Here is a 72,089-nt window from a genome sequence, read left to right on the forward strand (position 1 = left end):
GTTCAGAGTTATGCCCGAGAGACACAGCATTAAAGGCTAGTTGCTCAAGTACTCATAGCTACCGATGGCTACTATCACAAGTACACAGTCTTAGTCAAAAATATAAATGATTACAAGGACAGCAACAGGAGGGTGTTAGCCCAAAAAAGCCACTTAGCTTCCAAGTAATCGCCTCGATGCGTATCCCCGTCATACGGTTCCTCAGGAGGCCGGGATGTAAGAACCAGTAGTGTATAGATGCAGGTGCCCTGTTACCTGGGCAGACCTGATTAGATCCGAATGGGGAAGGTCTTTATACTACAGGATAAGATCCACTGGCCAGTAACAACCTACCAGTGGGAAACCGCCCCCACAGTTTCCGGAAACACCGGGTATAACAACAGACAAGGTCCAAAAAATTGGGACTGATCGGTACATACATATCCATAACGGCATATGGTTCCCTCCCTCACAGCCAAGATTGGATATTGATAGAAGTAAATAATATATACCGTACAAGATATATGCACTATGTTCTGGCCCGGAAGACACGCACATGCTGTATAATGGAGGACGCCATACTTGCCATTAGACCTGCAAAGTGCGCAGGCGCAAGAGGCCAATCCTAGGGCAGCGACATCACGCATGCGCTCAGTCCTGGAACGCACGCTAGTTAGAAGCGCACGAGTAATAACAATGGCAGCCACACTTATTGTTACCAGAGCACAGTACACGCTCTGCTGGGCGAAAAAACCTTCTAACTGCGCATGCGTCGAATATACCGGAGCAAGAAAGGGGGATTAATAAGGTGGTAAAGACTTTCAAATTACATATATATATAATGATATACAGATGATAGTGGCAAACACTTCCAGTGTAATAGCCACAGAGTGAATAATAAAAGTCTGTAATAATTAAAGGAATACCCCCATACTATAAGAGATATATCCGTTTGGTATAAGATATAGGGAAATAATCAGTGTAATCAACATTTGTCAAAGTTGACAACTGTAGATATTTAAACTACAGTTTATATGACAGTTCCAACTAAAATTCCACATTCTTTTTAGTAGTATGAGACGGGAGCAAACAAAGTTTCCAAAGGATGCACCAAGTATGCCAAAGAGATGCAATTACAGAAAACATGTAAAGGTCAGAGATTCATTTAGCCCCCGTGGCGACACGGACTGCATTCGAAAAATCCACTCCGCCTCACGTTTCAGGAGGGCCTTATCAAAATCTCCTCCCCTGATCCTAGGTTTTAGGAGTTCAATCATACAAAAAGTAATCCCCTCCAGACTTCCTTTATGTACCTGATTAACATGCCGGGCCAATGGGGTATCCCTCTTATGCTTGATATCCCCAAGATGTTCACCAAATCTAGTTCTGAGCTCCCTGGTGGTCTTGCCGATATAGTCTAGGAGACAAGGGGTCCCCTTGGTACCACCTTTGGATCAATGCAACAGGTATCTTCCTCCTTGCCCTCTACATCTTCGTATTTTTTAGACAACAGACCGGTAGCCAACTATGATCTGAGGAAAAGGCTTCAATAACACAAGGTCAGATCATTAATCTGACCCTGTACGTTTTTTCGAGGGAGGAGTATGCTGTGCTGCAGAGGGGACTTAATTTTGTCCCTACAAATGCCTTTAATTGTTTTAATTGGGTTAAGGACGTTAATCTCTTCGGACGGAACCTGAAGTGGAAACTGTTTTTCCAAAAAAATGACTGGGAGAGGTGCAGGGAGTTGGGTCTAACTAAGGATGACCTGGAGGGGTATGACGCTTTATTTGGTCTCTTACAGGATAATGAGAGATAGAGGTGAAGGGCCATTTACCTCTCTAAGAAATAGGAGTAAAAAAATGCCGCCTGTCAGTGATGTCACCAGTGTTGACATTTTTGTCAAATTGGTTGAAGCCGACCTATGTAAAATCTCTAATAATGACGTTGAGAGGGATCATAATATGACAGCTAATGAGTCTCAGGCTTTGAAGAGGTTGGAAAAGAACACCAATTTAATCTTTAAATTATCTGATCACCTTGTGATCTTGGACCACCCAAAATACCTGGAGATGTGTGGCTTACTCCTTAATGATCGCCAAACCTATGAAATCCTACCGGGTAATCCTACAAACACTTTCTCTGATGATTTAATGTGCATATTGAATCCAGCCTTAGGTAAGAGACTTATATCACAGAATGAGTACACCTTCCTTGCTCCGGTTTCTCCCACTGTACCGACTTTTTATGCCCTCCCTAAGGGGCATAAGGGCCTACATCCACTCTGAGGCCGCCCTATTGTGGCGGGGATAAACTCGCTTTCTCAGAATATCGGTGTATACATAGATCAGATTTTGAGGCCCTTTGTACTTTCATTGCCCTCATATGTGAGAGATACATCGCATCTACTGGGTATGTTGGAGGATGCTGTTGTGGAACCTCATGTGAAATTGGCCTCCATTGATGTAGAGGCACTCTACAGCAGCATCCCCCATGACACTGGTATGAGGGCAGTGGATCATTTTTTGAGGACGATAGCTGTTGAATGTGCCGAGCACAATAAATTTGTCAAACAACTCCTCCTCTTTACCCTTACCCGTAATTATTTTATTTTCAATGGCAAGTACTTCCACCACCTCAGGGGCGATGGGGAGCCCCTGTGCTCCCACTTACGCCAATCTGTTCCTGGGCTGGTGGGAGGAAACCCATATTTTTCCGGGGGAGGAGAAATGGTGGCAGCCCTATATCTGCCTCTGGGCCAGATACATTGATGACATTTTAGTTCTGTGGTCTGGCCCAGGGGCAGAGTTTAAGAGGTTCATAGAGGAGATTAATATTAATAACATCGGGATGAGATTTATGTCTGAATATCAGGAACACAGCATTGCCTTTCTGGATCTTACAATCACAAAAAATGCAAAGGGGGGCATTAGTACACATACCTACCGCAAACCGACTGCAATAAATAGTTTGCTGCAATGGCAGAGTCATCCTCCTATCCCCCTTAAATGAGGCATACCAAAAGGCCAGTTTCTGCGTATCAGAAGAAACTGTTCTGAGGTGGACACATTTAAACAACAGGCCAGTGATCTACATCGAAGATTCAAAGAGAGGGGGTACCCCACGGATGTTTTGGCTAAGTACTATAAGGAGGCACTTGGGAGGGATAGATCCCTTCTGCTTAGAACAAAGGATGACTTAAGGGTTGCCCCGGGCCTAGTTAGATTAATAGGAACTTTTGATAGCCAATCTAAAAGGATTTACCAAATCATGAGAAGACATTGGGGGATACTCCGGGCAGATCCGGGCCTAAGGGATGTCATCTCACTGACACCCAGTATCACCTATAGGAGGGGGAGGTCGATTGGGGATAGGCTAGTACACAGCCTGTACCAGAGACCACAGGGTACCGGTACATGGCTTGAGAGAAAACCATTGGGCTTTTTTAGGTGTGGCAACTGCTCTAAATGCCAATATGCTAAGCCTTCTAAGCAGTTCACCAGTGCGGCGAATGGGAAATGCTTTGACATAAGAGATTTTGGGAATTGCAAGTCAACAGGAGTAGTATATAAGATCACCTGCCCCTGTCCCCTAGACTATATCGGCAAGACCACCAGGGAGCTCAGAACTAGATTTGGTAAACATCTTGGGGATATCAAGCATAAGAGGGATACCCCATTGGCCCGGCACGTTAATCAAGTACATAAAGGAAGTCTGGAGGGGATTACTTTTTGTATGATTGAACTCCTAAAACCTAGGATCAGGGGAGGAGATTTTGATAAGGCCCTCCTGAAACGTGAGGCGGAGTGGATTTTTCAAATGCAGTCCATGTCGGCGCAGGGGCTAAATGAATCTCTGACCTTTACATGTTTTCTGTAATTGCATCTCTTTGGCATACTTGGTGCATCCTTTGGAAACTTTGTTTGCTCCCGTCTCATACTGCTAAAAAGAATGTGGAATTTTAGTTTGGAACTGTCATATAAACTGTAGTTTAAATATCTACAGTTGTCAACTTTGACAAATATTGATTACACTGATTATTTCCCTATATCTTATACCAAACGGATATATCTCTTATAGTATGGGGGTATTCCTTTAATTATTACAGACTTTTATTATTCACTCTGTGGCTATTACACTGGAAGTGTTTGCCACTATCATCTGTATATCATTATATATATTTATATATGTGATATGAAAGTCTTTACCACCTTATTAATCCCCCTTTCTTGCTCCGGTATATTCGACGCATGCGCAGTTAGAAGGTTTTTTCGCCCACCAGAGTGTGTACTGTGCTCTGGTAACAATAAGTGTGGCTGCCATTGTTATTACTCGTGCGCTTCTAACTAGCGTGCGTTCCAGGACTGAGCGCATGCGTGATGTCGCTGCCCTAGGATTGGCCTCTTGCGCCTGCGCACTTTGCAGGTCTAATGGCAAGTATGGCGTCCTCCATTATACAGCATGTGCATGTCTTCCGGGCCGGAACATAGTGCATATATCTTATACGGTATATATTATTTACTTCTATCAATATCCAATCTTGGCTGTGAGGGAGGGAACCATATGCCGTTATGGATATATATGTACCGATCGGTCCCAATTTTTTGGACCTTGTCTGTTGTTATACCCGGTGTTTCCGGAAACTGTGGGGGCGGTTTCCCACTGGTAGGTTGTTACTGGCCAGTGGATCTTATCCTGTAGTATAAAGACCTTCCCCATTTGGATCTAATCAGGTCTGCCCAGGTATCAGGGCACCTGCATCTATACACTACTGGTTCTTACATCCCAGTCTCCTGAGGAACCGTATGATGGGGAAACGCATCAAGGCGATTACTTGGAAGCTAAGTGGTTTTTTTGGGCTAACACCCTCCTGTTGCTGTCCTTGTAATCATTTATATTTTTGACTAAGACTGTGTACTTGCTGATAGTAGCCATCGGTAACTATGAGTACTTGAGCAACTAGCCTTTAATGCTGTGTCTCTCGGGCATAACTCTGATCTTATTGTACGTTGTGGTATCAACAGTGTTATATACTGTATGAGATTAATGAACTATATTTATCTATTTATATATAAGAGAGTACACTGATTAAGGGTATCTAAGATTTGCCGCATATAAGAGAGTATGCTGCTCAAGGCTATCTAAGATTTGCCGCGTTATACAGTCTAGTAGTGTTCTGGAACCAGGCCTTTAAGTAGTAGGTAATTTTACCTCCCCCAGCTACTATTGTTCCTTAAGCCTTTATCTGCAAATCCATTTAGAGTGGGCTACATTTATTTATTTATTGAGTGGATGTTAGCCTATATACTATGAGCTGAGGAGTTATACGCTTATACTATTGCTCAGTTGCAGTGTATAGAGTTATCTTTGTTGTAGGACATTGTATGGGGGTTATTTTTTGTGCACTTTAGTTTATTTTCCTTATGCTTTTTTTCATCTCTTTTATATGCTCATTGTTTTCCCACCTACAGCTTACCAGTCATTTAACAGGGTCAGCTGGGGACAGCCGTCGCTGAGTGGGGGCGCCAAAATCGCTTCTATCAGGGTGCCAACCTCCACTGCTAGGAAGGAATAGTAGCAAAGTGTAGGGATATATGCTAGGTCAGGTGCACAATTAGATTTCCTTTTCGTTTTTGTGTTTCACCGTTATTAGGTATTTTTAATATTTATACTAATAAAGTCATTGTTTTAAGGGGACAACATGTTACACAGTATTTAATTTTCCCTACTACATATCTAATTTTCTTGGCATTTCCTTTCATGTTCAGCCACACTCAGATGGCACAAATATTAGATTCATAGAGTATCATTGTCAGAAAAATGATTATTATTATTTATTATTATAGCTCCATTTATTCCATGGCGCTTTACACGTGAGGAGGGGTATACATAATAAAAACAAGTACAATAATCTTAAACAATACAAGTCACGACTGGTACAGCAGGAGAGAGGACCCTGCCCACGAGAGCTCATAATCTACAAGGGATGGGTGAGAGTACAGTAGGCGAGGGTAGAGCTGGTCGTGCAGTGGTTTGGTCGATCGGTGGTTACTGCAGGTTGTAGGCTTGTCGGAATGGTGGTTCTTCAAGTTCTTTTTGAAGGTTTCGATGGTAGGTGAGAGACTGATATGTTGTGGTAGAGAGTTCCAGAGTAGGGGTGATTCACGAGAGAAATCTTGTATGCGATTGTGGGAAGAGGAGATAAGAGCAGAGTAGAGAAGGAGATCTTGTGAGGATCGGAGGTTACGTGAAGGTAAGTACCGGAAGACGAAGTCACAGATGTATGGAGGAGACAGGTTGTGGATGGCTTTGTTTGTCAAGGTTAGGGTTTAGAATAGATTGGAGGGTTGCGAGAGTGTTCGAGGGGAGGCTACAGAGCAGGAGGTTGCAGTAGTCAAGGCGAGAGATGATGAGGGCATGGACTAGGGTTTTTGCAGATTCTTGGTTTAGGAATGTATGGATCCGTGAAATATTTTTGAGTTGAAGGCAGCAGGAAGTGGAAAGGGCTTGAATATGTGGTTTGAAGGAGAGATCAGTATCAAGGATTACCCTGAGGCAGCGAGCTTGTGGGACTGGGTAGAGTGGGCAGCCATTTACTGTAATGGATAGGTTCGTTAGGGGGGTCGCGTGAGGTGGGGAAAGATGATGAATTTTGTTTTGTCCATGTTAATTTTCAGAATTCTAGCGGAGAAGAAGGATGAAATAGCGGACAGATATTGAGGGATTCTGATTAGTAGGGCGGTGATATCTGGTCCAGAGATGTAGATCTGTGTGTCGTCAGCATAGAGATGATACTGAAAGCCATGAGATTCTATGAGCTGTCCCAGGCAAAAGGTGTAAATGGAGAAGAGAAGGGACCCTAGGACTGAACCTTGCGGGACTCCGACAGATAGGGGGCGAGGTGAGGAGGTGGTGTGTGAGTGGGAGACGCTGAATTTCCTGTTTGCTAGGTATGATAAGATCCAGGATAGGGCCAAGTCTGTGATGCCAAGGGATGAGAGGGTCTGTAGTAATAGGGAATGATCAACTGTGTCAAAAGCAGAGGACAGGCCAGGAGGAGGAGGACAGAATAGTGTCGCTTGCTCTTGGCGGTCAATAGGTCATTGGTGACCTTAGTTAGCGCAGTTTCAGTGGAGTGGTGTGACCGGAAGCCAAATTGTAAGTGTTCAAAGAGTGAGCAAGAAGAGAGATGGGAGGACAGTTCAAGATGAACGTGTTGTTCCAGTAGTTTGGAGGCATAGGGGAGAAGTGATATAGGGCGATAGCTAGATACAGAGCATTGTCAAGAGAGGACTTTTTGAGGATAGATGTGATTGAGGCATGTTTAAAGCTTGAGGGGAAAAAACAGTTGTTAGTGATAGGTTGAAGAGATGGGTTAGGGTTGGGATGAAGACTATGGCGAGGTTTGGGATGAAGTATGATGGGATCGGATCAAGTGTACAGGTGGTGAGATGTGATCTTGAGAGTAGAGTGGAGAGTCGATCTTCTGTAATGGTGGAGAAGTTGGTTTTGGAGGTGGAGGGCTGCGAAGTTGGGAGGAAGGGCTCTGGGGTTGTTGACCAAAACTGTCTCTGATGTTATCAATCATTTGCTTGAAAAATGAGGCAAAGTCTTCAGCTGAGATGAGTGGGGAGGGAGGAGGTGCTGGGGGATGGAGGAGAGAATTGAAGGTGTTGAATAACTGTTTAGGGTTGTGAGACATATGAGATATGAGAGATGAGAAGTTTACTATCAAAGGATAGTAACCCTCGTAGTTGACTTAAAGGAAGTGGAGACCTGCCATTATCAGAGACCTACTGCTACAGGCAACACACATGATGAAGAACCAACTAAGAGTCTATATACAGTATTTACAAAAATTAGTGGCAGACACAAACAAAGTGGCATCAATTTCACCACAGTAGAAATAGTAAAACAGGGACTGACACCTCTTACACTACCGCCAACCCAGCAGATGGAGAGACCAAATCAGGAGTGTTCACATTTAAAACAATTAGTGGCTGACACCACCAAAGTTGTATCAATTTCACAACAGAAGAAATAGTATAATAGGGAGCAACATCTCTTCCATGACAGCCAACCCAGCAGAACCAGGAGTGTACACTCTTCCAAACATTAGTGGCAGACACCAACAAAGTGGCATCAATGTCACCATAGTAGAAATATTGTAATGGGGAGCAACATCTTTTCCACGACAGCCAACCCAGCAGGTTGGCCAACCAGGAGTGTTCATATTTCCAAAAATTAGGGCCAAAACCCACCAAATTGGCATCAATTTCACGAGAGTAAAAATAGTACAATAGGCACCAACACTTCTTCCACTACAGCAACCCAGAAGATGGAGACCCAATCTGGAGTTTTCAAATTTAAAATAATTAGGTGCAGATACCACCAAAGTGGCATCGATTTCACCAGTGTAGAAATAGTATAATTGGGAGCAACATATCTTCCACTACAGCTTCTCTCAATACAGCTAGCCCAGCAGATGGACACCCAACCAGGAGTGTTTACATTTCCAAAAGTTAGTGGCAGACACCACCAAAGTTGCATCAATTTCACCAGAGTAGAAATAGTGTAATAGGGACTGACACATTTTTATGAAAGTAAGGCATTCTACATTTCCAAGGGACAGCCAGCTGAACTTTTTCATCCGGACACAACCAGCAGTGCTGAAGACACGTTCTGAGAGAATGCTGGCTCCTGGGCATGATAAAACCTCCAAGGCATGAGACGAGAGCTCTGGCCACTCATTCATTCTTTAAGACCAAAATGTGAAAGGGTCCAAACACTTCCTGATGGTATTGATGTTCAGTTATACTGTAGATACTCCTGCACCGTCCTCTCCATTCGTTCACCATGTGTCAGACTTGGACTCTGTTGTGCTGGTATATATGACCTATAGAGGACAATGAAGGTACAATATGTTCCAAAAAATGTAAATTTATTTAAATCACAATCATTGGATGTATACAAAACATATTAATGTAGAACATTTTACAAAAATACATGCTAAAAAGTGTCAACTAAAAAGAACGGACTGGCTGCATATCAGGAGAAACTGATAGGGCCACAAATCTCTTAGTATCTATCACTTTTGTTAGAGTATTTACACAAGCCTGCTAGGGGGAAACTGAAATAATGTCTCCATGCAAATCTCCCCTGTCTAGGCTAGGTAATAATTACTATGTCTACTATGTATATGACGGTAACACCTATTTTGCCGAGTTACGTATAGTCAAATCTTCTATGCTCTCATTCAGCATGGTGATATAAATATATTAATATTCCAAAGTTCGAATGGGTATAATACCTGCCGGGCAATAGTTTAGCATACAGGCCAAACAATATCAGTAAATCTTAAAAATAACTGTAGTCATAGTAGAACCTAGATTGTGGTCCTGTGGCGCACCTCAACGTGCGTTTCACCACCTCTGCAGTTTCATCAGGAGGTGAGTGAATGCTGTGTCTATTGGATTTTTATGCTATAAAATAATTGTATTCTCTGTTTCAGCTATATGCGGCACACATCCACCATGTTGCATCACGGGGAGGGGGGCGGCACTCAAGGGACGCGTCACCTGGGCACATGACTTGGTCATGTGACCGGGTCCATTGCCAGGCCGACGCAACACCATGTAGAGCTGCCGCCCACCTCACCGCGAGGCAGCGCATGCCCTGTCAACACTGTGAGTGTGTATGTTCACAACAACATAGGTCTAGAGATATTCATGTCGTCATTAGACATATCTAAAGATAGTAAAATCTATGTATTTTATCAGGAGTATCTCAACTAAAGGGGTATATTTTCTATAAACAGAAATTGTTTTAAACGAGGACACATATACACAGATACTTGTGCAGAGCATGTCATAATCCCTGCAATATTGCAACGCTATTTATACACTGCTCAAAAAAATAAAGGGAACACTAAAATCTCACATCCTAGATATCATTGAATGAAATATTCCAGTTGTAAGTCTTTATTCATTACATAGTGGAATGTGTTGAGAACAATAAAACCTAAAAATTATCAACGTAAATCACAACTAACACGGAGGTCTGGAGTTGGAATGATGCTCAAAATCAAAGTGGAAAATGAAGTTACAGGCTGATCCAACTTGAGTGGAAATGCCTCAAGACAAGGAAATGATGCTCAGTAGTGTGTGTGGCTTCCACGTGCCTGTATGACCTCCCTACAATGCCTGGGCATGCTCCTGATGAGGCGGAGGATGGTCTCCTGAGGGATCTCCTCCCAGACCTGGACTAAAGCATCCGCCAACTCCTGGACAGTCTGTGGTGCAGCGTGACGTTGGTGGATGGTGCGAGACATGATGTCCCAGATGTGTTCAATCGGATTCAGGTCTGGGGAACAGGCGGGCCAGTCCATAGCTTCAATGACTTCATCTTACAGGAACTGCTGACACACTCCAGCCACATGAGGTCTGGCTTTGACCTGCATTAGGAGGAACCCAGGGTCAACTGCACCAGCATATGGTCTCACAAGGGGTCTGAGGATCTCATCTCGGTACCTAATGGCAGTCAGGCTACCTCTGGCGAGCACATGGAGGGATGTGCGGCCCTCCAAAGAAATGCCACCCCACACCATTACTGACCCACTGCCAAACTAGTCATGCTGAAGGATGTTGCAGGCAGCAGATCGCTCTCCACAGTGTCTCCAGACTATGTCACGTCTGTCACATGTGCTCAGTGTGAACCTGCTTTCAGCTGTGAAGAGCACAGAGGCGAATTTGCCAATCCTAGTGTTCTGTGGCAAATGCCAATCATCCTCCACGGTCTTGGACTGTGAGCACAACCCCCATCTGTGGACGTCGGGCACTCAGACCATCCTCATGGATTCGGTTTCTAACCATTTGTGCAGACCATGCACATTTGTGGCCTGCTGGAGGTTATTTTGCAGGGCTCTGGCAGTGCTCCTCCTGTTCCTCCTTGCACAAAGGCTGAGGTAGCGGTCCTGCTAATAGGTTGTTGCCCTCCTACGGTCCCCTTCATGTCTCCTGGTGTACTGGCCTGTCTCCTGGTAGCGCCTCCAGCCTCTGGAAACTACGCTGACAGACACAGCAAACCTTCTTTCCACAGTTCGCATTGATGCGCCATCCTGGATGAGCTGCACTAACTGAGCTACTTGTGTGGGTTATAGAGTCCGTCTCATGCTACTACGAGTGTGAAAGCACAACCAACATTCAAAAGTGACCAAAAGTGACCAAAACATCAGCCAGAAAGCATTGGTACTGAGATGTGTTCTGTGGTACCCACCTGCAGAACAACTCCTTTATTGAGTGTGCTTTGATAATTACCAATAATTTGCATCTGTTGTCTATTCCATTTGCACAATAGAATGTGAAATTGATTGTCAAACAGTGTTGCTTCCTAAGTGGACAGTTTGATTTCACATAAGTTTGATTTACTTGGAGTTATATTCTGTTGTTTAAGTATTCCCTTTATTTTTTTGAACAGTTTATTTTACAGTATACAATAATGAATCACGTTAAGTGTTTCTACATACACAGGAATTTATAACAAGTACAGATGGCATTGTTGGTGCAATATTAGTAAACATAAGTATTATAGCAGGGTCATCTCATCAAATTTGATGTTGTATATTACATATATTTCAGAATAATTTGCTTGATAAAGAGGTCACCATGGCACAGGTAACGCATTTTCATCCAATTTTATAGGATTTCCGCAATCATCAAATTACCATGTCACTTGTTTTAGTAAATAAGTGGTTAACACTGCAGCCTTGCAGCGCTGGTGTCCTGGGTTCAAACCCCACCAAGGACAACATCTGCAAAGAGTTTGTATGTTCTCTCCGTGTTTGCGTGGGTTTCCTCCGGGTTCTCCGGTTTCCTCCCACATTCCAAAGACATACTGATAGGGAATTTAGATTGTGAGCCCCAACGGGGACAATGATGATAATGTGTGCAAAATGTAAAGTGCTGCGGAATATGTTAGCGCTATATAGAAATAAAGATTAGGTGGTCGCCCAACGGAGGCAGGATGAAGATATCGCACAGGTGACATCCCTGACCAGGAAGGAAGAGGGTACAGGCCGAGGCCTCGGCGCAAGGGGCAGGAGACTGCAGCTCCATCAGAGTAAGGTAAGAAAATTCTGTCATCTTACCTGAATGTCCCCTGTGCTCAGTCCCGGTCTATACCTTTAAGCCGATCAGGTGTGCTCACCGCAATCCCAGGTGGCGTAAAAAGTCCATACCTCCCAAATGCCCTGGGAAGTGTCTGCTGTGTACCGTATCTGTTTTGTGTTTGTATAAGATCCAGGAGAGGAGAAGGGAAGTGACTGCTTACGCTTGTGGTTACTGGGAAACAGATGACAGGAGGTCAAATCGCTGAACAAGCTATCACAGATTCCCGTGCAAGAGGAAAGGAACAGGTAGTTCCGGAGCAGGTGGCTCCAGTTTCCAGGCCTCGGATGGTGATAGCTTGTGGGGGCTGCCACAGATTCCCGTAGCCGGCGGCCAGTCAGGACGACCGGATGATCGGAGGGTGGTAGAGTCCGGCATATGCGTGCCAAGTGCGATTGATAGTTGTCTGTTCCCAGAACGGCTAGCACGTGTCACAGAATAATAAAGAGGGCTTATCGATATCTCTCCTGGACGTCTTTTCCTGTATGTAAATGTCACGTTAATGTTGCTTAAGTGCATACAACTATTGAAGTTGAAAAAGAGAGTTTTTTTTCTCTTCCCTGAACACTTCCTCTTTTTCTAGACGGAGAAATATGCATGATAAATCACACTGTCACAACTGTGTTTTTTTTTTTTTTTTTTCTTTTTCTTTTCTTTTTTGAAGTCTAGCTAGAATATAGCATTTATCCGAAGAAGAGGTGAAATTAAATAGTACCTATTATTTTTGATGTGACATACGTGTATCAGATACGAGATTTTAGTGATATTGCATATTATAATATTACAGTATTAGAAAGGGGAAGTGTGTCTCTAACTGCATTGAGTGCAGAGGGGAGAATATATATATATATATATCTGTCTTTTAGTCATTTGAAGATTTTTGCTCTAAGTTTTATTAAAGTAAAGTTTTTGTTATTATTTAGTTTTTTCTTTTTCTTTTTCTCCAAATTTTTTCCAAAAGTTTTTCTTTTTCTGTCTCTTCACCTTTTTCTTTGTTTAAGAAGGAATAGTTTATATATATATATATATATACCTTCCTTTTTGTATGAAGATTTTGAGTTTTTCTGATGGTTTTCCTTAATTCTGGTCTCAATTTTTCACATCAACTTTCTGAAAGTGTGTTTTTTCTTTTATTTTTCGTGTTTTTATATACACACCTCCTAGAGGTCTTTTTTCTTGTATTTTTCATTTGCTTTTTTGCAATGGGGAACAAAATGGCCAAGCGCCAGGAGAGCCTTTTGCTCCCTGATGAGAAAACGGCCCCCCAGATCGTGGCAGAGCACGAAGGTGTAAAATATGTGAAGAATTACAAACAGCTCATGAAAATATGTGAGATCCATCAGGGAGGCAGGCTTCAAGCTGCAGAATGGCATGATGTTTTAAAAAGGAAGAAAGGGAAGCTAGTTGACACTGATTTGTTGTCTGCTGCAGCAGCATGGTATAAAGTGGCTACAGACTTGCATCGATTAGGAAGCACTGAACGTTATGTGAAAGAATCAGGAAGTGATTTTTATGTGTACAAAGTGGGGAAATGTGTCAAACCATCAGCACCTCCCCCATATGGGGATGAAAAATATTGGGTATGTACAGTCTGCTCCCAACAGAATCCATTGTTCAGAGAGACTTGTTCAGTGTGTGGTGCGCCCCGCCCAACCGCTGTGCAGGGAGATGGCACTGTTACTCTGGCGATGCCGTCTTGGCCTGCATTGAAGAGGAAGGAATTCTCCCCTTGTCTTTCTCTGCCATCTTTCTCCTCCTCCTCTATCTCTCTCCCTCCTCTCTCCCCTCCTCTCTCTTCTCCTCTTTCCTCTCCTCTTACCCCTCGTCCCTCCTCTCCTCTTTCCCCTCCTCTTTCTCCTCCTCTTTCTCCTCCTCTTTCCCCTCCTCTTTCTCCTCCTCTTTCCCCTCCTCATTACTCCACACCCCGTCCTTCTGCTCCCTCATCTCCCCCTCCTCTTACACCACACACACCCTCTTCTTCACACTCTTCATGCTCTCCCCCTTCTCTTCCACCACACCCTTTGCTTCCCCCTCTCACTCTCTCCCACTCCTCACCCCCTCCTTCTGCGCACCTTACATCTCTATTTCCATCTCTCCCTCTGCACCATGCATCTCCTCCTGTATCACACTCTCCTTCTCCTGCCTTGTTGCCTGCCGGGCGGATACCAGATTCAAGCAGTGTGGTCTCTCTGTATCCGGTGCTCACCGCACAGGGAACATTCTATGTGCCAAATACAGTTCAGCCTCTACCAGTCATGTTATCAGGGGAGGAAGGTGGAGATCCCCCTGCTGAAAGCACCCCTCAACCAGCAGCAGGCAGCTCAGGTCCGGGGACAGGGGGGAGGTCACAGGCACCACCATCTGATAATGATCAGTATCCCCGGTCAGAGCAGCCAACATTCACACCACAATGGAACTATAATCCTCCGCAGTTTCAGCAGGGTGGAGAGACATCTTCTCGCAAAAAGGCAATTCCCAGAACCACCCATCAGCCACTGCATGACCCCGGTACACGATATCACAGCAATTCATCTGATGAAGATGAAGAAGGGACTTCATACATGCTGCCCAGCACTAGAAAGAAGAACCCACAGGCACTCAGAAGACAGGGGCAGATAGAAGCACCACCTTTACACTATGTGCACTTCACCCCAAGTCAGGTGACCAGCATCCTCAACAATCTCCCAGACCCAGAAATGCACCCCATGCCATTCTACAGAAGAATGCAGCAGAACCAGCGCACATATGCAGCCACCTGGAATGATCTGTGGGCTGTGATGGAGATAAAGGCAGGTGATGCCTTCTGGCCAATCATGAAGGAACATTTCAAGCTTGCAGCAGATCTAGATGTACATGCCTGGGAGTCAGGGCCGAAGCTGATTGAACAACTCAGAGAGTGGGCCAAAGGCAGGCTGGCCGGACAGGCCCTCAGCTTACACGACATGAGTCAGGAGAAGACAGAGTCTGTGGAGAAGTTTCATGGCAGAGTAATGCAGGTCTTCCAGGACCTTGGCTTCACCATTCATGACCAAATACACAGGCAAATGTTGGCACAGGCCTTTGTGCATGGACTCAGAGAGCCGATCAGGAAGCCACTGATAGTGGCTAGGCCCGAGTACAGGTCAATAGCAATGGACACCCTGCTCACAGTAGCCAAAGGGATCGAGTCCCAACCAGGGGTACGGAAGACAGCACCCGTTATGGTGGCCGCAGACCCTGAAGAGACACCGCAATACAGAAGAGGTATCAGGTGTTACAACTGCGGCAAATTGGGCCATTACCGAAATCAGTGCAAAGCACCATCACAACCAACTACCCTGCCCAGAAGAGCAAGCCAAAGGATCCCCGAAGTAAACAGTGAAGTACTCCGCCCATAGGACAGGGGCAAGCCAGGTCCGCAAGATACCACGCTCCTGACATGCAAGACTCCTTCAGCAGGACCAACCCCTCAAATTACCCTGGAAGTGGATGGCGTTGTCAGATCTTTTCTTGTGGACACTGGTGCAGCCAGAAGTGTGATGAGACATGTGGAACTTCCTGACCCTACCTGCCTATCAGAATCCTCTGTGTCTTGCGTAGGCATTGATGGTCAAGTCAGACATTCTCAGCTTACAAAGCCTCTGAGCGTGTGCACTCAGCCAGGACACTCTATCCTATCCCAGTTTGTGGTGTCAAGAACCTGCCCACTCAACCTGCTGGGGGCGGACCTACTACAAAAACTGAAAGCAACCATAGTGTTCCAGGAAGATGGGACCGTAACCCTCTCTTCACCTTTGACCCAGGAAGAGTCAGTGATGCTGGCGGCCCTACAGGAACCTCAGGCAACTGAAGAAGGCCTACCCAAGGAGGTACTGGACGTAGTACCAGAAAGTCTATGGTCCAAGGGACCCCAAGATGTGGGAAAACTTCAAGTTGCCCCGGTGCGGGTATCACTCAAGCCAGGCACTCCATATCCTCGTAAGGCCCAGTATCCCTTGTCCATCGCCCAGAGTCAAGCTGTCTCAGACCAATTGAAGGTGTTTCTGGAAATAGGGGTCGTGGTCCCTTGCACCTCTCCTTGCAACACCCCGCTGTTCCCTGTCAAGAAAAAGACTGTAAAAGGGGAGCCAGCCAAGTTCAGAATGGTACATGACCTAAGAGCTGTAAATGACGCTACAGTATTTGAAACTCCAATTGTGCCGAACCCGCACACACTGCTCTCAAATGTGCCTTCCACAGCAACCGTGTTCACGGTGATCGACCTGGCTAATGCTTTCTTCAGTGTTCCCCTCCATCCGGACGATCAGTTCCTGTTTGCCTTCACGCATCAGGGGGCACAGTACACATGGGCGGTGATGCCCCAGGGGGCCCAGAACAGCCCCTCACAATTCACCAAAGCAATGTCCACAGTTCTCGCCAACTGGATCACAGAACATGCAGAAGTGACCCTGCTACAATACGTGGACGATCTACTCCTCTGTGCAGTTGATTTTGACACATGTAAAACACATTCCGTGTCTCTCCTACTCTACCTGGCAGAACAGTGCTGCAAGGTCTCAAAGAACAAAATCCAGTGGTGTCTGAAGCGAGTTACATTCCTTGGGCACTGCATTGCTCACCAGACGAAACACCTGACAGATGATCGGAAGACCACAGTGGAGAAGATGGCCCCTCCAACAACTCCAAAGGGGCTACAAGCTTTCCTTGGTCTGGTTTCGTATTGCAGAGCCTGGATCCCTGATGCCTCAGTCCTAATGCAACCTCTGTATGACTGCGTCAATGCAACCCCGTTCCTGCTAACAGATGTGGCCTTCAGTTCGTTCAAAAAGCTAAAAGACTCTGTAGTCTCAGCGCCAGCACTAGGCCTACCTGACTACAAGAAGCTATTCCGTCTCTACCTGATGGAGAAAGAAGGCCATGCTACTGGAGTCCTGACACAGACTCACGGGGGAAGACAGAGGCCTCTAGGCTACTTCTCAGCTCGCCTGGATCCAGTTGCAAGGGGGGCCCCTCCTGCATGAGAGCAGTATTTGCAGCACACGCCCTCTTGGACAAGACTGCTGACATCATTCTTGGACATCCACTGGAAATCCTGGCTCCACATGACATTTCAGCAATTCTCAACCAAACCCAGCCAAAACATCTCTCCACCGCAAGACATCTTCGCCTGCAGTGCTCCCTACTACTGCCTGACAATGTCACTATCTCCAGATGTACAGTCCTCAATCCGGCCACTCTACTCCCACTCCCAAGGGGGGATATGAATACGGACCCCTCAGATCAAAATCTGCACGATACCTTCCACAAGGATCTGGATTTGCTGCGGACAGATGACCATGACTGCTTCAGTATCATGCAACAGGAAACAGCAGGACTACCCAATGTGGCAGAAGAGCCGCTGACCAACCCAGAGTTGATCCTCTACGTAGATGGCTCCAGATTTGCAGATGATGAAGGAAGATTCCACACGGGATGTGCAGTGACCAGCAATCAAGAAATCCTGTGGTCCAGAAGTCTGCCGCCTAGCCTGTCAGCCCAGGAAGCAGAACTAATAGCACTGACGAAGGCCTGCCGGATGGCAGAGGGCAAGACTGCGAACATATACACCGATTCAAGGTACTCGCATGGCATAGCACACGACTTTGGACCCATCTGGGCTGCAAGAGACTTCATCACAGCAAGCGGAACAACCGTGAAGCATCATGGAGCCATTAAGGACCTGCTGAGCGCACTTCAACTTCCAAAAATGGTGGCCGTACTGAAAGTCAAAGCGCATGGAAAACTGAACACAGTAGAGGCACGGGGCAACAACATGGCCGATATGGCAGCCAAAGAAGCCGCCAAAGGAAGACAATGCGGAGAAGTGGGAGAGGTCGTAGAGCCGGACGGCTACTACGTGGCAACTGAGGACAAGACACCAGATGAGATGACGTCTTGGAATCTATTCAAGATGTTGCAAGAGCAAGCTCCAAAGGAAGAGAAAGAGAGTTGGATGCGGAAGGGTGCAACACATGAAGAAGGAAGGGTATACTCAATGGACTATAAACCCTGTTTACCCCGAAGCATGTACCCTATGGTGGTCCAGTGGGCACATGGGCCCACACACAGATCAAAGACACAGATGAATGATCTGATTGGTGCCTACTGGTTCGCTCCAGGGATCTCCACCCTAACAGCCAAGTTCGCAAGCAGCTGTCTGACCTGTGGCAAATGCAACCCTGGAAGAATGGAGAAAGTTCCCACCCATCATCTGGCCAGACCACTATACCCCTTCCAGAGGATCCAGATAGACCACATCCAGATGCCGCCAAGTGGAGGTTTCGAATATGCCCTTGTGGTCGTGGACGTGTTTTCAGGATGGCCAGAAGCTTTCCCAGTGAGGAATCAGTCAGCAAAGACTACTGCAAAGAAGCTGCTCTCAGAGATCGTGTGCAGATATGGGGTCCCAGAAGTGATAGAGAGTGACCAGGGTCCCGCATTCACAGCAAACCTCACAAGGGAGATCTGGTCAGCAGTAGGGTCAGACCTAGGCCTACACACTCCCTATCACCCTCAGAGTAGCGGGAAAGTAGAAAGACTAAATGGGACACTTAAGAACAGGATGTTGAAAGTTGCCCAAGAGGCACGCAAACCATGGCACGAAACCCTTCCCATTGCACTGTTTAGTGTAAGGCACACCCCCCGGGGCCCAGAAAAGCTGTCACCACATGAGATTCTGTTTGGGTCCAGCCCTAGGCTAGGGGTATTCTTCCCTCAGCAGTTGGCAATGCAATATGATACTTTGTCTGCTTATGTAATTCAACTGTCCAAAAAACTAGCTGATGTCCATTCTCGAGTTTTCTCTTCATTACCAGATCCAGGAGCGGTACCCGGTACGCACTCCCTGAAACCAGGAGACTGGGTGTTGGTAAAGAAGTTCGTGAGGAGAACACTCGACCCCAGATTTGACGGTCCCTTCCAAGTGCTGCTGACAACACCAACCTCTGTGAAACTAGAGGGAAAACCCACTTGGATCCACGCATCGCATTGCAAGAAGGCTCCCGTACCAGAAGATACGCCAAAGCCAGAATGATCCTGTATATCCTCTTTGTGATACATATCCTGGGGGTGGAAGCTCCTCGCACCCCACCTCTGGGAGGGGAGATCACCAAGGATGGGGACTACACCATTTTCTGGTTCGATACATCAGCACACATAATTACATACCTGTTTGATTACTGCGATGTGGTACACTGCCCACCCACACAGCTGGACAGCTTGGGGCATGGGACTCAGTATATTTGTGTTGCAGATAAATATTGGGGAGACAAATGTGAATACTGGGGAGCAGCAGCATGGAACACTGGTGACAGTTGGGGATACAAACCCCCATCAGCCCTAAACAGAAAAGATAAAGATGGCAAGTCCTTAATTGACCGTATGCGCCTAACAAAGCAGGCCTTCAGGAAGGGGTGCAGCACCAGGGGGGAATGCAACCGACTCATACTTAGCATTGAAAACCCCTCCCCAGGTGATGCCGGTACTTATATAATGAGCAGTACACCTCCAAGTGGTGAACGCAAACCCCCTGTGCAGTACTCAGGAAAATTCAAGCTGGCAAATGCAGCTGACAAGCCCAATGTGACTCAGGAGACCCCTAGTAACGTAAAGGTACTGACAAACCCGACCTATGAGGAGACTTTAGCAGTAGAGACTGGGTTCTCTGAAACCAATTACTGGCTAGAGTGGGTAAGATACACAGCCCAACAGCATAATGGGAGTGGCTGTTATGCATGTGCCGGAGCCAGACCCCATCTGGGCACAGTGCCACTTAACATCCCAGAATCCCAGCAGGCCTGTTTCCTCAGCATATACACTAACTCATCTCATTCTGCATCCTGTGAACACTGGAAGTCTAAGTACCCACTCATGACTAAAGACACCCCCCCAGGGACTGGAATAACAATATACCCTGGTAATTACACCTGTTACACACGCACAGGGGTTGGCAGGGATGTAAAAAACTTCACTAAGGGGTTCTGCTCAGAGTACAGTACCACCACCGACAACCTAATTAATCATGTGGTCTCCCTAGGTGACATATACTGGATCTGTGGTGATATGAAGATACGTAGCAGACTGGAAGGTGTTTGGGTAGGCCAATGTGCACTGGCAAAAATTCTGATGCCCTTCCACCTGTTTCCCTACACCCATGAGTCCTCACCCAGTACTGCAGTTAACAGACCAAAGCGGGCAAGTGCCCCAAAAGGCAGTTTTGATCCACATGTTTATATAGACAACGTAGGTGTGCCTAGGGGGGTACCTGATGAATTCAAAGCCAGGGACCAGGTCAAGGCAGGATTTGAGTCATTGTTGCCAATAATAACTGTGAACAAAAATGTTGATTGGATAAATTATGTGTATTACAACCAGCAGAGATTTGTTAACTACACCCGAGATGCTCTAAAAGGTCTGGCAGACCAGTTGGGCCCCACTTCCATCATGGCATTCCAAAACAGGATGGCCCTAGACATGATTCTAGCTGAAAAAGGAGGTGTTTGCAAAATGATCAAAGAAACCTGTTGTACCTACATCCCAGACAATACTGGTCCCAATGGTAAAGTCACGGTGGCGATACAGAAACTCACCGAGCTATCAGAAGAATTGAAACAAAACTCAGGAGTGAAAGATCCTTGGGACCAGTACTTTGGATGGATGAATGGGTGGCAAAGGTTATTAGCACAGATTGGGGCAGCCATACTTGTTGTTTTTGTTCTTGTGATAATTTCTGGTTGCTGCGTAATCCCTTGTATCCGCAGGATGATGGAAAAGACAGTCAAGGAAACCACAAACCTGATGCCCCTGATGCCACATCTCCTCCTGGACGAACCTATCCGAATCCAGATTCACCCACCTGACGACGCACCCCACCCCGATGAGGATGAATATGTGGAGCTGATTGGAGAACTTCGCCAATATGAGACTATGAATGCTTCCACCCCCCTTTAGGGACAGATCTCCTGACCGCCCATTTGCGAAAAGTCTGTACGGTGTAGGGCATGTGCATTAGGTACATGTCAGTTCGCCGACAGCACAAAAGAGTTGCAGCGCTTTGGGACAGGAGGCTAGGATTAGGGCAAGTGATATCTAAGGGGGGCTTGTGATAGAAATATATATATATCATGTAGATCTCACTTGCATGTATATCCCTTTAAATCATGTCCTAGCTTAAAATCAAATATATTCAACTATTTTATGATCAATTGCTCAATTTAATCACATGAGTTAGGCAAGACAGACCTCGGGACTTTCTGGTATGTTTAGATCACCAGAGAACAGGGAAGTTAAAGCAGATGATTCGAAACTAATGTCCCAAAATGTTGCTGACTAGCAGGATAAAGGTGGCAGATGTTCCCGAAAGTGCAAAATCAGTTTGTTGCTAGGTAGACCATAGTTCAAAGATGCCATGTACTCAGTTAAATGCATTATGTACTCAGTCAGCCAATGAAATAATAGCTAAATTGTATGTTAATTTACTAACCACTCCCATTTTATATGCTTTTATAAGATCATGTATCAATCAATAAACCAGAGATCTGGATGGAATGTTATACTGTCACTTTGTGTCAGAGTTCATTCTTTCTTGAGCGCTCAATAGATCAGATCTGATAATAATTGGGAACGGACGCAGCATAAACACGGGGTTAAATTCACCCCGAGCCAAAATTCTATAACAAAATAAAGATTAAATATCTCTGCAACAATAAAATTGTGATAAATATACATGATCTCAAAACCCCGATTTGGCCATATACAGTGGGGCAAAAAAGTATTTAGTCATTCAGCATTAGTGCAAGTTCCACCACTTAAAAAGATGAGAGGCGTCTGCAATTTACATCTTAGGTAGACCTCAACTATGGGATACAAACTGAGAAAAAAAAATCCAGAAAATCACATTGTCTGTTTTTTTCTCATTTTATTTGCATATTATGGTGGAAAATAAGTATTTGGCCAGAAACAAAATTTCATCTCAATACTTTGTAATATATCCTTTGTTGGCAATGACAGAGGTCAAACGTTTTCTGTAAGTCTTCACAAAGTTGCCACACACTGTTGTTGGTATGTTGGCCCATTCCTCCATGCAGATCTCCTCTAGAGCAGTGATGTTTTTGGCTTTTCGCTTGGCAACACGGACTTTCAACTCCCTCCAAAGGTTTTCTATAGGGTTGAGATCTGGAGACTGGCTAGGCCACTCCAGGACATTGAAATGCTTCTTACGAAGCCACTCCTTCGTTGCCCTGGTGGTGTGCTTTGGATCATTGTCATGTTGAAAGACCCAGCCACGTTTCATCTTCAATGCCCTTGCTGATGGAAGGAGGTTTGCACTCAAAATCTCACGATACATGGCCCCATTCATTCTTTCATGTACCCGGATCAGTCGTCCTGGCCCCTTTGCAGAGAAACAGCCCCAAAGCATGATGTTTCCACCACCATGCTTTACAGTAGGTATGGTGTTTGATGGATGCAACTCAGTATTCTTTTTCCTCCAAACACGACAAGTTGTGTTTCTACCAAACAGTTACAGTTTGGTTTCATCAGACCATAGGACATTCTCCCAAAACTCCTCTGGATCATCCAAATGCTCTCTAGCAAACTTCAGACGGGCCCGGACATGTACTGGCTTAAGCAGTGGGACACGTCTGGCACTGCAGGATCTGAGTCCATGGTGGCGTAGTGTGTTACTTATGGTAGGCCTTGTTACATTGGTCCCAGCTCTCTGCAGTTCATTCACTAGGTCCCCCCGCGTGGTTCTGGGATTTTTGCTCACCGTTCTTGTGATCATTCTGACCCCACGGGGTGGGATTTTGCGTGGAGCCCCAGATCGAGGGAGATTATCAGTGGTCTTGAATGTCTTCCATTTTCTAATTATTGCTCCCACTGTTGATTTCTTCACTCCAAGCTGGTTGGCTATTGCAGATTCAGTCTTCCCAGCCTGGTGCAGGGCTACAATTTTGTTTCTGGTGTCCTTTGACAGCTCTTTGGTCTTCACCATAGTGGAGTTTGGAGTCAGACTGTTTGAGGGTGTGCACAGGTGTCTTTTTATACTGATAACAAGTTTAAACAGGTGCCATTACTACAGGTAATGAGTAGTGTTGAGCGATACCGTCCGATACTTGAAAGTATCGGTATCGGAAAGTATCGGCCGATACCGGCAAAGTATCGGATCCAATCCGATACCGATACCCGATACCAATACAAGTCAATGGGACTCAGGTATCGGACGGTATTCCTGATGGTTCCCAGGGTCTGAAGGAGAGGAAACTCTCCTTCAGGCCCTGGGAACCATATAAATGTGTAAAAGAAAGAATTAAAATAAAAAATATCGCTATACTCACCTGTCCGACGCAGCCGGGACTTCAGCGAGGGAACCGGCAGCGTTGTTTGTTTAAAATTCGCGCTATTACTTGGTTACGTGAATTCCTGGCTTGTGATTGGTCAGGTCGGCCATGTTGCCGGGACGCGGACCAATCACAGCAAGCCGTGACGAAATTACGTCACGGCTTGCTGTGATTGGTCCGCGTCCCGGCAATATGGCCGCCCTGACCAATCACAAGCCGTGACGTCACGGGAGGCTGGACACGCGCTCATTTTAAAATGGGCGCGTGTCCAGCCTCCCGTGACGTCGCGGCTTGTGATTGGTTGCGCCGCGGTCAACCAATCACAAGCCGGGAGGCTGGACGCGCTCATTTTAAAATGGGCGCGTGTCCAGCCTCCCGTGACGTCACGGCTTGTGATTGGTCAGGGCGGCCATATTGCCGGGACGCGGACCAATCACAGCAAGCCGTGACGTAATTTCGTCACGGCTTGCTGTGATTGGTCCGCGTCCCGGCAACATGGCCGACCTGACCAATCACAAGCCGGGAATTCACGTAACCAAGTAATAGCGCGAATTTTAAACAAACAACGCTGCCGGTTCCCTCGCTGAAGTCCCAGCTGCGTCGGACAGGTGAGTATAGCGATATTTTTTATTTTAATTCTCTCTTTTACACATTTTAACATTAATGTTGTTGCGATACCCGATACCCGATACCACAAGAGTATCGGAATCCCGGTATCGGAATTCCGATACAGCAAGTATCGGCCGATACCCGATACTTGCAGCATCGGAATGCTCAACACTAGTAATGAGTGGAGGAAAGAGGAGACTCTTAAAGAAGAAGTTACAGGTCTGTGAAAGCCAGAAATCTTGATTGTTTGTTTCTGACCAAATACTTATTTTCCACCATAATATGCAAATAAAATGAGAAAAAAACAGACAATGTGATTTTCTGGATTTTTTTTTCTCAGTTTGTCTCCCATAGTTGAGGTCTACCTATGATGTAAATTACAGACGCCTCTCATCTTTTTAAGTGGTGGAACTTGCACTATTGCTGAATGACTAAATACTTTTTTGCCCCACTGTACTTGACACACTCCACACTACAGCAGTGGAGACTCCGTTGTGAAGTCCACTATGTAACATAAAATCAACAATACATACACTAAAATAATATCAACATAGACACACCTATTAATTAAAATTTACAATTTTTATAGAAAGGATTTGAAGCTTAGTGACTCATTGAGGCCTTTGGGGGTGACAGTATTAAGGCTATCTACCCACTTAGTTTCTCTTCTTAATAATTATTTCTTATAATCCCCCCTCATATGCCTAATTGCACCCTGTCTATACCTCTGACCTTGAGCCATTTAGAATTACTGCCATGGTGGCTTCTAAAGTGTCTCGGAATGGTTTTGAGTGTCGCAATGTCTTGAACCAAAGCTGAGTTCATAATGTCTCTCATATGTTTCAAAATTCTAACCCTTAATTGACTGGTAGTCATCCCTTTGATGATAAGTTTACATGGGCAATAAGCATAATAGACGACCATATCTGTCGTTCAAGAGATATGGTGCATTATTGTTTATGTCCGAGTAGCGTCACTATTGACAAATGTGAATGCTCTTTCAATGCACTGACATGCCAAACAATCACCACACTGAAAACTACCCCACTTTAGGACCCACTCTGTCTGAAAAAAATGATTTTTGAGGTGCCACATAGTGGCTACGTGTGAGTAAATCTTTTTAGATTTTTTGAACGTCTCCAGGTAACAGATGGATTTATAGGGAGATATCTGCACAGATCTTCATCTGCACATAAAATGGACCAGTGTTTCCTTAATATGTCCATGATATCTGTCCATCTTGAATTAAAGGTTGTATTAAGCCTCACTGGTTGTTCACACTGTTGTGATCTTTTTTCTTCTGAATAAGAATTTGGCTTCTATGAGTACGCACAGCACACCTGTAGACACTTCTAATGGATTTATTATACCCTCTCTGCTGCAAATCATTTATCGAAATTTTAGCCTGGTTCAGAAATGTAGTATTGTCTGAAAAAATGCGTTTCATACACAGAAATTTACCCACCGGGATCGCCCCAATCGTCTGTGGATGTTGTGCAGAAGTCGCATGGAGGAACGAGTTTGTTGCTGTACTTTTTCGGTATACATCCATAGTTATGAATTGATCTCTATCTACCTTGATCATTACATCAAGGAACTCAAGTCTTTCCTTGCTGTATTTAAGAGGTATTTTATATTTTGTTGGTTGATATTTAACCCCTTAACGACCGCCGATACGCCTTTTAACGGCGGCCGCTAAGGGAACTTAAACCACAGCACCGTTAATTAACGGCGCTGTGGAAAAAGTGAATAGCGCCCCCCAGAGTCGGATTTTCTCTGGGGTCTCGGTTGCCGGGGGTAGCTGAGACCCCAGAGAACATGATTCGGGGGTTTTTTACCTACCCCCGAGTTGCGATCGCCGGTAATTAACCGTTTACCGGCGGTCGCAACAAAAAAAAAAAAAACACGATTTGCCATTTAATTTCTCTGTCCTCCGATGTGATCGCAGAGAAATGTGGTCCCCGATTGCCCCCGATAGCCCCCCAATACTCACCTATCTCCCCCGGTGCTCCTCGTGGCTCCCGATGGGCGCCGCCATCTTTTTCCGGGGAAATAATGGCGGGCGCATGCGCAGTGCGCCCGCCGCCCGGCACCCGGATGCTCTTTGGGGTCTCGGCTGCCGGGGGTAGCCGAGACCCCAAAGAACATGATCGGGGTCGGTTTTTACCGACCCCTGTTTTGCGATCGCCGGTAATTAACTGTTTACCGGTGACCGCAAAAAAAAAAAAAAAAAAAAGTGATGTCATTCTCTGTCCTCTGATGTGATCGCACATCAGAGGACAGAGAAATAGGGGGATTCGGGGACCCTGTTATACTTAACGGTGTCCCTGGGTCCTCCTGTTTCTTCTGCTGGCCGCCGGCTTCTTGCTCCGGTAAGAAAATGGCGGGCGCATGCGCAGTGCGCCCGCCATGATCTGCCGGTCGGCAAAAGAAAATTATTGCTCTTTTTTTATTTTGGTCACTGTGAGATCCTATCACAGTGATCAAAATAAAAAAAAATAGTAAATAACCCCCCCCTTTATCACCCCCTTAGTAAGAAAAAAATAATAAAATAAAAAAAATGTATGAATTTCTATTTTCCAAATAGGGTTAGGGTTAGGGGTAGGGTTAGGGTTAGGGTTAGGGGTAGGGTTAGGGTTAGGGGTAGGGTTAGGGTTAGGGGTAGGGTTAGGGTTAGGGTTAGGGGTAGGGTTAGGGGTAGGGTTAGGATATGTGCACACATAGAATGGTTCTCTGCGGATTTTTCCGCAGCGGATTTGATAAATCCGCAGGACCAAAACGCTGCGTTTTTCCTGCAGATTTATCGCGGATGTACCGCGGTTTTTGTGCGGATTCCACTGCGGTTTTACACCTGCGGTTATCTATTATGGAGCAGGTGTAAAACCGCTGTGAATCAGCAGAAAGAATTGACATGCTGCGGAATGTAAACCGCTGCGTTTCCGTGTGGTTTTTTCCGCAGCATGGGCACAGCGTTTTATGTTTCCCATAGGTTTACATTGTACTGTAAACTCATGGGAAACTGCTGCGGACCCACAGCTGCGGAAACGCTGCGGATCCGCAGCAAAATCCGCAACATGTGCACATAGCCTTAGGGTTAGGGTTAGGGCTTGGGTTAGGGTTAGAGCTAGGATTTGGGTTAGAGCTAGGGTTAGGGCTAGGGTTGGGGCTAAAGTTAGGGTTTAGTGTTGGGGCTAGGTTTAGGGCTAAAGTTAGGGTTTGGGCTAAAGTTAGGGTTAGGGCTAGGGTTGGGGCTAAAGTTAGGGTTAGAGTTGGGATTAGGATTTGGATTAGGGTTGGCATTAGGGTTACATTTGGGATTAGGGTTAGGTTTGGGATTAGAGTTAAGGCTAGGGTTGGGATTAAGGATAGGGGTGTATTGGGATTAGGGTTAGGTTTTGAGCTTAGGGTTGAGATTAGGATTAGGGGGGTGTTGGGTTTAGGGTTTTGATTAGGGTTATGGTTAGCTTTGGGATTAGGGTTAGGGGTGTTTTGGGGGTTAGGGTTGTGATTAGGATTATGGATCGGGATTAGGGTTAGGGGTGTGTTGGGGTTAGGGTTGGAGTTAGAATTGGGGGGTTTCCACTGTTTAGGTACATCAGGGGGTCTCTAAACGCCACAGCCAATTTTGTGCTCAAAAAGTAAAATGGTGCTCCCTACCTTCTGAGCTCTGCCGTGCGCCCAAACAGTGGTTTACCCCCACATATGGGGCATCAGCGTACTCGGGATAAATTGGACAACAACTTTTGGGGTCCAATTTCTCCTGATACCCTTGTGAAAATAAAAACTTAGGGGCTAAAAAATCTTTTTTTGTGGAAAAAAAAATAATTTTATTTTCACGACTCTGCATTATAAACTTCTGTGAAGCACTTGGGCATTCAAAGTTCTCACCACACATCTAGATAAGTTCCTTGGGGGGTCTAGTTTCCAAAATGGGGTCACTTCTGGGGGGTCTCTACTGTTTAGGTATATCTGGGGCTCTGCAAATGCAACATAATGCCCGCAGACCATTCTATCAAAGTCTGCATTCCAAAACGGCACTCCTTCCCTTCCGAGCTCAGCCATGCACCTAAACAGTGGTCCCCCCCACACATGGGGTATCAGTGTACTCTGGACAAATTGGACAACAACTTTTTGGGTCCAATTTCTCTTGTTACCCTTGTGAAAATAAAAATTGGGGGGCTAAAAAAATCTTTTTTGTGAAAAAAATATTTTTTTTGTTTTCATGACTCTGCATTATAAACTTCTGTGAAGCACTTGGGCATTCAAAGTTCTCCCAACACATCTAGATAAGTTCCATGGGGGTCTAGTTTCCAAAATGAGGTCACTTGTGGGGGGTCTCTACTGTTTAGGTACATCGGGGGCTCTGCAAACGCAACATAATGCCTGCAGACCATTCTATCAAAGTCTGCATTCCAAAACGGCGCTCCTTCCCTTCCAAGCTCTGCCATGCACCCAAACAGTGGTTTATCCCCCATATATGGGGTATCAGCCTACTCAGCATAAATTGCACAATAAATTTTGGGGTCCAATTTCTCCTGTTACCCTTGTGAAAGTAAAAATTTGGGGGTGAAAAGATCATTTTTGTGGAAAAAATATGATTTTTTTTATTTTCATGGCTCTACATTATAAACTTCTGTGAAGCAGTTGGGGGTTCCTAGTGCTCACCACACATCTAGATAAGCTCTTTGGGGGGTCTAGTTTCCAAAATGGAGTCAATTGTGGGGGGTTTCTACTGTTTAGGTACATCAGGATCTCTGCAAATGCAACTTGACACCTGCAGACCATCCCATCAAAGTCTGCATTCCAAGCGGCGCTCCTTCCCTTCCGAGCCCTGATGGGTGCCCAAACAGTGCCCTCCCCCACATATGGGGTATCAGCGTACTCAGGACAAACTGGTCAACAGATTTTGTGGTCCAATGTCTCCTATTACCCTTGATAAAATAAAAAATTGCAGGCTAAAAAATCATTTTTGAGTGAAAAAAAAGGATTTTTTTATTTTCACGGCTCTACGTTATAAACTTCCGTGAAGCACCTGGGGGTTTAAAGTGCTCACCACACATCTAGATAAGTTCCTTAAGGGGTCTAGTTTCCAAAATGGTGTCATTTGTGGGGGGTTTCCACTGTTTAGGCACATCAGGGGCTCTCCAAACGCGACATGGCATCCGATCTCAATTCCAGCCAATTCTACATTGAAAAAGTAAAACGGCACTCCTCTTCCAAGCTCTGCAGTGCGCCCAAACAGTGGTTTACCCCCACATATGGGGTATCGACGTACTCAGGAGAGGTTGCACAACAACATTTGTTGTCTAATTTCTCCTGTTACCCTTGTGAAAATAAAAATTTGGGGGCAAAAATATCATTTTTGTAGAAAAAATATGACTTTTTTATTTTCACGGCTCTACGTTATAAACTTCCGTGAAGCACCTGGGGGTTTAAAGTGCTCACCACACATCTAGATAAGTTCCTTAAGGGGTCTAGTTTCCAAAATGGTGTCATTTGTGGGGGGTTTAAACTGTTTAGGCACATCAGTGGCTCTCCAAACGCGACATGGCATCCGATCTCAATTCCAGCTAATTCTACATTGAAAAAGTAAAACGGCGCTCCTTCTCTTCCAAGCTCTGCAGTGAGCCCAAACAGTGGTTTACCCCCACATATGGGGTATCAACGTACTCAGGAGAAATTGCACAACAACTTTTGTGGTTTAATTTCTCCTGTTACCCTTGGGAAAATAAAAATTTGGGGGCAAAAAATCATTTTTGTAAAAAAAATGTGATTTTTTATTTTCACGGCTCTACGTTATAAACTTCCGTGAAGCACCTGGGGGATCAAAGTGCTCACCACACATCTAGTTAAGTTCCTTATGGGGTCTAGTTTCCAAAATGGTGTCACTTATGGGGGGTTTCCACTGTTTAGGCACATCAGGGGCTCTCCAAACGCGACATGGCGTCCGATCTCAATTCCAGCCAATTCTACATTGAAAAAGTAAAACGGCACTCCTTCTCTTCCAAGCTCTGCGATGCGCCCAAACAGTGGTTTACCCCCACATATGGGGTATCGACGTACTCAGGAGAAATTGCACAACAACTTTTGTGGTCTAATTTCTCCTGTTACCCTTGTGAAAATAAGAATTTGTGGGCGAAAATATCATTTTTGTGTAAACAAATGCGATTTTTTATTTTCACGGCTCTACGTTATAAACTTCTGTGAAGCACTTGGGGGCTCAAAGTGCTCACCACACATCTAGTTAAGTTCCTTAAGGGGTCTAGTTTCCAAAATGGTGTCACTTGTGGAGCGTTTCCACTGTTTAGGCACATCAGGGGCTCTCCAAACGGGACATGGCATCCGATCTCAATTCCAGCCAATTCTGCATTGAAAAAGTCAAACGGCGCTCCTTCTCTTCCAAGCTCTGCGGTGCGCCCAAACAGTGGTTTACCCCCACATATGGGGTATCAGCGTATTCAGGAGAAATTGCACAACAAAATGTATGGTTAAATTTCTGTTTTTACACTTGTGAAAATAAAAAAATATGGTTCTGAATTAAACTGTTTGCAAAAAAAGTTAAATGTTCATTTTTTCCTTCCACATTGTTTGAGTTCCTGTGAAGCACGTAAAGGGTTAATAAACTTCTTGAATGTGGTTTTAAGTACCTTGAGGGGTGTAGTTTTTAGAATGGTGTCACACTTGGTTATTTTCTATCATATAGACCCCTCAAAATGACTTCAAATGTGATGTGGTCCCTAAAAAAAAATGGTGTTGTAAAAATGAGAAATTGCTGGTCAAATTTTAACCCTTATAACTCCCTAACAAAATTTTTTCCAAAATTGTGCTGATGTAAAGTAGACATGTCGGAAATGTTATTTATTAACTATTTTGTGTGACATATCTCTCTGATTTAAGGGCATAAAAATACAAAATTTTAAAACTGCAAAATTTTAAAAATTTTCACCATATTTCCATTTTTTTCATAAATAATCACAAGTAATATCGAAGAAATATTAACACTAGCATGAAGTACAACATGTTACGAAAAAACAATCTCAGAATCAGCAGGATCCGTTAAAGCGTTCCAGAGTTATAACCTCATAAAGTGACAGTGGTCAGAATTGTAAAAATTGGCTCGGTCATTAAGTACCAAATTGGCTCTGTCACTAAGGGGTTAATTGATCAATAAAAGAGTTCAGTGACGTCTCCGTACCTTGCCAAATAAACAATAAATCATCGATATATCTAAACCATGAGACCACGGCAGCAAAGTTCTCCAAATTATAAACCACTTTTCCGTTGTGCTGGTGCATGAGCTCGTCCAAAAGAAGTGTCAAAGGATTTACAGAAATGTATTCTGCCCCTTACGCTACTGCTGCTGCTAATGTTTTGGCTTTGATGATTTGAGGTGCCGGAGGTAGGAAGTCTAGAGCTGCGATGCACACTGTGTGCCTCACTGCTGTCTTGGGGAAAACCTCTCTTAAGGCTGTATAAAATTGTGATTCAATACTCCAGCATTCGTGGGTCCCTTTCTTTGGAGGGAAGCATCTGGCAAAATTTGGTCTTATAATGTGGATCTAACAGAGTAGCAAACCATAGGCACTCATATGTTGGCTCATACTGTGTCGGTGGCTGTGTAACACTGATACTTGTTTTCTCCATCCTCTCCCATCAACCACGAACAACAGAGAGGGGATAATTATCCTCTTCATGTCCTGAGAGTTGTTCGCCCATCACCTCTTCCTCCTTCATTTGTTCCTTGGATCATACACCTTCACTAACAGTTTTTCTGTTATCACCAGCCCCCCTCGATCACAGTAATCCACCCTCCCTTGCCACCCACCTGTGTGAAGACAGTCTGGAACTTTGAAACAATGTTTTCTCTAACGCATCCTCCTCTCGCAGGCTATTCAAAGTCTGCTCAAGCAAATAGATTGCCGGAATAATGATGCTGATGATGGCTTAGTAGCCATTTTGAAACTGTGCAGATGTCCTTAATCTTTGACAACTTTATATGTGACATGCGCTATGTCCGTACTGTGATAACTCAAGCGATATGACATGACATACTGCATCAGGGCTCGTTGCTGCTGCCTCAGTTGCTGCAACATGTGTAGAGTGGAATTCCATCATGTCAGCACATTGCATACCAACCTGTTAACTGGCATGGACAAAGACATCTGTATCGATGATAGTCGATGACCTGAGGGGTGCAAATGGCCGAAGTGATCACAAAGCTTTTGTGCTTTTGGCAGCAGCTCACTCAGGGCAGGATAGCGACGGAGAATATGCTGTACCACCAGGTTGAGTATGTGAGCCATGCAAGGCACATGAGTGAGCTTGCCTTGCCGTAGGTCCACAACCAGGTTCACACCATTATTGGACATGGCCTTCCCTGGATGCAGGTTCAGCGGAGACAGCCATTGCTCAAACTTGACCTGGAAAGCTGTCCATCACTCTTCAGCTGTATTACTGTGATCTCCAAGACATATCAATTTTAACACTGCCTGACTGCGGTGATCTCTGGCTGTGCAGTACGTAGGTGATGGGGATGTGCTCTGCTCTGCTGGAATGCATGTATCTTTAAGGTAGAGTTTGAGGGCACAAGTAGAGGCCCTAGAGGAGGAAGAGGAGGAGGCAGTAGCAGCAGTGGAGGAAGTGTTAAATGTAGAGGTTTGTCCTGCAAGCCTTGAGGATTCCAAGATTGGTGGAGTAGCAACTTACCTGCCTGCCCCCACAGCCACCAGAGTCACCCAGTGCCCAGAAAGAGAGATGTAGTGCCCTTAACCATGCTTACTTGTCCAAGTGTCTGTGGTGAAATGCACCCTGGTAGACATAGATTTAGTCAAGGAACGTGTGATGTTGTCTGACATGTTGGTGTCGCACAGGCACAGCTTTCTTAGAGAAGTAATGGCGACTGGGTAACTGGTACTGGGGGACTGCAATAGCCATCAGCTTTCAGAAGCTATCTGTACCCATCAGGTAAGAAGGTTTTATTTCCATGGCCAACAGATTGGAGATGGTGGAGTTCAAACTTTTAGCTTTGTCATGCGTAGGAGGAAACAATCCTTTATGTGACCACAACTGTGGGACAATGGGATGCCCGCAGTGCTGAGAGAGGGTGGAGTACTGTGAAGCCGACAAACTGCTGGATCATGAGAGACTTGCAGGCAGAGACGGATGTTACGGTGGATTGAGAAAGTTGTGGTCTGCCTTTTCTCTCAGATCGGTCAAAAACAGTAAGAACGTCTGCTTCTGTTACAGCTGACAGGCTCACCCTCAGCCTGACAGGAGTGGGTAAGAAACCCGAGGTTCTGCGGTCAAAGACCTGCAACACAATACTTGGCACGGTAACAGAGAAGGAGGAAGAAACAGCAGATGTGATTGATAGGGAGTTTGATGGTTGTTAAGGTTGCTGGTCCGCATTTTAGTGCAGTGAGGCTCCAAGAGAAACGAATGTTTATTGCACGAGTAAAGGTTCATACATGTAGTAGTTAAATTATTACACTTTTTCCCTCTACTCAGTTTGTTTTGCAAAGTTGGCATATTAAGTGAGTTGGCTCACCCTTTGTAGTGTCAAAAAAGGCCTAGGCTATGCAACCATTGCTGACCCTGCGAGCTGCAGACCCACAAATGCTGGTGGCCACAGCCACAGTTGTGGCTAAGAATACATTGCTCGTTGTGATTGCATCACTATGTTTCTGTGTCTCCTCGTCTTCCTCCACCTCCTCTTCAGATGACCAACTCCGCTGCGTGACTCTGTGTTCATGCCAACTAGGATCTGCCACATCATTATCCTCTGTATTATCACATTCCTCACCCTGAGAGTCACTCTACTCCTCTTCCTGCCCTTACTTCACAGTACAGTCTGCGTGAGCCTCATATATTCAGGTATCATCAGGATCACCCCATCTGGTGGTGAACATCTGGTGGCGAGGGTCAGGATGCTGTTTGGACCCTACATCGTTCTGCCCTGGATAAAAGCTAGTATAAAATTGGGCATCGGTGCAAATTTGGGCATCAGTGCAGATGATTTCCTTCTCTTAACTCTGTGAAGCTTTTGAGTACACTTATGATGCCCATGGCATAGAATGTGTTAACAGCTATTCAGACTCATCCGTTTGTAGTTCCTTGCAGTCAGTTGGGCAGTGGGAGAGTTGTGACATGGGGGAAGCAAGGCTAATTAGGGTGCCACCGCTGTTGACTGTACCAGATGAGATGTTGAGGTGGAAGAAGAGGAGAAGCACTGTGCATCTGCCAAAGAAAGATAGTGAAGTAGCCCATTCAGTTACAGAAGTTGTTAGTTGTCTTTGTATAGAACATGATGTTGTTGGTTCACTAGTATTTTCACAAACATTATCACCTACCCATAGTCCCCCTTCCCCTACGACCTCACTTTTTCCAATCATGTTGCTCAGACAGTGTGGTAGTAGTACAGTATTAGCAACAAAAAATTTAATTTTTTTACTCTGCACCAGCTCTGCACACAGCTGAATTTCAGTGGCACTAAATAACAAGGTGAAATATGGTGTGCGGAATCGCCTTTGTCACAGAAGAAAGAATTGTTCAAGTGTGGATGAGGCCTGTATGACAAAGAAGATATGCTCCAAACAATTTCAAAATGACATCTCCACTACTGTATGGCGTTAGTAACAGAAGAAAGAATTATATGAGTGGGGATGCGGCCTGGGCGACAAGGAATGTATGCTACAAACAATTTCAAAATTAGATCTCCTCTAATGTATGATGTTAGCAACAGAAGAAATGTTTTGCTTTTTTTGTGTGAATGAGGCCTGTATAAAATATACTAGATGCTCTAAACAATTTCAACGTGAGATCTCCCCTACTGCAGAATGTTAGAAGCAGAAGAATTTTTTTGTGTTGATAAGGCCTGTATAAAGCAGACGAGATGCTCCAAACAATTTCAAAGTGAGATCTACCCTACTGTATGACGTTAGTAACAAAAGAAATGTTTTATTTTGTGTGTGGATGATGTCTGTATAAAATACACTGGGTGCTCCAAACAATTTCAATGTGAGATCTTCCCTACTGTAAGACGTTAGTAAAAATATTTTTTTTTGTGTGTGTGGATGAGGCCTGTATAAAATAGACAAAACCAACAAGAAACAAAATAAGCAAAAACCCTGCTGTAACTAAATAAGCAAAAAACAAAAGTGCATCCTAACAACACAGAGCTCCCAGCAACACTGTATTTGATCAACAGTAGCACAAAAGCCATTCCACCATCAAGAAGGTGACTCTGATCAGGACGGTCCTACACTGTCTAATACTAAAAACCTTACCATGTGTCAGAGTTGACCTCAGTGTGTGAATAAGGGCAGACAAAAGGACCGGTCACAACCAGTGGACACCAGTCTGGGGAAGCCTTTAAATGAAATTTCCAGCTCAGGAAAGGGTTGCCACACCCCGTCTAGAACAGAATGCAAAAATACAAACAAAAAATTTAAACAATGAGCTTGATTTGAGTTGGTATACATGCATCACATAAACGCATGTTCACATTGGCCATAAAACATACAAAACCTACAAAAACAAAATAAGCAAAAAGCCCTGCTGTAAATAAATAAGCAAAAAACAAAACTGCATCCAAAAATCACAGAGCTGCCAGCAGCACTGTCTTTGATCAAAAATAGCACAAAAGCCATCCCACCATCGAGAAGGTCATTCTCTTTGGGACGTACCTAGACTGTCTAATAGTGTTGAGCGATACCTTCCGATACTTGAAAGTATCGGTATCGGATAGTATCGGCCGATACCCGAAAAATATCGGATATCGCCGATACCCGATACCAATACAAGTCAATGGGACTCAAGTATCGGAAGGTATCCTGGATGGTTCCCAGGGTCTGAAGGAGTGGAAACTCTCCTTCAGGCCCTGGGATCCATATTCATGTAAAAAATAAAGAATTAAAAATATGGATATACTCACCCGTCCGGTGGCCCCTGGACCTTACCGATTGCAACCGGCAGCCTCCGTTCCTAAGAATGAGCAGTTTAGGACCTTCGATGACGTCGCGGCTTGTGATTGGTCGCGTGCCTCTCATGTGACCGCTCACGCGACCAATCACAGGCCGCGACGTCATAGCAGGCCCTAAACTCCTCAATGAGGAGTTTAGGACCTGCGATGGCGTAGCGGCTTGTGATTGGTCGCGTGAGCGGCACGCGACCAATCACAAGCTGCGACATCATCGAGGGTCCTAAACTCCTCATTCTTAGGAACAGAGGCTGCCGGTTACAATCGGTAAGGTCCAGGGGCCACCGGACGGGTGAGTATATCCATATTTTTTATTTTAATTCTTTATTTTTTACATGAATATGGATCCCAGGGCCTGAAGGAGAGTCTCCTCTCCTCCAGACCCTGGTAACCATACACTGGGAACTTCCGATTTCGATTTCCGATACCACAAAAGTATCGGAACTCGGTATCGGAATTCCGATACCGCAAGTATCGGCCGATACCCGATACTTGCGGTATCAGAATGCTCAACACTACTGTTTAATATTAAGAACATTACTGTGTGTCAGAGTTGACCTCAAGTGTATGAATAAGACAAAAGGACCAGGTCCCAACCACTGGACACCAGTCTGGGGAAGCCTTTAAATGTAATTTGCAGCTCAGGAAAGGGAGGCCTCACCCCGGCTTACACAGAATGCAAAAATACAAAGAAAAATCATAAAAACTGAGCTTGGTTTGAGTTGGTATACATGCAGCACATGCTGGGAGTTCTGTGTTGTTTGGACCCACTTTTGCTTATTTAGTTACTGCAGGGTTTTTGCTTATTTTGCTTCTTGCAAGTTTTGTATGTTTTATGGCCAATGTGAACATGTGTTTATGTGCTGCATGTATACCATCTCAAACCAAGCTCAATTTTTATGTTTTTTCTTTGTATTTTTGCATTCTGTGCAGGCCGGGATGTGGCCTGCTTTTCCTGCACTGGAAATTACATTTAAAGGCTTCCCCAGACTGGTGTCCACTGGTTGGGACCCGTTCCTTTTGTCTGCCCTTATTCACACACTGAGGTGAACTCTGGCAGCCAATGACACAAGCCGTTGTGTCAGGACATTGTGGATGTTTCCTGCACCCTGATTGACTGCCCTCAATGGGCACACATAAAGTTAGAAGAAGAAAAATGTAAACAAGCATGCTGCTCCTCTGAGCTCTGACAACCCCTTACCCTCATCAAACAGCTGCCCCATGCTCATCATACACCACCATTATTGAAGCCAAAGTGCTCAAAATACTTTAGTGACAACGCAAATATTTCTCCACAATTTTTACCGAATGTTTCAGATTTTTTCCGATTTTATAAAATTTTGCTCATGTTTCCGAAGTACCATATTCATGCTGATTTTATGTTTGGGGATCGTTTTTTCAAACAAATTCAGTCATCACTATTAATATCTGAGGAGTGAATGTACTCGGATAACGTCTTATGCGAACATGCTCAGGTGTTTTCTGAGCATCTGCGTGTACTCGTATATTATGTTTGTGTCCATGCGGCTGCATAATTTGTGGCTGTTAATAGCCTCAATATATGTGCGTATTGTTTAACCCCCTAATCCCATATGATGTATTATCCCGTCAAGGTGATCTGGGACTTAATTCCCGGTGACGGGATAGTACGTCATATGCGATCAGCCGCGCTCACGGGGGGAGCGCGGCCGATTGCGGCCGGGTGTCAGCTGACTATCGCAGCTGACATCCGGCACTATGTGTCAGGAGCGGTCATGGATCGCCCACGGCACATTCACCCCAGGCACACTGCGATCAAACAAGGAGCTGTGCACATCAGATCGCCGATCTGACAGAGTGCTGCACAAACTGTCAGATCAGCGATCTTACACTATAACACTATTCCCCCGGGGCAATGTTATAGTGTAAAAAAAAAAAAATATTCACATGTGTAAAAAAAATTACAAAAAAATTCCCCCAAAAAATTCCCACCTCCAAAAAAATATTGTTCCTATAAATACATTTCTTTATCTAAATAAAAAAAACAATAAAAGTACACATATTTAGTATCGCCGCATCCGTAGCGACCCGACCTATAAAACTGTCCCACTAGTTAACCCCTTCAGTGAACACCGTAAAAAAAAACGAGGCAAAAAACAATGCCTTATTATCATACCGCCAAACTAAAAGTGGAATGACACGCGATCAAAAAGACGGATCTAAATAAACATGGTACCGCTGAAAACGTCATCTTGTCCCGCAAAAAATGAGCCACCACACAGCGTCATCAAAGAAAAAATAAAAAAGTTATACTCCTCAGAATAAAGTGATGCAAAAATTATTATTTTTTCTATAAAATAGTTTTTATCGTATAAAAGCACCAAAACATAAAAAAATGATATAAATAAGGTATCACTGTAATCGCACTGACTGAAAGAATAAAACTGCTTTATCCATTTTACCAAACACGGAACGGTATAAACGCCTCCTCCAAAAGAAATTCATGAATAGCTGGTTTTTGGTCATTCTGCCTAACAAAAATTGGAATGAAAAGCGATCAAAAAATGTCACGTGCCCAAATATGTTACCAATAAAAACGTCTTCCCATGCCTTCCCACAGGACGCAGGAGCGCTGACCCCCATCCACTAAGGGTACTAAGCCTACATGTCCACCAGCAAGATGCAGATGCGCCGCTGTTACCCCTCTTCAAGGCTTTATCCAGAACTGGCAAATCCATTAAACCACATACAACTTACCAGCAATTTAAGGCTGATACATTGGCACCTGCAAAAAAGGTTGTCTCCAGTGACATACCAACTTTCTATTTGAATTGCATATACAAACAACAGCAAGACGCTGATGCACCGCTGCTATTCCTCAGCAAGGTCATACTCAGAGAAAAATCAACTATCAGGCCATACCTGGTATCAAAAAGACTGTACCTGCCCCTTGACACTACAGGGATAACATCCTCATTACCATAAGAGCCACTCATAAATCCTGGATTAAGTGCGACTTTAGAGTAAGACCCGGGAGGGTCGAAACGTCAATCACTCAGTCGCTTATACTGCCTACTATTTGATCTGTCACATTTGATTTTCTGTTTTTCACTTGAATAAATTAGCAAATTTAAAAAAAATCCTTTTGTTTCTAAGATATTCCACACAGGGAGTGCGGTGGATTTCAATAATACCAATAAAAACGTCAACTTGTCCCGCAAAAAACAAGACCTCACATGACTCTGTGGACCAAAATATGGAAAAATTATAGCTCTCAAAATGTGGTAACGCAAAAAATATTTTTTGCAATAAAAAGCGTCTTTCAGTGTGTGACGGCTGCCAATCATAAAAATCCACTAAAAAACCCTCTATAAAAGTAAATCAACCCCCCGCCATCACCCCCTTAGTTAGCGAAAAATTAAAAAATAAAAAAAAAATGTATTTATTTCCATTTTCCCATTAGGGTTAGGGTTAGGGTTAGGGTTAGGGTTAGGGCTAGAGTTAGGGTTAGTGCTGGGGTTAGGGTTAGTGCTGGGGTTAGGGTTAGGGCTAGGGTTAGGGCTAGGGTTAGGGCAAGGGCTAGGGTTAGGGTTATGGCTAGGGTTAGGGTTACGGCTAGGGTTAGGGTTGGGGCTAGGGTTAAGGCTACAGTTATGGTTGGGGTTAAAGTTAGGGTTAGGGTTGGGGCTAAAGTTAGGATTAGGGTTTGGATTACATTTATGGTTGGGAATAAGGTTGGGATTAGGGTTGTGTCAGGGTTAGGGGTGTGGTTAGGGTTACGGATGGGATTAGGGTTAGGGATGTGTTTGGATTAGGGTTTCAATTATAATTGGGGAGTTTCCACTGTTTAGGCACAACAGGGGTTCTCCAAACGCGGCATGGCGTCCGATCTCAATTCCAGCCAATTCTGCGTTGAAAAAGTAAAACAGTGCTCCTTCCCTTCCGAGCTCTCCCGTGTACCCAAACAGGGGTTTACCCCAACATATGGGGTATCAGCGTACTCAGGACACATTGGACAACAACTTTTGTGGTCCAATTTCTCCTGTTACCCTTGGGAAAATACAAAACTGGGGGCTAAAAATAATTTTTGTGGAAAAAAAAGTTTTTTTATTTTCACGGCTCTGCTTTATAAACTGTAGTGAAACACTTGGTGGTTCAAAGTTCTCACAACACATCTAGATAAGTTCCTTGGGGGTCTAGTTTCTAATATGGGGTCACTTGTGGGGGTTTCTACTGTTTAGGTACATTAGGGCTCTGCAAACGCAATGTGACACCTGCAGACCAATCCATCTAAGTCTGCATTCCAAATGACACACCTTCCCTTCCGTGCTCTGCCATGCGCTCAAACGGTGGTTCCCCCCCACAAACTGGGGGATAAATATAACTTTTGTGGAAAAAAAAAGAAATTTTATTTTCACGGCTCTGCGTTACAACCTGTAGTGAAATACTTGGGGGTTCAAAGCTCTCACAACACATCTAGGTGAGTTCCTTAGGGGGTCTACTTTTCAAAATGGTGTCACTTTTGGGGGGTTTCTATATTTAGGCACATCAGTGGCTCTCCAAACGCAACACGGCATCCCATCTCAATTCCTGTCAATTTTGCATTGAAAAGTCAAATGGCGCTCCTTCCCTTCCGAGCTCTCCCATACGCCCAAATAGTGGTTTACCCCCACATATGGGGTATAAGCGTACTCAGGACAAGTTGTACAACAACTTTGGTGTCCAATTTCTTCTCTTACCCTTGGGAAAATAAAAAATTGGGGGAGAAAAGTTCATTTTTGTGAAAAAATATGATTTTTTTTTTACAGGTCTGCATTATAAACTTCTGTGAATCACTTAAAGAGTCAAAGTGCTCACCACACATCTAGATAAGTTTCTTAGGGGGTCTACTTTCCAAAATGGTGTCACTTGTGGGGGGTTTCAATGTTTAGGCACATCAGGGGCTCTCCAAACACAACATGGCGTCCCATTTCAATTCCAGTCAATTTTGCATTGAAAAGTCAAATGGCGATCCTTTGCTTCCGAGCTCTGCCATGCGCCCAAACAGTGGTCTTCCCCCACATATTGGGTATCATCGTACTCAGGACAAATTGTACAACAACTATTGGGGACCATTTTCTCCTGTTACCCTTGGTAAAATAAAACAAATTGGAGCTGAATAAATTTTTTGTGAAAAAAGTTAAATGTTTATTTTTATTTAAACATTCCAAAAATTCCTGTGAAACACCTGAAGGGTTAATAAACTTCTTGAATGTGGTTTTGAGCACCTTGAGGGGTGCAGTTTTTAGAATTGTGTCACACTTGGTTATTTTCTATCATATAGACCCCTCAAAATGACTTCAAATGTGATGTGGTCCCTAAAAAAAATGGTGTTGTAAAAATGAGAAATTTTAACCCTTATAACTCCATAACAAACAAAAAATTTGAAGGGGTTGTCACACTGGCACTAATGATGGATGAGTAGAAGCTGCTGATACCGGACAGGTGCCATGCCTCACCTGTCACACCTGCAGGTGAACCAGAAAAAATCAAAAGTAGTGAGGTATCGGGCTAAAACCACTGAAACAAACTTTAAATATGGGTTATATAACACCCTATTGTGCCCACAGATAACCGCTGATCAAACTACCAGAGTTGGTCACTACCACGTGTAGAGATAATAATAGACACTTACTTATAGAATTAGGTCGTGGAAATTGGTGCCAATAGGTGTTGTAACCTGCGGGTGTGGGTGCTGAAGGTTCCAGACACTACTCACCCTCGGACGCGCCCTGCTTCTTTCCGGCAGCCTTCCTTCCTAAGAATGAGCGCGTGAAGGACCTTAGATGACGTCGCAGCTTGTCCATGTGACCGCTCGCGACCAATCACAAGCCGCGACGTCACCGCAGGTCATTCACGCGCTCATTCTTAGGAAGGAAGCCTGCCGATTAGTACCAGGGCGCGTCCGAGGGTGAGTATATCAATATTTTTTATTTTGATTCTTTATTTTACACTTAAATATGGATTCCGATACCGATTCCCGATATCGCAAACATATCGGAACTCGGTATCGGAATTCCGATACCAGATTCAGGAGATCGCCGACCTCATGGCCGACCCCACACAGGGGTCGGGTCGGGTTTCATGAAACCCGACTTTGCCAAAAGTCGGCGACTTCTGAAAATGGCCGACCCGTTTCGCTCAACCCTAATTATGAATAATAATATATTAAAAACAAGGAATAGTCAAACCACTGTGGCAAGTCAAGACCTAAATGAAAGTATATTAGGTTGTTTGAGGTGATAAAGCTTACCTTTTGTAACAGTAATAAGACAAATTCATGAGTCTGTATTTCTACTTACAGTAAGACAGATCAACTCTTTGCCAGTGTGCAGTGGGGAAAATAGGTATTTGATGCACAGACGACTTTGCAAGTTTTCTCACCTACAGAGATTGTAGAGGTCTGGAAATGTTATTGTAGATATACTTCAACTGTGAGAGACAGAATCTTGAATAAAAATCCAGAAAATCACATTGCATGATTTTCCCATCATTAATTTGCATTTTTTCCCATGAAATAAGTTTTTAATTCATTATAAAAACAGAACTTAATATTTAGTACAGAAACATTAGCTTGCAATTAAATAGGTTAGACATTTTGTGTAGTTCTTGACCAGGTTTGCACACTGCAGCAGAGATTCTAGTCCACTCCTTCATACAGATCTACTCCAGATCTTTCATATTTAGGGGCTGTCAGTGGGCTGTCAGAGTTTCAGCTGCCTTCAAAGATTTTCTATTGGGTTCAGATCTGGATACTGGCCAGGCCACTCCAGAACCTAGAAATGCTTCTTACAGAGCCACTCCTTAGCTGCCCTGGCTGAGTGTTTCAGGTCATTGTCATGCTGCAAGACCTAGCCATGCCCCTTATTCAATGCTCTTACTGAGGAAAGAAGTTGTTGTGCAAAATCTTGCTATGCAAGACCCCATTCATCCACCCTTCAATAAGGTGGTCATTGTCATTGGCGAACTTCCAACAGGCCTGGACATGTGCTGGCATGAGCAGGGGAACCTTGCATGCCCTGCAGGATTTTAATCCATGAAGACGAAGTGTGTTACTAATGGTAATGTTTGAGACATTTGATAAAAATAACAGACCTCTCTATTCTTCGTAGGTGGGAAAACTTCCAAAATCATCAGTGTATCAAATACTTATTTTCTCCACTGAACATCTGATCAAGCAATTTATGATTCACATAACTTGCATATTGCAACATGTGGAATTTCTGTTGCTGACACATTTGAACTGAAGGAATGCTCATTATTACATTTATTTATAATGGACCCTGATGGTGTCATAAAGACCCACTATTTTGCTGAACTTCTGATCCATCATTATAATAAACGTAATATATATGTATATGTCTATGATACATCCATAGTTATACATACTCTGGACCCTAATCAAGAGGTTCCTTTTAAGGCATATTTAATTAATACCATAATTTTATGAGGTGATTTTTCTGGAAAGTTATTTTAGATTAAATATACACAGATTATACCGGAATACCAATTCTCCTTAGAATCACTTATTCTGATTTTGTTTCCATGCATTAAAAGCCATAAGATGGATAATGAGGGTTGCACATATAGGGCCATGCAGTATGTCTCACCATAAAATTGACTTAACATGTTACGTAAGGAAAATGATATATGGCCTCCAGGTAACTAACTAGACAGAACAGCACTGCAACATGTTCTTAAGAGTTGCTATAGTATATAGAAGAATAAGGTTAGGTCATGCAAATTATAGATAAGATATAACACCATGTTAGTTGTAAATTATATGCTTGGAAAATATTAACAGGTTAAATCTGACTTTGACGATGACTAATGTTAAGTACACCTAGTTGTCTGCACGTGTGTGCTAATCAGGCCTACATGTGCTGCAATATGAGGTTCACTGAAGGACATAATACACTATAGACTTCATTATTTGCCTATTAATGACTTATATTAATATGACTATAGAGATATATGTTGCAAATGGTCACTTTTTCTTGAATAATACATTTGATGTCAAACATGCATCCAATATCATAAGATTCTAACCGCAACACTAAAGAACCCCCTACCTTATATCGGGGGTTGTTTAGATACTAGAGATGGGTATGTTTCTTCAACTAATACTGATTTCTATTTGAATTTAACAAAATCTGCATTCTGGAAAATACAAATTTTTTTGCAGTTGATTCTGATCAAATTCAGCAACATAACAGCCAGCCATAGCCTCCATCTTGAAGGCCGGTAAAAGGTTAAAAGCAAAAAGTACTTAAAGCAATGCTCAACTCTCTGGCCATCCCAAATGCTCCCTGTCCACGGTTACGGTCCTCCACACCTCTGTCGCGTGCACATGGCAAAAAATTAGCACTAGATAAAAATGCCCATATCTCTGGAACCATATAGCAAAATGAAACAAAAAATAATAGTACTTAGAAAAGCAACAGGAACAGAATAAGAAAAAAAAAATGTCCACTTTTGGCCTGACGACCTACTCTTTTATGGGCACCAATATTTGGCTGTCACTTGAATTAGCTATTCTATGTCTGGTTCACTCATAATTGTAGTAGCTTCCATGGAATTGGGAAGTGATCATGCTAGTGTGACTGTTACATTATATGCACAGGGTGAATATGTGGTGAGTTTTTTACCTCAGTATTTGTAAGCCAGAGCCAGGAGTGGGTGATAAATACAGAAGTGATGACGTGTTTCTATTATACTTTTCCTCTGATTGTTCCACTCCTGGTTTTGGCTTACAACTACTGAGGTAAAAAACTAATAACTCAACGTGTGGACGTGGACTTCTTACTTTTCAGGGAAGGAAATCTTGCAAAGTTATATTTGTGGCACAGGCCTCCATCAAAAATACAATGTTAAGAAATAATCTAAAAACTATGATTATAACAATAGCCTACTCCAGGAAAGAACTGTGGCCTCTGAAACTCTGCGAACAGCACAGTACCACTTTTCCAGTCATCTACAATACTGTGTGCTAAAACTCAGGTGCTGTGCAGTAAAGTACAATTAATTTTCTGCATGTTTGTTTACTCTGGCCGGAGGTGATATCTGTTCTGCCCCAGTAGATATGTAGATTAAACAGGTTAATAAGATGACAAAATATTTGCATGATTATTTAGAAATAACTTTCGTTTAAGGTACTTAGTTCTTACGACTGCCGCTAATTCGGCCATAACCCTCTTTTTTAAATTTGTTTTAACTTTCATTTTGAATATTGATTGAGCAACTACAATATCCATTTCTGTTCCTTTGTGATCCTTATTATTTGCAATTACTGCCCATATAGTTTTATTATTTACAGCATGAATGAAATAGGTGAAGTTAACACTTTTCTGATTATGGACTACTAAGCAATCATGTTAATTGTTGGCGATCACATAGGGAATTAGGCACCTGCATTAAGTAATTGCTACTAGATGCACAGCACAATATGAGGCTATTAAACATTAAGAGAAATTGTTTATCTTGCAGATTTCTTATTGTGTTTTGTTCATAATCAACTTGATCTTTGGCTGCAATATTAAACCATGTAACGATATCTGTAATGAAGAGCCGCAATTTGTTTTTTTTTTTAGATAACTTAGCAGAGTTTCACATCTTATATTTTTTAAGAAAAAATCAGAAAATCAAAACTTAAAATACTGGCACCATATGGAATTTTCATGTGGTTCTAAAAGCAAAGGGTAGACACACCAAATATTGATTTAATTTAGATTTTGCTTCTTTTTATTCACTTTGTATTTTGCTAATTGCTAAAAGTAAACTACTAAAACTTCTATGCTGTTTTTTACAGAAAGCATTTGTACCTATGATATTCTCTGGGGCTCTTCTCATATAGACCCAAAATTTCCCACCACAGATTCACAACAGGGGTACCAAAGGCTACAACTTAAAAAATTACAAATAAATTCAAAGTATAGGCATGAAAATAAAAGCTCAAAATAGAGTATATTATAGCAAAATAAAAGCTTCACATGCCCCCCTGAGGAAGTATGAGAAAATGTACTTTGGGGTGAGGGGGGAATGCTGTGTATGTTTCTTCCACCTACACATGTAAGGCTGGAGTCATGCTACCATAGAATACGTGTGAGTGCGATGCGAGAAAACATTTCATAGCACTCAGACAAGTGTTAATCTATAGGGCAGCTCACATCACTGTATTTTTTCTCAGTATTTGATGTGCGTGTAAAACAGCAGCATGCTGCAATTGTATGCATACATCTTCCGAGACTCGCCAATGCAAGCCTATGGGTGCAAGAAAAACTCGGACACCACAGGGTCAAGAGGAGAAAATCTGCACCAATGCCCCAAATTTTTTTAGCTTGGATCTGGGGCAGGACGAAGTAGGGTCCAAACAGCATCCTGAACCTCATCATGAAACTTTAACCCCTGGGGGAAAGTGATCCTAATGAGACTCAGATATCTGAGGCTTACACAGACTGTATTGTGCTGTCAGGGCAGGAAGAGGAGAAGGGTGACTCCAAGGGAGAGGAATGTGATAACACAGAGGATGATGAAGATGAGGTGTTCGATCCCAGTTGGCATGAACATAGAGACACACAGCTGAGTAGGTCATCTGAACAGGAAGACAAGAAAGTTATGTTGCAACGTACATCGCAGACACAAAATGATGCAGCTACGATGAGCAATGCATTCTCAGCCACAACTGTGCCTTTGACCAGCAGCATCTGTGAGTCTGCAGCTCACAGGGGTGGCAAGAGTTGCCTAGCCTGGGCCTCTTTTGACACTGCAAAGAATGAGCCAACTCACGTAATCTGTCATCTTTGCAAAAACAAACAAAGTTGAGGTAGAAAGTGCAATAATTTGACTACTACATATATGAACCTTCACATGTGCAATCAACATGCTTTACTGTGGAATCCCACTGAGCAAAAATGCAGGCAAGCAGACCTCAACAACCATCAGCTGCCCCATCAATCGTATCTGCTGCTTCCTCATCCTTCAGCAGACATGCCTGCTATTTTTGACCGATCTCAGAGAATTAGCACACCACAAGTTTCTCAATCAACCTTTCATCTCTGCCTGCACCTCTCCCACGGTACAGCAGTTTGTCCATTTCACTATACTCCACTCTCTCTCAGCACTGTAGCCAGTCCACAGTTCCGCAGTTGTGGTCATGTAAAAGATTGTTTCCTCCTACACATGACAATGCTACGAGGTTGAACTCCACCATCTCCAATCTTTTTGCCACAAAAATGCTGCCTTTCCGCCTGGTAGATACAGACTGTTTTCAAAAGCTGATTGCCATCACAGTCCCACAGTACCAATTGCCCAGTCACCATTACTTTTCTAAGAAAGCTGTGCCTGTGCTACACCAGTGTGTCACAAACAACATCACCTGTTTCTTGACTAAATCTCTGTCTGCCAAGGTGCATTTCACCACAGACACTTGGACGAGTAAGCATGGCCAAGGGTGTTACATCTCGCTGACTGGGCACTGGGTGATTCTGGTGGCTGTGGGGACAGGCACTGCTTCACAAGTTTTGGAATCCCCAAGGTTTGCAGGACAAACCTCTTCACTTAACACTTCTGCCTCCTCTATCTCCACTAGGGCTTCCACCTGCAATCTCAACCTCTGACCTAATGAGACATGCGTTCCAACAGTGAAGAGTGAATCCCCACCACCTCCTCACTGCGCAGCCAGGGCTCACCACAATCAGGCTGTATTAAAATTGATATGCCTTGGAGATTGCAATCATACAGCTGAAGAGTTGTAGACGGCTCTCCGGACTGAGTTTGATCAATGGCTGTCTCTGCTGAATCTGCAACCAGGGAAGGCCGTGTCCAATAATGGTGCAAACCTGGTGGCAGCCCTATGGCAAATATAGGTTTACACACATGCCTTGCATGGCTCACATCCTCAACCTGGTGGTACAGCATTTTCCCTGACACTAACTTGGCCTGGCTGAACTGCTCCAGAAAGCATATAAGCCATGAGCTCATTTCCACTATTGGCACCTTTCTGGTCATCGACTTGCATTGATACAGAGGTTTTTGTCCATGCACATTAACAGGCTGATATGCGATGCTCCGACATCGTGAAATTCCACTATATACATGTTGCAGCAACTGTGGCAGCAGCAAAGAGCCCTGACACAGTATGTTATCTCATATATCCTAGGCCAACTCAGTATGGCCAAGGCACATATCACATTTACAGATCAAGGGGGCTGGTGATAACAGACAAACTGTTATCAAAGGTGCAAGATCCGAGGAACAAATAGAGGAGGAAGAGATGATGGGTGAGCAACTGTCAATTGAAGTGGATAATCCTCCCCTCTCTGTTGTTTGTGTTTGGCAGGAGGAGATGGCGGAAACGAGCCTCATTGTTACCCAGCCACCATCACAGCATGGGCTTGGACCTCATGGTAGAGCCCCACAAATGAGTGCCTTCTTGCTGCACTATCTGCAACATGATCCCCGTATAGTAATGATTGGTAATACTGCTGACTACTAGGTTGCTATTCTGTGAGATCCACATTATAAAACCTAATTTTGGCAGATGCTACCCACCCTGGAATGGGACTCACAAATGCTGGTGTTTTGAAGCACGCTTTCACACAACCTTAAGAGAGCTGTTCCCAAAGACAGCAGTAAAGCACCCAGTTTGCATCGCAGCTCTAGATTTCCAACCTCCAACACATCAATTCATCAATGCCAAAACATTAGCAACAGCAACAGTGGTGAAAGTGGAATAAGTAATTTTTGTGAGTCCTTTGACACTTTTTTGAACCAACTCGTGCACCAGCACAACAGAGTCCAAGTCTTACATGTAATGAACTAAAGGTGAGATTGGTGCAGAAGTATCTAGAACTGAATATCAATACCATCAGAGAGGGTTTGGACCCTTTCACATTTTGGTCTTCCAAAATGGATGAGTGGCCTGAGCTTGCCTCACACGCCTTGGAGGTTTTATCGTGCACAGCAGCCAGCGTTCTCTCAGAACGTGTCTTCAGCGTTACTGTTGGTGTCCTGTAGGATAAGTGCAGCCAGCTGTTTCCTGAAAGTGTAGACTGCCTAACTTTCATCAAGATGAGCAAGTCATGGACCTCCAAGGACTATTGCACCCCAATAGCAGACTGTACATACTAGGTGATATTGCAATTTTTTGTGTGATTTATTATTGTCACCTAATTGCACTCTGTTATACAGCTCTGGCAAAAATTAAGAGACCACCACATGAAAACCCTGTCATGAGCAGCCCAATCTCCAGACCTGAACCATATTGAAAACTTCTGGAATGTAATCAAGAGGATGATGGATAGTCACAAGACATCAAACAAATAACTGCTTTAATTTTTGTGCCAGGAGCAATGTGAAAGACTGGTGGAAAGCATGCCAAGACACATGAAAACTGTGATTAAAATCATGGTTATTCTACAAAATATTGATTTCTGAACTCTTCCTGAGTTAAAACATTAGTATTGTTTCTAAATGATTATGAAATTGTTTTCTTTGTATTATTTGAGGTCTGAGAGCACTGTTTTTTTTATTTTGACCATTTTTCTTTGTCAGAAAAAATACATTATTTATTGTTTGGAAATTCGGAGACATGTTGTCATAAGTTTATAGACTAAAAGAACAATTTTCATTTTAATCAAAAATATATAAAGAGAAAAATCAGACAAACTGAACATTTTGCAGTGGTCTCTTAATTTTTTACAGATCTATATATAAAACAATTGCGGCTAGCCAATATAAAGCATGATGTTCACATTATTGACCCGTTTAGTCACAGGATATGAGTAGCAAACACAAGGCCCCAGCTGTTAATATTATACTGCCTAAGATTCATACATTTTATGAAGACTTTACTACTGTACATTATTACAATCCCAAAATAACCTTTAATTTTTCTTAACACATTTAATATTTTCCTTCTTTTTGTTTTGTGGTTTTATTCAGAATTAAGGTTTGCAATATTTCAAATAAGTAATCATTTCCAGTCTATTACTTAAGCTGACAGTAATTTAGCAATACTTTGTGTTGCATCCAGTCACATACCAGAAATGAAGCAATTTCAACATTTTATGTGTTTCATATTGAGCGCACTTGTTGAACCAATGTCACTCAATGTACTTTAGGTACTAGAAATTGTATTTTCCAATTTTAGCATTATCATGTGTTGGGGGTTGAGATCCCGCCTCTGCACAGGGGGAATCTCAAGCCATCTCCGCTGCGGTCTCCCATCCTTCTCCAGCCGCATTGAAGCCTGCTCAGCAGAGACATCAGTCCCAGTGTCTTGCTCAGTCTGACTCTATCCAAAGGGTTACTGCTGCTTTTCCAGCTTCTGCCATTAAAGCCAGTACTGGGCAGCGGCGAGCAGAAGCTTCTGGGACTAAGTCCTGCTTTTCTCGTTCTGAGCATGCCCAGAGTAAGATCTCTCAGTGGAGATCGAGGGTCACATGTTCAGATACTGCAGCCAAATCTATTGGTCCTTCTAAGAAGGTCCTGTAGGTGCGCAGGCTCTGTAGCAGCCTCTCATTGGTCCTTCTAGGAAGGTCCTGTACGTGCTGCAGCTATTTTAGGCTCGCATGGCCGCACGGCCATGCGCTAGTATTGAATCAGTTTTGTGCATGCGCCAGTGTGGTCACAATTATGTGTGTGTTCAGGGACTCGGCTGAAATAAGCCCCTAGAATACCGGCTTCTCCGGTGAGGAGATTGTATGTGTGTGTGACCACAGACTGCCTTCAGCTCGGCAGTTAGCTGTGAACTCCTGTGGGGTTAACAGGGCACAGCGTCTTGTTTCCGTGCGACTCTGTGAAGTAACAGAGGTCGCTTAAACCGACATATAGTGCTATCATTTGCTAGCAGCAGGTTCCTCCTGCTCGGTGGACCCCGGGCTGCGAATGCACCAATAATAACATCTATATTTGCTTGGTGCATTCTGCTAGCCCTAACATAATACTAGCGCCAGGGTCTGGCTAGCAATGGCGGACAAACAGCAATCTTTGCGGTTCATCCAGCAGCTGGAGGGTAGGTTGGCGGCTCTCGAGCGCACAACCTCAGCTGTGGATGTTACGACAGTAGCTGTTCAGGCTGCTAGCGTGGCTGCAGCAACTTTGTCCACTGCCACTCCTGTTCTGACCCTGTTATGGAAATATTAGGGTTGGATAAATATATCCCTGTGTGTGCTGTGGCCGCTCCCAATTAGACTGAGTATTTTGAGCGCTCATCAAGAATGGACTGTACACAACTGTGACAGAACAACATTCCATCAATACTGATACTTTATTGTACATACATAGTTTTATATTTTCACATAGAAAGGAGTGGTTAGGGGTTGTCAGGGGTGGTTAGTTAATTACCATATTGTCTAGCTCCTCTGTCATTGGTTATCTAAACATATATGGAATATTGTGATTAATGCTCATATGACTGCTGATCAAGCAACTAAACTCGAGTTCTCTGTCTAGGACAAAGTGGAGACACCTGACACTGTTGGTCTGCCGTTTCAGCAAGATTCAGCTAGATTCTAGGCATTATCTCAGACATCTGACCCGATTTCCTGTTTTTAAGATGGAAAAACACCATATGATCTGTCTGGGTTATATCAGGCTTATATCAGTTCAGTTTGTGTCAGCCATTTTAAACCATTGATTATAATATATATATTAGCTGTGAGCATATAAGTATATATTTGATTATAGAGGAGTATACATGCAAGTGAGATCTACATGATATATATATTTCTATCACAAGCCCCCCTTAGATATCACTTGCCCTAATCCTAGCCTCCTGTCCCAAAGCGCTGCAACTCTTTTGTGCTGTTGGCGAACTGACACAAGCCTAACGCCTGTGCCCCACTCCATACAGACTTTTCGCAAATGGGCGGTCAGGAGATCTGTCCCTAACGGGGGTTCGTTGCAATCAGTCTCTTAGTCAATAGCAGGTGTAGTGAGCGATGTGCAGTCTTTATCAGGTAGGTCATCTGTTCGGTCAGGCAGGGCATCCACGACATCATTCTGGCTTGGGTGTCATCTTCTGGTAGGGGAGCTTTCTTGCCATGCGATGAGTGGATCCAAGCGAGTCTTCCCTCCAGTTTCACAGAGTTTGGTGTCATCAGCAGCACTTGAGCAGGACCATCAAATCTGGGATCGAGTGGTGTTCTCCTTACAAGCTTTTTCACCAACACCCAGTCTCCTGGCTTCTAGGAGTGCATACCGGACACTGAATCTGGATCTGGCAATGAAGAAAAAAACTCGAGAATGGATGTTAGCAAGTTTCTTGGTGAGTTCAATTACATAAGCAGACAAAGTATCATATTGCATAATCAGCTGCTAAGGGAAAGGATACCCCTAACCTGGGACTAGACACAAACAAAATTTCATATGGTGACAGCTTTTCTGGGCCTCTGGGAGTGTGCCTGAACACTGAGTAGTGTGATTGGGAGTGTGTAGGCCTAAGTCTGACCCTACTGCTGACTAGATCTCTCATGTGAGGTTTGCTGTGAATGCAGGTCCCTGGTCACTCTCTATCACTTCTGGGACCCCATAGCTGCATATCTCGTCTCTGAGAGTAGCTTCTTTGCAGTAGTCTTTGCTGACTGGTTCCTCACTGGGAAAGCTTCTGGCCATCCTGAGAACACGTCCGCGACCACAAGGGCATATTCGAATCCTCCACTTGGCGGCGTCTGGATGTGGTCTATCTGGATCCTCTGGAAGGGGGTACAGTGGTCTGGCAAGTTGATGTGTGGGAACTTTCTTCATTCTTCCAGGGTTGCATTTGCCACAGGTTAGACAGCTGTTTATGAATTTGGCTGTTAGGGTGGAGATTTCTGGAGCGAACCAGTAAGCACCAATCGGATCATTCATCTGTGTCTTTAATCTGTGTGTGGGCCCATGTGCCCACTGGACCACCATAGGGTACATGCTTCGGGGTAAACAGGGTTTGTAGTCCATTTAGTATACCCTTCCTTCTTCATGTGTTGCTCACTTCTGCATCCAGCATTCCTTCTTGTCCTTTGGGGCTTGCTCTTGCAGCTTTTTTGAGCAGATCACAGGATGTCATCTTGTCAGGTTTCCTGTCTTCAGCCGTCCTGTAGTAGCCGTCCGGCTCTACGACCTCTTCCACTTGTCCATATTGTCTTCCCTTGACTGTTTCTTTGGCTGCCATATCCGCCATGTTGTTGCCTCGTGCCCCTACTGTGTTCAGTTTTCCATGTGCTTTGACTTTTAGCATTGTCACCACTTTTGGAAGTTGAAGTGTGTTCAGCAGGTCCTTAATGGCTCCATTGATGCTTCACGGTTGTTCCGCTTGCTGTGAGGAAGTCCCTTGCAGCCCAGATGGGTCCGAAGTCGTGTGCTATGCCATGCAAGTACCTTGAATCGGTATACATTTTCTCAGTCTTGTCTTCTGCCATCTGGTAGGCCTTCATCAGCGCTATCAGTTCTGCTTCCTGGGCTGACAGACTGGGCGGCAGACTTCTGGACCACAGGATCTCTTGATTGCTGGTCGCTGCACCTCCCGTGTGGAATCTTCCTTCATCATCTGCAAATCTGGAGCCATCCACATAGAGGATCAACTCTGGGTTGGTCAGTGGCTCTTCTGCCATCTTGGGTAGTCCTGCTGTTTCCTGTTGCATGATGCTGAAGCAATCATGGTCATCCGTCCGGAGCAAATTCAGATCCCTGCAGAAGGTATCATGCAGATTTTGATCAGACTTTTTATCTGAGGATCCGTATCTGTATCCCCCCTTGGGAGTGGGAGTAGAGTGGGCGAATTGAGGACTGTGCATTTGGAGATGGTGACATTGTTGGGCAGGAGTAGAGAGCACTGGAGGCGAAGATGCCTGGCGGTGGAGAGATGTTTTAGCTGGGTTTGGTTGAGGATTGCTGAGATGTCATGCAGAGCCAGGATTTCCAATGGTTTTTCCACTGATGTCAGTAGTCCTGTCCAGGAGGGCGTGTGCTGCAACTGCTGCCTTCATGCGGGAGGAAGAGGCTTCCCTTGCAACTGGATCCAGGCAAGCTGAAAAGTAGTCCGAAAGTCTCTGCTTTCCCCCCTGAAGCTGTGTCAGGACTCCAGTAGCAAGGCCTTCTTTTCTCATCAAGTAGAGACGGAATGGCTTCTCGTAGTCAGATGGGCCTAGTGCTGGTGCTGAGACTACTGTGCCTTTTAACTTATTGAACGAGCTGAAGACTGCATCAGTCAGGAGGAACGGGGCCAAGGAAGACCTGTAGGACCATCTTCTCCACTGTGGTCTTCCGGTCATCTGTCAGGTGTTTCGCCTGGCGAGCAATACAGTGTCTCTGGAATGTAACTTGCTTCAGACACCACTGGACTTCGTTCTTTGAGATCTTGCAGTGCTGCTCCGCCAGGTAGAGTAGGAGATACAAGGAATGGGCTTTACACATGTCAAAGTCAATTGCACAAAGGAGTAGATTGTCCATGTATTGTAGCAGGGTTACTTCTGCTTGTTCTGTGACTCAGTTGGTGAGAACTGTGGACATTGCTTTGGTGAACTGTGAAGGGCTGTTCTGGGCCCACTGTGGCATCACTGTCCATGTGTGGTGTCCCCCCTGGTGCATTAAGGCAAACAGGAACTGGTCTTCCGGATGAGGGGGAACACTGAAGAAAACATTAGCCAGGTTGTTCACTGTGAACACTTTTGCTGTGGCAGGCACATTTGAGAGCAGAGTGTGCGGATTCGGCATAATTGCAGTTTCAAACACTGTGGCGTCATTCACAGCTCTCAGGTTATATACCATTCTGAACTTGGCTGGCGCTCCTTTTACAGTCTTTTTCTTGACGGGGAAAAGCGGGGTATTGCAAGGCGATTTGCGAGGAACAATGATTCCTATTTCCAGGTAGACCTTCAGTTGGTCAGAGGCAGCTTGACTCTAGGCCTGGCCTGGGCCTTACGAGGGTACGGGGTACATGGCTTGAGTGACACCCGTACTGGGGCAACTTGAGGTTTTTCTCACGTGCTGGGGTCCCTTAGACCATAGACTTTCTGGTACTACATCCAGTACCTCCTTGGGTAGGCCTCATCGATTGTTTAATGTTCTTGTAGCGCTGCCAGCATGACTCTTCTCGGGTCAGGGATGAAGAAAATGTCACTGTCCCATCTTCCTGGAACACTGTGGTTGCCTTCAGCTTCTGCAGTAGGTTCGCTCCCAGCAGGTTGAGTGGCAGGTCCTTTACACCACAAACTGGGACAGGATAGAGTGTCCTGGCTGAGTGCACACGCTCAGTGGCTTTGTAAGCTGAGAATGTCTGACTTGACCACCAATGCCCATGCGAGACACAGAGGATTCTGATAGGCAGGTGGGATCAGCGAGTTCCACAGGTGTCATCACACTTCTGGCTGCACCACTTTGGATCTGACAACGCCATCCATTTTAAGGGTAATTTGAGGTACTGGTCTTGCAGATGAAGTTTTACATGTCAGGAGCGTAGTGTCTTGCAGACCTGGCTTGCTTGCCTCTGTCCTATGGACGGGGTACTTCACTGCTTTCTGCACTTCCTCCTTGACCTGTTTCTCTGGACCAACTCTTGGATTGCATGGGTCCAGTCTCTTCGGGGGCGTGAGTGCTTTGCACTGGTTCTGGAAATGGCCAAACTTGCCACAGATGTAACACTTGACACTTTTTCTGTCTTTGTAGGGTGGTTGCGCTTTCAGGTCAGTGGTCACCATGAGAGGGGCTGTCTTCTGCACCCCTGGTTGGGACTCAATCCCTTTGGCTACTGTGGACAACGGCATGATGGGTACTGTAGCGGCAGCGGGGTCCGGCCTGCTGATTGAAGCTGCGGTGGTAAGACGGGGCCTGCAGGTGCATTCGTGGCGAGGCCCGGGGTGCCATGAGACCGGCGGCTGCATCCAACCCAAGGTCTTGGGGCGTTACAGGGGCTGTGGCTGCATCTGCCATCACTTCTTCCTCCTGCTCCGACATAGCTTCTCCCCTTTGCTAACCTTATTGAGGTCGGTGTCTCCTCTCTGGAGTCTGCAGCGGTTCTTCTGGTGGTGTGTTGGTCGGCACTTTGCAGCGTCTTCACCTCTGGCTCCCCTTCTGGTGTTCTCAGCAGCACGGCACCCTTTTCCTTCTTTGTGCTCTTTTGTGGTGCTAAAATGGTGCAATTTTGGTGACAATCGGCAATAAACAGTCTCCTAGGCGCACATAAAACATTTTTTCTGGGTCAGTCCACTGCTATTGACCTGTTCCTAGGCCTAGCCACTATCAGTGGTTTCCTGATTGGCTGTCTCAGTCCATGCCCAAAGGCCTGTGTATCTGGTCATGAATGGTGAAGCCCAAGTCTTGGAATACTTGCATTACTCTGCAATGAAACTTCTTTACAGACTCTGTCTTATCTTGGCTCATGTCATGGCTTGTCTTGCCAATCTGCCTTTGGCCCACTCTCTGAGCTGTTCAATTAGCTGTGGCCCTGACTCCCAAGCGTGTACATCTAATTCTGCTGGAAGTTTGAATTGTTCCTTCATGATTGGCCAGAGTGCATCACCTGCTTCTATTTTCATTCATGGCCCAGAGATCATTCCAGCTGGCTGCATATGTTTACTGCTTCTGCTACATTCTTTGGTAAAATGGCATGGGATGCATCCCTGGGTCTGGACTATTGTCACCTGACTTGAAGTGCAGTGCACATAGTGTAATGGTGGTGCCTCTATCTGCCCCTGCATTCTTGGTGCCTGTGGGCTTCTTTTCTAGTACTGGACAGCATGTATGATGTTCCCTCTTCATCTTCATCAGAAGAATAGTTGTGACAGCTAGGGTTGAGCGACTTTCATTTTTTTAAGATCGAGTAGGGTTTTGGGAAACCCGATTTTGTCCAGAGTCGAGTCGAGTGCAGTCGGCCGATTATCGCTAAAAGTCGGGGATCGACCGAAACACGAAACCCAATGCAAGTCAATGGGGAAGCATAGTCGGCAGTGAGTGGAGGCCAGGAAAACACCTACAGTGCCCATTTTAATGCCAAAAACATCCATTCTTGTTTCTGAAGCTTGCCAATCTTAATTAACTGTATAATAATAGTTGGGCATAGGGAATTGGGGGAAAGTTGTGGGGGGAGTAGGGCTGGCTCAAGTTTTTCGTGGGCCCAGGAAATGCGGACTACGTCACGGCGGTGTTGCAGGGAAAGGTAAGTATTTAAAAGTTGCAAGTGCTGTGATCCTGAGCAAGCAGGGGGGGCCCACTCGTTCGCATTGCCACTGGCACAGGGCCCCTCAAAGTACGGCGGTGTGTTTGCATGGCGGGGGCGCCTCCCACCAGCAGCGACACTTTTGCGTACTCTGAGGGGCCCTGTGCCAGTGACGTCGCCAACGAGTATGCCCCCCCACCTGATGAAGGAACCTGCACTTTCATCTGCACCTTCCTCTTTGTCCCTGTGTAAGGTGGTATAACATGCGGGAAGGGGAACCTTACTTTCAGCAGGGACAGATTCTGGCTGTGTAGAGTACAAGGGGAATGTAGTGGTCTAGGTCAATGTACCAGCAGACTCATTTAGCAGTGGCTGGGCAATGGGCAGGATGAGGAGGAAACAGATATAGGGCCAAAGAATAAAGTAGGCTACATGCAGTTCAAAATTGGTAACAGGACTAAACAGGCGGCATTGCTTTGTTCAGTGGAGTAGCAAACCCAAGAGCAGCAGACACTGTTTCAAGGGCCTAACCACACTAGTAGGCCAAATGCAGTTTAATATCTGATAGTATAGGGCGAAAGCCAGAATGTGGAAGCTCAGCTTTGTTCAGTTGAGGACAACACCAGGGAGGGGCAGACACCTTTAGTAGGCCGGAAAAGCCTATTGCATTTTTTAAAATGGTAATTTGGAGCAGAAGGTTGAAGCTCAGCTTTATTTAGTTGAGGGCAACACCAGGGAGGGGCAGAAGCCGTTAGTAGGCCCTAACCACCATTTTTTTTTTTTTTAAAACCACTTAATGAGAGCCGGAAGGTTGAAGCTCAGCTTTATTTAGTTGAGGACAACACCAGGGAGGGGCAGAAGCCGTTAGTAGGCCCTAACCACCATTTTTTTTTTAAAACCACTTAATGAGAGCCGGAAGGTTGAAGCTCAGCTTTATTTAGTTGAGGACAACACCAGGGAGGGGCAGAAGCCGTTAGTAGGCCCTAACCACCATTTTTTTTTTAAAACCACTTAATGAGAGCCGGAAGGTTGAAGCTCAGCTTTATTTAGTTGAGGACAACACCAGGGAGGGGCAGAAGCCGTTAGTAGGCCCAAACCACCATTTTTTTTTTTTTTAAAACCACTTAATGAGAGCCGGAAGGTTGAAGCTCAGCTTTATTTAGTTGAGGACAACACCAGGGAGGGGCAGAAGCCGTTAGTAGGCCCTAACCACCATTTTTTTTTTTAAAACCACATAATGAGAGCCGGAAGGTTGAAGCTCAGCTTTATTTAGTTGAGGACAACACCAGGGAGGGGCAGAAGCCGTTAGTAGGCCCTAACCACCATTTTTTTTTTAAAACCACTTAATGAGAGCCGGAAGGTTGAAGCTCAGCTTTATTTAGTTGAGGACAACACCAGGGAGGGGCAGAAGCCGTTAGTAGGCCCTAACCACCATTTTTTTTTTTTTTAAAACCACTTAATGAGAGCCGGAAGGTTGAAGCTCAGCTTTATTTAGTTGAGGACAACACCAGGGAGGGGCAGAAGCCGTTAGTAGGCCCTAACCACCATTTTTTTTTTAAAACCACTTAATGAGAGCCGGAAGGTTGAAGCTCAGCTTTATTTAGTTGAGGACAACACCAGGGAGGGGCAGAAGCCGTTAGTAGGCCCTAACCACCATTTTTTTTTTTAAAACCACATAATGAGAGCCGGAAGGTTGAAGCTCAGCTTTATTTAGTTGAGGACAACACCAGGGAGGGGCAGAAGCCGTTAGTAGGCCCTAACCACCATTTTTTTTTTAAAACCACTTAATGAGAGCCGGAAGGTTGAAGCTCAGCTTTATTTAGTTGAGGACAACACCAGGGAGGGGCAGAAGCCGTTAGTAGGCCCTAACCACCATTTTTTTTTTTTTTAAAACCACTTAATGAGAGCCGGAAGGTTGAAGCTCAGCTTTATTTAGTTGAGGACAACACCAGGGAGGGGCAGAAGCCGTTAGTAGGCCCTAACCACCATTTTTTTTTTAAAACCACTTAATGAGAGCCGGAAGGTTGAAGCTCAGCTTTATTTAGTTGAGGACAACACCAGGGAGGGGCAGAAGCCGTTAGTAGGCCCTAACCACCATTTTTTTTTTTAAAACCACATAATGAGAGCCGGAAGGTTGAAGCTCAGCTTTATTTAGTTGAGGACAACACCAGGGAGGGGCAGAAGCCGTTAGTAGGCCCTAACCACCATTTTTTTTTTAAAACCACTTAATGAGAGCCGGAAGGTTGAAGCTCAGCTTTATTTAGTTGAGGACAACACCAGGGAGGGGCAGAAGCCGTTAGTAGGCCCTAACCACCATTTTTTTTTTTTTTAAAACCACTTAATGAGAGCCGGAAGGTTGAAGCTCAGCTTTATTTAGTTGAGGACAACACCAGGGAGGGGCAGAAGCCGTTAGTAGGCCCTAACCACCATTTTTTTTTTAAAACCACTTAATGAGAGCCGGAAGGTTGAAGCTCAGCTTTATTTAGTTGAGGACAACACCAGGGAGGGGCAGAAGCCGTTAGTAGGCCCTAACCACCATTTTTTTTTTTAAAACCACATAATGAGAGCCGGAAGGTTGAAGCTCAGCTTTATTTAGTTGAGGACAACACCAGGGAGGGGCAGAAGCCGTTAGTAGGCCCTAACCACCATTTTTTTTTTAAAACCACTTAATGAGAGCCGGAAGGTTGAAGCTCAGCTTTATTTAGTTGAGGACAACACCAGGGAGGGGCAGAAGCCGTTAGTAGGCCCTAACCACCATTTTTTTTTTTTAAACCACATAATGAGAGCCGGAAGGTTGAAGCTCAGCTTTATTTAGTTGAGGACAACACCAGGGAGGGGCAGAAGCCGTTAGTAGGCCCTAACCACCATTTTTTTTTTAAAACCACTTAATGAGAGCCGGAAGGTTGAAGCTCAGCTTTATTTAGTTGAGGACAACACCAGGGAGGGGCAGAAGCCGTTAGTAGGCCCTAACCACCATTTTTTTTTTTTAAACCATATAATGAGAGCCGGAAGGTTGAAGCTCAGCTTTATTTAGTTGAGGACAACACCAGGGAGGGGCAGAAGCCGTTAGTAGGCCCTAACCACCATTTTTTTTTTTAAAACCACATAATGAGAGCCGGAAGGTTGAAGCTCAGCTTTATTTAGTTGAGGGCAACACCAGGGAGGGGCAGAAGCCGTTAGTAGGCCCTAACCAAAGTTGAAGGCCAAATGCAGTTTAATTTCTGATACTATAGGCCGAAAGCCAGAAGGTGGAAGTTCCGATTTAGACAGTGGAGGACAATTTGAATTAGGGACTGCAGACAGACTTAGTAGGCTGTCCCCTGTGGACCATGCATCCACCACATTAACCCATTGCGCCGTAATGGACACGTAATCTTCCGTGGCCATGCCTACAGGTCCATGCGTCTGTTGTCAGGTGCACCTTTGTACTCACAGATTGCCAGAGTGCATGGACAATGCGGTCTTCTACATGCTGGTGGAGGGTTGGGATGGCTTTTCTCGCAAAAGAAGTGTCGACTGGTTAGCTTGTAGCGTGGTACAGCGTAGTCCATCATGGCCTTATTAATAGTAAATAAAATATATAACTAGGCTCTATGAACTTTTAAATAGGTTCCAGGGGTACACGGGCAGCATTGGTGTGGTCAGTGGAGGAGTATTGCAAGTAGGGGCTGCAGACAGGCTATCAAAGGCCTAAAATAACAAACAGTAGGCAGTCATGGCAGTTTTACATCGGTTACATGGATACACAGGCAGGCACTCCAGGCAGCATTGTGCTCAGTGGAGGAGTATTGCAAGTAGGGGCCGCAGACAGGCTATCAAAGGCCTAAAATAACAAACAGTAGGCAGTCATGGCAGTTTTACATCGGTTACATGGATACACAGGCAGGCACTCCAGGCAGCATTGTGGTCAGTGGAGGAGTATTGCAAGTAGGGGCCGCAGACAGGCTATCAAAGGCCTAAAATAACAAACAGTAGGCAGTCATGGCAGTTTTACATCGGTTACATGGATACACAGGCAGCTAGGTGGTGAGTGGAGGAGTATTTAAAGTAAGGACCGCAGACAGGCTATCAAAGGCCTAACATAACAAACAATAGGCTCATGGCAGTTTTACAGCGGTTACATGGATACACGGGCAGGCAGCTTGGTGGTGAGTGGAGGAGTATTTAAAGTATGGACCGCAGACAGGCTTCGAAGGCCTAACACAATAAAATGGGCTGGCTGTAGGCACTTTAAAATTGGTTCCAGGGGTACACGGGCAGCAGTGGTCTGGTCAGTGGAGGCCTAGTGGAAGTATGGACCGCAGACAGGCTTCGAAGGCCTAACACAATAAAATGGGCTGGCTGTAGGCACTTTAAAATTGGTTCCAGGGGTACACGGGCAGCAGTGGTCTGGTCAGTGGAGGCCTAGTGGAAGTATGGACCGCAGACAGGCTTCGAAGGCCTAACACAATAAAATGGGCTGGCTGTAGGCACTTTAAAATTGGTTCCAGGGGTACACGGGCAGCAGTGGTCTGGTCAGTGGAGGCCTAGTGGAAGTATGGACCGCAGACAGGCTTCGAAGGCCTAACACAATAAAATGGGCTGGCTGTAGGCACTTTAAAATTGGTTCCAGGGGTACACGGGCAGCAGTGGTCTGGTCAGTGGAGGACTAGTGGAAGGAGGGAGCGCAGAAAGGCTTCAAAGGCCTAAAATAACAAACAATAGGCTCATGGCAGTTTTACAGCGGTTACATGGATACACGGGCAGGCAGCTTGGTGGTCAGTGGAGGAGTAGGGACCGCAGACAGGCTATCAAAGGCCTAAAATAACAAACAATAGGCTCATGGCAGTTTTACAGCGGTTACATGGATACACGGGCAGGCAGCTTGGTGCTGAGTGGAGGAGTAGTGCAAGGAGTGTCTGTCCCAGTACTCCCAAAATATAAATAGATGTTAATGTCTCGCAAAACAACCAAAACAAAAAAAAAGATGGCATACTTAGGTACAGGGGTGGGCTCATCTGCTGTGTTTCTGACATAGTAATTTGGCAGTAACTATTTAATGGTGCCAATATAGGACACAGACACAGACTACTTTAAGTTGCATCATAGATGTCTACAAATTTGTATTGTCAGTGCCAGACATTGAATGATGTCAGCGAATAGACTAAAGATTGGTGGAGCTGTGCGACATAATTTTGCACGTAGTAGAGCCCAGTTTGAGCTGGGGTAGGGGGGAACTCTCTTGAGGCCGGCGGGACCGCCCCAGGGCCACTCATGTTACAACGGTGTGTCTGACGTTGGGTGCGCACCACCACCGCCAGAGACACTACATTGTACTATGAGGGACCCAGTAGCAATGCCGTCAACCAAAAGCGAGCACACCCACCTCTTCAGACAAACAGCAGTCTCACGGGTGCTTGCGCCAAGTCGCGATACCACGGCCCCGTGTGGGGAGTTTGGCCATTTAGGGAGGTGTAAACATGTCGTATGCTGTACAATCTGCAGCAGCAAATTAGACATTAGAAAAGTAATTCACAGGCAAGAGCTTTTCATAGGAAAGCTAGGTGTCGGCCGGGCAAGGTGGGGCAAAAGATTTTGAAATCCAGTTGTGGTTCATTTTAATGAATGTTAGATCGTCAACATTTTGGGTAGCCAGACGAGTCCTTTTTTCGGTTAATATTGACCCTGCAGCACTGAATACTCTTTCTGATAGGACACTTGCTGCCGGGCAAGCAAGCTCCTGCAATGCATATTCTGCCAATTCTGGCCAGGTGTCTAATTTGGAGGCCCAGTAATCAAATGGGAATGACGGTTGAGGGAGAACATCGATAAGGGATGAAAAATAGTTAGTAACCATACTGGACAAATGTTGTCTCCTGTCACTTTCAATTGATGCAGCAGTACCTGTCCTGTCTGCGGTCATAGCAAAATCACTCCACAACCTGGTCAGAAAACCCCTCTGTCCAACGCCACTTCTGATGTGTGCACCCCTAACACTCCTAGTCTGCTGCCCCCTGGAGCTCGTGTGAGAACGATCACGTGCGCTGTGTGCTGGGAATGCCTGAAGCAAACGGTCAACAAGAGTTGATTGTTTGGTTGCTAATATTAGTTCCAAGTTCTCATGTGGCATAATATTTTGCAATTTGCCTTTATAGCGTGGATCAAGGAGGCAGGCCAACCAGTAATCGTCATCGTTCATCATTTTCGTAATGCGTGTGTCCCTTTGTAGGATACGTAAGGCATAATCCGCCATGTGGGCCAAAGTTCCACTTGTCAAATCTCCGGTTGTGATTGGTTGAGGGGCAGTTGCAGGCAAATCTACGTCACTTGTGTCCCTCAAAAAACCAGAACCCGGCCGTGACACGCAACCAATTTCCTGTGCCCCCGTGAAAGTTTCCGCATTAAAAATATACTCATCCCCATCATCCTCCTCGTCCTCCACCTCCTCTTCGCCCGCTACCTCGTCCTGTACACTGCCCTGACCAGACAATGGCTGACTGTCATCAAGGCTTCCCTCTTCCTCTGGTGCAGACGCCTGCTCCTTTATGTGCGTCAAACTTTGCATCAGCAGACGCATTAGGGGGATGCTCATGCTTATTACGGCGTTGTCTGCACTAACCAGCCGTGTGCATTCCTCAAAACACTGAAGGACTTGACACATGTCTTGTATCTTCGACCACTGCACACCTGACAACTCCATGTCTGCCATCCTACTGCCTGCCCGTGTATCCTCCCACAAATAAATAACAGCACGCCTCTGTTCGCACAGTCTCTGAAGCATGTGCAGTGTTGAGTTCCACCTTGTTGCAACGTCTATGATTAGGCGATGCTGGGGAAGGTTCAAAGACCGCTGATAGGTCTGCATACGGCTGGCGTGTACAGGCGAACGTCGGATATGTGAGCAAAGTGCACGCACTTTGAGGAGCAGGTCGGAGAACCCAGGATAAGTTTTCAATAAGCACTGCACCACCAGGTTTAAGGTGTGAGCCAGGCAAGGAATGTGTTTCAGTTGGGAAAGGGAGATGGCAGCCATGAAATTCCTTCCGTTATCACTCACTACCTTGCCTGCCTCAAGATCTACTGTGCCCAGCCACGACTGCGTTTCTTGTTGCAAGAACTCGGACAGAACTTCCGCGGTGTGTCTGTTGTCGCCCAAACACTTCATAGCCAATACAGCCTGCTGACGCTTGGCAGTAGCTGGCCCATAATGGGACAACTGGTGTGCAACAGTGTCATCTGCCGATGGAGTGGTTGGCCGACTGCGTTCTGTGGAAGAGCTGTAGCTTCTGCAGGAGGACGAGGAGGAGGAGGAGGGGGTGCGAACGCCTACAGCCAACTGTTTCCTAGACCGTGGGCTAGGCACAACTGTCCCTAAATTGATGTCGCCTGTGGACCCTGCATCCACCACATTCACCCAGTGTGCCGTGATGGACACATAACGTCCCTGGCCATGCCTACTGGTCCATGCATCTGTAGTCAGGTGCACCTTTGTACTCACAGATTGCCTGAGTGCATGGACGATGCGCTGTTTAACATGCTGGTGCAGGGCTGGGATGGCTTTTCTGGAAAAAAAGTGTCGACTGGGTAGCTCGTATCGTGGTTCAGCGTACTCCATCAGGGCTTTGAAAGCTTCGCTTTCAACTAACCGGTAGGGCATCATCTCTAACGAGATTAGTCTAGCTATGTGGGCGTTAAAACCCTGTGTACGCGGATGCGAGGATAAGTACTTCCTTTTTCTAACCAGAGTCTCATGTAGGGTGAGCTGGACTGGAGAGCTGTAGATCGTGGAACTTTCGGGTGTGCCGGTGGACATGGCAGACTGAGAGACGGTTGGAGACGGTATTGTTTCCGCCGGTGCCCTACATGCAATATTTCCTCCTACAAAACTGGTGATTCCCTGACCCTGACTGCTTTTGGCTGGCAAAGAAACCTGCACAGATACTGCCGGTGGTGCGGAAAATGGTGGCCTTACAGTGACGGAAGGGATGTTGCGTTGCTGACTAGCTTCATTGGCCGAGGGTGCTACAACCTTGAGGGACGTTTGGTAGTTAGTCCAGGCTTGAGAATGCATGGTGGTTAAGTGTCTATGCATGCAACTAGTATTTAGACTTTTCAGATTCTGACCTCTGCTTAAGCTAGTTGAACATTTTTGACAGATGACTTTGCGCTGATCAGTTGGATGTTGTTTAAAAAAATGCCAGACTGCACTCTTCCTAGACTCTGATCCCTTTTCAGGGATTGCAGACTGAGCTTTAACCGGATGGCAACGCTGTGCTCCAACAGGTTTTGGCTTTGACACGCGTTTTGGTCCAGATACGGGCCCGGCAGATGGAACCTGTTGCGATGTTGATGCCTGCTGCGGCCCCTCCTCCACCTCCGCTTCTGAACTACTGCCGCCTGCACCCTGTTCCCCCAATGGCTGCCAATCGGGGTCAATAACTGGGTCATCTATTACCTCCTCTTCGAGCTCGTGTGCAACTTCGTCTGTGTCACTGTGTCGGTCGGTGGTATAGCGTTCGTGGCGGGGCAACATAGTCTCATCAGGGTCTGATTGTGGATCTGTACCCTGAGAGGGCAATGTGGTGGTCTGAGTCAAAGGAGCAGCATAGTACTCTGGCTGTGGCTGTGCATCAGTGCACTCCATGTCAGAATATACTTGTAATGGGCATGGCCTGTTAAATGTTTCACTTTCTAAGCCAGGGACGGTATGTGTAAAGAGCTCCATGGAGTGACCCGTTGTGTCGCCTGCTGCATCCTTCTCTCTTGTTGTAGTTTTTGCTGAGGAGGACAAGGAAGCGACTTGTCCCTGACCGTGAACATCCACAAGCGACGCGCTGCTTTTACATTTACCAGTTTCGGAAGAGGAGGCAAAAGAGCTAGAGGCTGAGTCTGCAATGTAAGCCAAAACTTGCTGTTGCTGCTCCGCCTTTAAAAGCGGTTTTCCTACTCCCAGAAAAGAGAGCGTTCGAGGCCTTGTGTAGCCTGACGACGAAACTGGCTCCACAGCTCCAGACTTAGGTGGAATATTTTTATCCCCACGACCACCTGATGCTCCACTACCACTACCATCATTACCAGCTGACAATGAACGCCCACGACGACCTCTTGCACCAGACTTCCTCATTGTTTTAAAATCTTAACCAAAGTAACTTTATTTGTTGCTATCAAACAACTTACACGGTGAGCTATAACTTCAGTATGATTTCAATATCCCTTAACAGGTTGGTGAGACCACAAGGAAAATCAGGCACAATGTTACACACTCTGTTTTCTGTGGCACAAAATCACAGAGATGACACACACGCAGGACTGTCACTCAAGCACTAATGTCAATATTAATCTCCCACCTAATTTATTTATTTTTTTTTCTCAGGGAGACTTTAGAAACCAAATAATATTAAAAAAAAAAAAAAAAAGGCTTTCTATGGCCCACAATTAGAGAGAGAGAGGTGGCACAACCAGGAGTCAAGACTGGCGCACAAGCTGAAAGGGCAATATTACTCTCCCACTGTTTTTTATGTTTTTTTTGTTTTTTTCAGGGAGACTTTAGAAACCAAATAATATTAAAAAAACCAAAAAAAAAAAAGGCTTTCTATGGCCCACTGAATGAGAGGGAGAGAGGTGGCACACCCAGGAGTCAAGACTGGCACACAAGCTGAAAGGGCAATATTACTCTCCCACTGTTTTTTTATGTATTTTTTGTTTTTTTCAGGGAGACTTTAGAAACCCAATAATATTTAAAAAAAAAAATAAATAGGCTTTCTATGGCCCACTGAATGAGAGGGAGAGAGGTGGCACACCCAGGAGTCAAGACTGGCACACAAGCTGAAAGGGCAATATTACTCTCCCACTGTTTTTTTAGGTTTTTTTTGTTTTTTCAGGGAGACTTTAGAAACCCAATAATATTTAAAAAAAAAAATAAATAGGCTTTCTATGGCCCACTGAATGAAAGGGAGAGAGGTGGCACACCCAGGAGTCAAGACTGGCACACAAGCTGAAAGGGCAATATTACTCTCCCACTGTTTTTTTATGTATTTTTTGTTTTTTTCAGGGAGACTTTAGAAACCCAATAATATTTTAAAAAAAAAATAAATAGGCTTTCTATGGCCCACTGAATGAGAGGGAGAGAGGTGGCACACCCAGGAGTCAAGACTGGCACACAAGCTGAAAGGGCAATATTACTCTCCCACTGTTTTTTTAGGTTTTTTTTTTTTTTTCAGGGAGAATTAGAAACCAAATAATATTAAAAAAAAAAAAAATAGGCTTTCTATGGCCCACTGAATGAAAGGGAGAGAGGTGGCACACCCAGGAGTCAAGACTGGCACACAAGCTGAAAGGGCAATATTACTCTCCCACTGTTTTTTTATGTATTTTTTGTTTTTTCAGGGAGACTTTAGAAACCCAATAATATTTAAAAAAAAAAATAAATAGGCTTTCTATGGCCCACTGAATGAGAGGGAGAGAGGTGGCACACCCAGGAGTCAAGACTGGCACACAAGCTGAAAGGGCAATATTACTCTCCCACTGTTTTTTTAGGTTTTTTTTGTTTTTTCAGGGAGACTTTAGAAACCCAATAATATTTAAAAAAAAAAATAAATAGGCTTTCTATGGCCCACTGAATGAAAGGGAGAGAGGTGGCACACCCAGGAGTCAAGACTGGCACACAAGCTGAAAGGGCAATATTACTCTCCCACTGTTTTTTTATGTATTTTTTGTTTTTTTCAGGGAGACTTTAGAAACCCAATAATATTTTAAAAAAAAAATAAATAGGCTTTCTATGGCCCACTGAATGAGAGGGAGAGAGGTGGCACACCCAGGAGTCAAGACTGGCACACAAGCTGAAAGGGCAATATTACTCTCCCACTGTTTTTTTAGGTTTTTTTTTTTTTTTCAGGGAGAATTAGAAACCAAATAATATTAAAAAAAAAAAAAATAGGCTTTCTATGGCCCACTGAATGAAAGGGAGAGAGGTGGCACACCCAGGAGTCAAGACTGGCACACAAGCTGAAAGGGCAATATTACTCTCCCACTGTTTTTTTATGTATTTTTTGTTTTTTCAGGGAGACTTTAGAAACCCAATAATATTTAAAAAAAAAAATAAATAGGCTTTCTATGGCCCACTGAATGAGAGGGAGACAGGTGGCACACCCAGGAGTCAAGACTGGCACACAAGCTGAAAGGGCAATATTACTCTCCCACTGTTTTTTTAGGTTTTTTTTTTTTTTCAGGGAGACTTTAGAAACCAAATAATATTAAAAAAAAAAAAAAAAAAAAAAAAATAGGCTTGCTATAGCCCACTGAATGAGAGATAGCACACACAGCAGTGGCACACAAGCCCTGACTGAGGCCAATATTTTTCTCCCACTGATTGATGTAGTGTTTTTGTGTTGAGGTAGAATTTAGAACACAAATCACGGAAAAAATAAATAGGCTTTCTATGGCCCACTGAATGAAAGGGAGAGAGGTGGCACACCCAGGAGTCAAGACTGGCACACAAGCTGAAAGGGCAATATTACTCTCCCACTGTTTTTTTATGTATTTTTTGTTTTTTCAGGGAGACTTTAGAAACCCAATAATATTTTTAAAAAAAAAAAAGGCTTTCTATGGCCCACAATTAGAGAGAGAGAGGTGGCACAACCAGGAGTCAAGACTGGCGCACAAGCTGAAAGGGCAATATTACTCTCCCACTGTTTTTTATGTTTTTTTTGTTTTTTTCAGGGAGACTTTAGAAACCAAATAATATTAAAAAAAGCAAAAAAAAAAAAGGCTTTCTATGGCCCACTGAATGAGAGGGAGAGAGGTGGCACACCCAGGAGTCAAGACTGGCACACAAGCTGAAAGGGCAATATTACTCTCCCACTGTTTTTTTATGTATTTTTTGTTTTTTTCAGGGAGACTTTAGAAACCCAATAATATTTAAAAAATAAAATAAATAGGCTTTCTATGGCCCACTGAATGAGAGGGAGAGAGGTGGCACACCCAGGAGTCAAGACTGGCACACAAGCTGAAAGGGCAATATTACTCTCCCACTGTTTTTTTAGGTTTTTTTTTTTTTCAGGGAGACTTTTGAAACCAAATAATATTAAAAAAAAAAAAAAAAAAAAAATATAGGCTTGCTATAGCCCACTGAATGAGAGATAGCGCACACACAGCAGTGGCACACAAGCCCTGACTGAGGCCAATATTTTTCTCCCACTGATTGATGTAGTGTTTCTGTGTTGAGGTAGATTTTAGAACACAAATCACGGAAAAAATAAATAGGCTTTCTATGGCCCACTCAGTGAGAGATGGCACACACAGGGATGGCACTGTAGCAGAAATGCCAATCTTAATCTCCCACAAAAAAAAAACAAAAAAAAAAAAAAAACTGTCCTACAATTACTATCTCCCTGCAGTAATGTAAGCCAGGTATGGCAGGCAGCAATAGGAGTGGACTGATGCACAAATTAAATAAAAAGTGTGGACAAACAAAAAAGATAGCTGTGCAGAAAGGAAGGAACAAGAGGATATGTGCTTTGAAAAAAGCAGTTGGTTTCCACAGTGGCGTACACACAGCAATACAGCTATCACGGAGCCTTCTAGGGCAGCCCAATGAGCTACAGCGCTGAGGGGAAAAAAAAAAAAAATAGCTTCCACTGTTCCTGCACACCGAAGGTGGTGTTGGACAGTGGAAATCGCTGCAGCACAAGCGGTTTGGTGGTTAGTGGACCCTGCCTAACGCTCTCCCTGCTTCTGATGAAGCGGCAGCAACCTGTCCCTAAGCTCAGATCAGCAGCAGTAAGATGGCGGTCGGCGGGAACGCCCCTTTATAGCCCCTGTGACGCCGCAGACAGCAAGCCAATCACTGCAATGCCCTTCTCTAAGATGGTGGGGACCAGGATCTATGTCATCACGCTGCCCACACTCTGCGTTCACCTTCATTGGCTGAGAAATGGCGCTTTTCGCGTCATTGAAACGCGACTTTGGCGCGAAAGTCGCGTACCGCATGGCCGACAAGCACAGGGGTCGGATCGGGTTTCATGAGACGCCGACTTAGCCAAAAGTCGGCGACTTTTGAAAATGATCGACCCGTTTCGCTCAACCCTAGTGACAGCTTGTACTGGGGTCATACACTGACTGATTTTGGACTTAGAAGTTGCTTTTTTGTGTGAGGATGTCTCCCCCCTTGCTGAAGCTATGATGGATTAGGATTATAGTTTCATGTTGGTGTGAATGTGGATGTAGGCAGCTCTGACCGGTGCTGAAGCTGTACATTATCAATACATGGTGATATCAAAGTTCATGTAAAACCTTAAGGGTTACAATATTGTTGACTGTGAAATGAGGTAACGGAGGATCTGTCAGTGAGCTCGTTCTGATATCACTCCTCCCCCCTCTGCACCCAGGGCTGAGCTGCCTGCTGCCTGATGTGTCTGGGGCTGCCCACTGTAGGGGGGGCTTTCACCTTCTCTCCCCGATATCACAACTGGCAATGGCTGGACTGTGCTAGGGACATGGAAAGGGAACCTTGTGCTGTAAGCACCATATTGTTTGAATTGGGCGTTGGCCCAGCCGGCAACACGGAGGAAAAAAAAAAAAAAAAAGAGGAAGAAGAAGGAGGAGGGGTTGAGGAGTGAGACAAAGGAATAGTAGGAGGGGAGAGAGAATGTGGAGAGAGAGAGTGCGGAGAGAAAAGACTCAGAGGAAAAAGAGGATAGATTAGAACAACAAGAATAATAGAGAGGAGCAATTATGCCTTCTCCCTGTAGGGAGAGACGGGGCGCACCACATACTGTGCAAAAATAACTACCTATACCATGGATTCTGCTAAAAGCAGACTGCGCAGATTCTCCTGTCTCATACCCACAAAAATCACTTCCTGATTTGCTCATATAACTTTCTGTTCCACCTAAACGATGTAAGCTCTGCTGCCACTTCATACCATGTATTAGTATTCAGCAATCTAACATCAGCTACTGTAACTTCCCTAATTATCCTTTCTACGTCATGCCACTCCGCAGCTTGAAGTCTGCCATTCTAATGAATTTCACGTACTTTATACCTTCCAAAATCTTCACATACTTAACACCTTCGTGTCCTGCCTCTATCTAGGGGCTGTTTTCTCATCAGGAAGTAAAAAGACTTTCCTGTTGCTCGGCCACTTTATTCCCCATAGCAAAAGCAAAAAAATGAAAATGAAAAACACACAAAAATGAGAAAAGAAAACAGTACTAAAAAAAACTTCTAAAAATGAGTATATAAAACACTAAGTAAAACTCAAAACGATAAAAAAAAACCTTCAAAAACTTAGTTCACAACCAAAAACTCAAAACTTTGATACAAGAGTAAAAAAAAAAAAACTTTTTTCAAAAATAAATAAATAAATAAAAAATAAAAAGGTAAAGAGATTGAAGATTGAGGAAAACTTAATTAAAAAACTTTAAAATGCCGCAAAAAGAAAAAGACCCTTTAAGAGAGTAAAAAAAATTAAAAATGAAAACGGCTTTTCTCTCTTTTTTTTTTTTTTTTCCTTTAGAATCTCTTTAGGTCACATCAAAAAATTATAGATACAATTTAAATTTCACTTCTTCACAAAAAAAACTACACATACCCAGCACTGCAGCTGAAAACAGTCCGGAAAAAAAAATGTGACAGTTTGATTTACAATGCATATCTCTCTGCTAAACAGCACGGAGAAAGAGGAAGTTCGGACAAGAGAACTATTTCTGCTTCTTAAAGCGGCAATAGTACATGACACAAACAGACAGATAGACAATCCGAGAGATGCCCTTTTAAATTCTGTGACACATGCAGGTTGAGCTGGGAACAGACTACTGCCAATCGCACTGGACGCACCTGCGCCCGGGTTCTACCACCCCGGTCCGGACGTCCTG

At 44.6% G+C, this 72,089-nt stretch overlaps 1 protein-coding gene across 1 annotated transcript; it reads left to right on the forward strand.

Moving 5' to 3' along the window:
• The first annotated feature begins 12,007 nt into the window (after nt 1-12,007).
• LOC143803999 (uncharacterized) lies at nt 12,008-33,501 on the forward strand. The gene is made up of 3 exons (XM_077281747.1): nt 12,008-12,101; nt 18,977-20,196; nt 33,356-33,501. The coding sequence occupies exons 2-3, from the start codon at nt 19,191-19,193 to the stop codon at nt 33,499-33,501; spliced, it is 1,152 nt and encodes a 383-aa protein (XP_077137862.1). The 5' UTR covers nt 12,008-12,101; nt 18,977-19,190.
• The last annotated feature ends 38,588 nt before the right edge of the window (nt 33,502-72,089 follow it).

The sequence above is a fragment of the Ranitomeya variabilis genome, chromosome 2 (assembly GCF_051348905.1).
Source record: "Ranitomeya variabilis isolate aRanVar5 chromosome 2, aRanVar5.hap1, whole genome shotgun sequence".
NCBI classification, from domain to species: Eukaryota; Metazoa; Chordata; class Amphibia; order Anura; family Dendrobatidae; genus Ranitomeya; species Ranitomeya variabilis.

Coding starts and splice junctions, on each gene's coding strand:
- LOC143803999 (XM_077281747.1), top strand. CDS start 19,191: ATGATCCTGTATATCCTCTTTGTGATACATATCCTGGGGGTGGAAGCT. Junction 20,197..33,355: donor TAATCATGTGGTCTCCCTAG/GTGACATATACT, acceptor CTTCTGTTACAG/CTGACAGGCTCACCCTCAGC.